Source organism: Sturnus vulgaris, chromosome 1 (assembly GCF_052056855.1).
Source record: "Sturnus vulgaris isolate bStuVul1 chromosome 1, bStuVul1.hap1, whole genome shotgun sequence".
Taxonomy (NCBI): domain Eukaryota; kingdom Metazoa; phylum Chordata; class Aves; order Passeriformes; family Sturnidae; genus Sturnus; species Sturnus vulgaris.
This window is the reverse complement of record NC_142243.1, coordinates 138,972,241-139,043,960: the sequence shown is the minus strand read 5'-3', so window position 1 is coordinate 139,043,960 and position 71,720 is coordinate 138,972,241. Positions and strand designations below refer to the sequence as shown.

At 37.8% G+C, this 71,720-nt stretch overlaps 1 protein-coding gene across 1 annotated transcript; it reads right to left on the bottom strand.

Annotated features, from left to right (window-relative positions):
• Positions 1–11,027: 11,027 nt before the first annotated feature.
• EMC2 (ER membrane protein complex subunit 2) lies at positions 11,028–49,393 on the bottom strand. Its single transcript, XM_014879362.2, has 11 exons — positions 49,285–49,393; positions 42,990–43,103; positions 42,278–42,342; positions 38,000–38,085; positions 35,091–35,148; positions 24,245–24,330; positions 24,015–24,074; positions 21,446–21,527; positions 20,200–20,310; positions 19,206–19,310; positions 11,028–13,368 (listed from the first exon to the last, which is right to left on the bottom strand). The coding sequence occupies exons 1-11, from the start codon at positions 49,370–49,372 to the stop codon at positions 13,282–13,284; spliced, it is 942 nt and encodes a 313-aa protein (XP_014734848.2). The 5' UTR covers positions 49,373–49,393; the 3' UTR covers positions 11,028–13,281.
• Between the last annotated feature and the right edge of the window lie 22,327 nt (positions 49,394–71,720).

Sequence of the window (71,720 nt, the reverse complement as noted above, 5' to 3'; positions counted from 1 at the left end):
AGTGCTGTCCCCTGCTGCAGCCACTCCCCAGCACAGTGAAACACTGGGCTAGGCAGGTTGGTCACACTCCATCAGGGTGGCTGCAACACCAGCAACTTCAGCTGTCACTCCTGGCTGGCTGGAAGCCACTTTATGAAGGTTTGTGACCTGTTAATTTCACAAAGAGTCATACTGTGAAATTCCAAGAGACACCTCAGGACAAAGCACCTGCAAAATTCACTTACTCCAGAAATTTTTTTTCGTTTAACAGCATCTGAAACCATTAAGTAAGAAAATAATAGTGTTCCTGAAAGGGAAAAAAAATAAGCCAAACCATTTTCCTTCCAATGACTGAAACATAATTCCTAGGTTATGAGTATTGCCAGTTTATATCCCTCAATTGCATTTTTGCTCATTTTAAATCTAAATCTAATGCAAACTGCAACTGAGATTTTTCAGCATATCACCTCCATATTTAAAATTCTGTCACTAATTCTAATATGTCAGATTTCTTACAACGGGCAAAATGGACCTTTAAAAGCAATGGTTTATATTAAGAAGGGCTCGAAGGGCTTAAAGGTCTAAGGAACTCTTTACAAAGGCATGCTCATAGCAAAGGTAAAGCAGAGAGAAGTAAAAGTGCAAGACTTAGAAATAGTATGATTTTGTGTTAAGAACAGAAGGTTGCCTGTGCAAATATGCCACTGCCTAGCAAAGCATTTCAAGCGACCAAGGTAAAGGATGAGCAAAATTTTACTCTCAGAAATGAGACCTGGTTACTGGCCCTGTGGATGTTGAAATGACAGCTGAGCAGAGCCTTAGAGCCACTACCTGTCTAAGAGATGAACAAATGTAGAGAGCTGAAGGAATCAAAATATGAAAGACTGGGCACACAAAACTTCTGTGCAGCAGTGTCACTTCAATTTTTCTTCTCAAAACTCTTCCTTGCTTGAAGCCATGCTTCCACGTTATAAACTGTTTTGCAGCCATTTCAATATGGAAGATGTTAACACCACAGCCACGTAGCAATGTGTACTGACATGCTGAGCTGTAGTTATTTACTGGCATTTTACTCCTGCTTCACCACCTTACACTGTGTGCTTATGCTTGATACTCTAAATTCAGCCTCAGATCAAAGTCTTTAAGCTGAGATAGCAACATCCATCATACTTCAGAGCTATCCACCTGCCTGTTTCTGCAGTGCCAGTGCCATAAAATACTTCCCTCCAAACCTCCTTGGCAATAGCTGCTAACCTGAGGGAGAAAATTAATCCCTTCTTTGTGCTCCCCAGATACAGACCATCTAAAAGAAGTCATGCTTTAAAATACTAACAGCTTGGTATTTCACTACTTTTTCTCTTTTTCATGGAAAATACTATGACTTGCAAAGTACTCTCAGCTTTTTTTCTGCATCTGAAAATATTCTTTCTGATATAAAATACAGGGAGCACAGAAGAGGTCCAGCTGCAAACTGAAATTCAGACAAGCTTCTAAATAACACTATGGCCAGGGATGGCTTCACACTGACCTGTAATTCAATAACAGCTTGATCAATTTTCATAAGGCCCAAAAAACTAGAAGGTCAAGAAAAAGGCAGATATACTTTTTATAATAAACTTTGGAAGTTTACCTACACCCACATCCCTTGGTGACCTGTAAGTGGATTCACTCAGGAATTATGTGATGCAGCTGTGGAGTACTGCAGAGAAAACCAGCAGACCTGTGCAGCATAGTTCCAAGGCTGTCTGAACCCACTCATTCACCTGAATTTGCCTCGTGTCCGTGCTGGGTGGACACAAGCTAGGACGCAACTTTTTTTTGGTGACTGAATGCCAGGAGCAAAACCCTGGGTAGCACAGGTCTAAGAGTACACCAGCATGTACCCACCATGCATGGGAACAGCGTCAGGCAGGCACTTGTCCCATGCTTCCAGGATCCCTTCTTTGCTGCCCATGGTAAGACATGAGATCATATCTCTAACCAGCTTGCATGGAGTAAATGGCTCCCTGTCTTGCTGTTTTTCCAGGTTCTTCCTTGCAGAGCTTGTCCCAGTTCTGCTGTTGCTCCACCTGACCTTGGCTCCTGTCTCCATCCCACAAAGGAGAAGGCCAAATATGTCCCTCCTTGCTGGTCACCTGGCCAGAGCAGTACAGGGAAGAGTCCCTGTCATTACAAATTTGCTCCTTCCCAAAAGACAGGGATGGCTGTTGTTGCTTCCTACAAGAAGGACTGTACTCTTATCTGTATAAAGTTACACAAGTGACAGCCAAGCACAGCTACTGCTCCAGCATGTACCCCCAGCCACACCGTGTGCTTAACCAAAACCCATCCCAAGTCAACATGAACTAAACTGAAATCCATGCAATAGTTTACTCAACATAATTGGAGCAGATCAGGTTTGATTTCTCTTTTAGCTTACCAGCAAGTGCTCATCACCACCAATACAGGCCCCTCCACTCATGAACAGCACTTTGCTGCTGATCCTTTCCCCAGGATCCTGACATGGCTGCTATATGAACAATCTGACCAGATTACCAGGGTAGCTAATGTCCTCGCTTCATCTCACTCAACATCTGTACTGACACTGCAGAATAACTACATATAAATAGAAGCCTTGCATGTGTTCAAAAAGCTTTTTCTCTCTGCAAACCTGAATACTATGTTTTCAAACTAGTCACGTGGAAAAACCATGCAGCAGGTGACACAATGAGAACCCAGCAACATCTCTGACTGACTTTTGCAGAAACACTCTGCTTAGAATTGAAGTTTGCTATTCAGTTCCTGCTAAAGCAATATTCCCAATAAAAAAGCACACGAAAGGAGGAGGAATACAACATCAGAAATAATGCATTGTAGAAGCTTATGGTCGCAGCAATATCTATACAATATTCACAAAGAGGTGGTGAAGCTTAGCCCAATTTCAGCCTAAAAAACCATGTCTGGGCCACTACGTGTTCCATGCAGTCTGACAGGACCTCTGGGGCACGTTCCCCATTGGGCTTGAATGCAGCACAAAGCTGGCAGTCAAAAGTATCCTGAGCCTCTGCACTTCACAAATGCATGTGGGATTTGTCCCCCAGACAAAAATCTTCAGTACAGCCCGGCTCTGGGGAGGGCTCTCTCACAATGAACAGGCACAGCAAGTTTGGATACACTTTACCTCATCAGGTAGATGGTTTATCAGAACTTGAGCCGGACTATACCTCATAAACATGTCCTTTCAAAGAGTCACTTATAAACTGGAAACAACACATCCTGCGAAGGAGAAAGTGTGGCTTACAGTTAACTTATTTATTCCTATCTAACATACTACAGACGTCCTGATTTTTACAGCATTACATGTTTTGAACCTTTTCAGTGAAGTGGAGGTTTCTCATTTCAGCCTAACTGCTGTTAATCTATTCCAAATGTTAACATTGCAAATAAGGTCTGGTTACCATCTCTGCCTCAAGTCGATAATAGGAACAGAGCTGATCAGCATCTGGTTTAGTTCAGAGTACAACTTGCTGCCTAATGCTGCAGAATTTGGGTTGGAAGATTGTTGCATTTCATGAACACCACAAAAAAAATTAACTAACAACACTCACATACAGTCATGTGTCATTATTTATTGCTCTATAGGCTTGCTAAAGATGGAATATCACATTACCAATTTTGGCAAATTTCAGCACACATAAACAGGCCAAAACCTCTTAACATAAATTATACCAGAGCTGCCTAATGACAATCAAAAAAACCCCAGTCACTTACTTTTTAGTCTTGTGATGGAAAAATAGTTTAAAAAGAAGAGAAAATTTTTTATGAGTTCCTTATTTTGTCATGTATTTTAGACACTTGATTTGTCATGTGTCCCATTCATTACAAGGTATTTGGCAATGCAGCACCTTCAATTTAGAGAAACCTACGATTATAAGTGAAAATGGTCTAAAAATTATTAACAAAATATAAATTAGTATTTGAATGGTATATAATATTTGACCTAAAACTCACAACATCAAGTTCACATTCAGATAAAAATAAAAATTCCTGCTGAGTTAAAGCAGAGCTGATCAAGCTGTCACTATACAGAATAATTAATTTCAGGATTGGCTGTGACCCCACTAACATTCAGAAACACTTCTCTTTTTTTTTTTCAAGATTTTATTCCACATCCCTTTATTGTCTGATCTATCATTTTGCTCTTGATCATAAAAAAATTCTGCATACAACATATTTCAAATATATTTCTTTTGTTAATTTAAATGGCAGATTATCTTTTATATAGTCAATGAAGACTATAGGATCAAATGCTCTTGACAACTATAGAAAATAAATCATCGATAAATAATAAAAGTTTTAGGTTAGCAAGACATGCTAATTTATATCTCTCAAATAATCATATTGAAGTTCAGTTAGAGCAGAAAAACTAATAACCACCTGAATTATTAAAAAACCATTTTAAAAAATGAATGCATAGAATGCTTAAAACATCTGGAGCCAGTATAAAATGTACATGAATTCTGCCAAATTTACCCTACACTCTCTGTCACTCGAAGCACTGACTGGAATGATCCACATGACATAAATTTCTTGTTACCTGTGAGAAATTACTTCTTTCCCCAGACAGATTTAGCTTGTTGATCAGCCAGCTAGTAATACAACATTTACAAAGTTAAGCAGGATAAAACTGATAAGCACTGTATTAATTTCATAGCAACACCTGAGCAGTGATTTTTTGGGGGTAGCAAAATATTTCATTGATTGTATTTTACGTTTGTCAAATCTGAAGGAGAAAAACCCTAAATTACTGAATTTAACCATGTTGCAGAGCCAAGTCAGTAACAAAACTCAGGAAGTGGGAGGTTGCTTCATGCTGGTTACAGAACTATATCATTACCCACAAGATTTTTGTCATTAAAAAAGATTGAGTAACTCCCACTGCATAAGGGAAAAATAACTAATCAAAGATAATTTCCAGTGAAGTTACCTATTTTCTGCATACAGATTTCATCAGAGATATTTTAAACTACCTAGGGAGTGGAAAAAGGAATAACCCCACAGACTGAATTACTTGAGAGATAAGACATTACTAATGAAACAAAGAACAGCATGTACAGGTGTCTTTTATAGAAAGATCAGCACAATAAGGAAATTTATCTACTTAACCCTGTTAAAATAATATATAAAACGAAAACCCACCATACTTAAGTAGGTAAGAAAAATGAAGTTATGTTTTAAAATCTGTCTTTGCAATGGCATGCATCTTCCTTGCCAGCACTAGTTACGTCACTTGAGGTCTGAGCCAAGCAATGTGCTAAGTTAATCTTAAAGATTTGAAGTTGCATCTGTATGTCTGAAAGATAATTTACTTTATTCAAGCTCAGTTAACACTTCAGTAGTTTGCTGATACATGAAGTTCACCATGAAAAGAAAGCAAAGTTTGTCTTTTCAAGCTGCCAAGAGAAGCTGTCTCATACTCAGTTCTCCTTATTTTCCAGACGTTTCTGGGCCAGAGACTTGAGTCCACACATGATGGATAGGCCACTTGCTGGGAATATAAGAAACACAAGTTCAAAGTCTCTTGTAATCAGGTAGACAACACAAACCTTCACCTCCTACCACACAGGGAAATGACTCAGTCATTAGGTTACTGGTAATCCAGTGTGGAGTAAACCTTGTGGGTATGACTTTTTCAGTGGTGAAAAGGTTTGTTGGCTTTTTCTTTTTTCTGTTATGGAACAAAAGCAGCAGTCAAAACTCAATTTTATTGTAAAATGAAATTATTGCATGCTAGCCAGTCCTCAGTAGTATAACTTCCATCTATTTAGTCTTCTTCATTCAGGGTGTTTGTGCTCACATCCCTCCTACTCCCATGGTGGCACTAAAACACTGGTCCCTCAGATTTCTTCTGATCACTGGGATTGCAACAGCAGACAGACATCCTTCTGACACTTTTGATTTCTCTGGCTCATGTACCTGAAATGACCAGAGGTCATTTATGGCAGTCTTCTGGTATTTCTTGTTCGTTGCAAAAGAACCCACTCTCAGGTCTCAGCCACCACTGGAAAGGAAACAGGACAAAACAGACAAACCACCACCCAGACATCATCCCTCCATCCTCATAGGTGTCACAGTTGGCCACAGCACATGGACAGGAACTTGCCCCAAAGAAACACCACAAAAGATGTAACTGGTGGGAGGCAACAGATCCTGTGAGAATGGACACAGAGACATGAAGACAAAGGACTATAGGCTTCTCCAGAACCCAGCAGTGCACAGATTGTTACACCTTCCATATTTCAAGCAGACCTCTAACCTCACTAATTCCTACAATTTCTTGTATTTGTAGCCTTTTTTTGCATTATTTTTTTTTAAATGTTGATCTTACTGCATTAGTCAGCAAACACTTCCATTGCTTTCTTTCTCTACTTTAGGTGCAGATGGCTGTCTATGAAAAGTTACTCTTCCACTGCTTACAAACACAGAGCCAGGGTGATTCAGACAACTATCTATTCTGCTTCTACTTATGAGTCTGGCAAACGAAGGACACAAAATATTTTCTTAATGGTGCCTAAATTTAAGAATAAAATCCATGTCTAAGCACTTAAGTACTTAAATATGTGGTATGATTAAAAAAAAAAATTGGAATCAAGAAAGTGCCAGCAAGGCCAACTGGGAGTTGACGACTTGGAGAATTCCATCCCCTAATTTTGTTGTCTAAATAGGAATCCAGGAACAGGGCCCAGGATCTCATTTTGAACAAAATATTTGTATGTATGCTGCCTAGAGCTGGAAGGAATAAGTTGGATCACTAATCTCTTCTGAACTGGAAAATCACTGGATTTTTTTTTTTAAAACACTCATCATGTTATACAGGCATACAGAAGATTGAATACCATTATTGGGCATTGAAAAGACGCAAGAAAATCTGTTCTCATCCTCCACACAGATGTAATAACAGGGTACCAGGCCCTGCTGCTTTGGCACGGAAGGCCCAGGTGTTATCAACCAGCATAAGACACTACTTCTTGCACTGACCCCAGCCACCCACCAGCCTGTCAGGCTCATACCCCCAAAACTCACTTATGTAGTTATGTAGTTAGCTGAAACACCAAACGTCCTTTTTCTTCAGCAAACTTCCCATTAAAAAAAAAAAAGTCTAAAGAAAATCAGATATAAGTCTCTTGCTCTTCAATTCTAATGATGGTATCATGTATTGATTTGTTCTCAAAGATGCTCCCAAATGACTACATCTACATCTCTACTGAGAAGATGGTTTGTATGTGGAAAAGCCTTGATGTTCTTTGAAATGCTTCTAATAGTTGTAGCTGTTTCTTTAATATGGCTATCAGGCTCAGAATTACCTGAACATGGGAACTTCCCAAGAAGAACAAATTATCTATATTAGCAAAGTCTCCTTTCTAAGTCTGCGTGGTGCCTACACTTAACTAAATCAAATTTTACTTAAGAGCTTATTAGAGCTTTTGGCTCCATACAGACATCACATTTCTGGGAAGTTTTGATCAAAAAGCTTGGCATGACTACAATTACAATATTGTTACAAGGCACTAAATGGTATTGATATGTTTATAACAGAAATACTGTGTCCATTTCTATACAAATTCTCTCAATTGCATAAATACCAGGGTATTTATCGATTTCTGAGTTTTCATCCTCTCTTGGAATCTTTCAAACATATTTCCAGCTTACAATAAAGCCTGCTAATAATGGTCAAGCAGCCCACAGAATAATCATTTAATTAAAAAAAGGAATAAGAACACTGATTTCAGAATTGGACAGCAGCTATTGACTTTTAATAGACCTATTAATAATTTTTTATGGTTTTCATTCTTGATTCTAACTTAAAACAGAATAAACTGCAATAGCTGTCCAGGAAAGAGATACAGTTCTACTGGGTAGCTTTCTTATACTGCTGCTCACCTCGTGATCTCTCCACATTTACACAGTTTTCAACGTCTAAACTGAAACAAACATTCTCAGATGGGCAGTGACAGCTATGAGTGTTGTATCTGTACTTAATGGAATAAAAAACACAAACCAACTTGTCAGACGCACCATGGTGTCAAGCTCAATTACCTAAATAAACAGAGGCAATGGTTAATTTTACTTGCTGCTCACTTTTTTGAAACTGCTCCACTGTTGATTTTTGCAGTCTCTTTCTGGGAGGATTACATCTGCCTGGTTTAAAGTTTCACTTCCAAACATCATGTCCAAAACCTAAAAGCTTGCTACAGAAAAAAAGGTATAAATTTGGGAAAAGATCCTTCCATCTCTGGGGAAAATTAGCCTGGATCCCAAGAGGAATATTATTTAAGCAAGCCCCATCTATGAGACAAGCAGTGCCAACAGGTTGTGGCCTGCCATGATGGAAGGCCACCAGAAACTTCCCATGTGAACAGTCACAGTAAATGAGTCTTCTTCCACTGCTCTGAGGTAGATGCATACATGCCACCCAAATGTCATGAGGAACCATAACATCAAGTTCACATTGAAAGTAGTTAAAATACACAGGGATGATGAAACATTTTTGCACAACAATTTTTTATTTCATTTTAAACGCAACCTAATACCTATCATTATTTTGGCAAGGCAAACGTGCAGCAGATTTTATCACCTTCTACAGGGGAGAGAGCTAGTGGACCTCTGCTGACTCACTCAGGCTGAAAAGGTGGCTTGTCCTCCCTCCAGCCATCCCTTTGACATGGATAGAGCCTCCCATCTGGAACTGTTTTCCTGAAGTGATTCACCCCATGCTGTTTCACATACACACACAAAAATGCCCAGTGACTGTGAGACCCAAACTGCAGTCACCATGTCACCGTAACAGATCTCTCCACTTCCAGGTCATTCAGCACAGACCACATCCAGCCTCAGACACTCTGTCAAGCACCCACAAAGGATTTGAGCAGATTCAGTCCAAGGCAAAGTCTTACTTGCTGACCTTTAGGTATGCACTGGTCACTCAGTGCACTGAAGCCAATACTGTGCAAAACCATCACAGAGACAGGATTACTCCAGCAAACTGATCCATTTGTACCCTCACCTCTACACCAGTCCCAAAGCAAAAACAGATCTTCTGCAAGATTCTCCAGCTGTGGAGATGCCAAGGGGTGAAAACTGAAGCAGAGGACAGGACAGTCCTTAGTAGGACTGAGATTCTGTGAGGAGACTCATGGCAGAGTGCAGCCCTAGTGACACTGAGCAAAGCTCAGGTGCTGTGCTGGGGCTCCGAGCACATGGCCCTGAGCACCAACTCTGCAGGCTCTGGGCAGTGCCAGGCCAGCCTTCTTTGTCCTTTTCACCATGACTGCTCAGCTCTGGGATCCCGAGTGCACATGAATGGCATGTTCTCACAACGTGCCAGTGGAAACCCTACTATGGCACTGGGTTGAACAGGCCTGTGTGCTTCTCCAGCCTTTTTTCCTTCCTGATAAGCACTGAAAGGATTGCACTACTTTGTACAGGGCATCACAGGGCAAAATAAATTCACCTATGAAGTGCACTGATAAAGGGTTTTCATTTCACATACAGCAGCTGTAAAACAACTTTATCAGGTCATGTTGGTGGGGTTCTTTTTTCTTTGGTTTTTTTTTTTTCCCTTTTTTTTGTGTGTGGGTTTGTTGGGGTTTTTTTTTGGTTGGTTGGGTTTTTGTTGTTTTGGTGGTGCTTTTGGGGGGTTTTTTGTGTGTATTTTTTGGGGGGAAGAGGTTGGGTTTTGTTGTTTGGGGTTTTTTTCAGTTTAAGAGGCAGATTAATGACCCGTTTATTCCTGGTAGCTAGTCCCTTGGTAGACTCAGGTAGTCTGTTGTACTACTGTAGACAGTAGTAGTACAGTACTACTTGCTGTAGTTAAGTAATAGTCCTAACGTTCTATTCATATACTAAACAAGTGCTAAGTAATGTTTTGAGAAATACTAAGCCACATTAATTTTCTAGACAAAACCACAGTCAAAAACCATACTAATGCTCCTCTACTCTGACACCAACTTGAAGGAAGGTGGGTGTAGTCCTTTGCTGTGTATGGGGATATGTGCACATCACATGGCACTGTTTCACTGGAATCTCTATGGTTTAGATTATAACAGTTTTGAGTTTAGAGCTGAATATCTTAAATTACAAGAATTATTATTGCAAACCTGACTGCAGCTACAGTTGGTGTTCTTGGAAGATGAGAGTGCAAGTAACAAGAAGCTAACAAATTCATGCCAGTAAGTCAAGTTTAATTTGCTTTCCTTTCTCCCTCCCTTCTAAAGCTGGCCAAAATACAAGTTCCACTGTAAATGCAGTGACTAGCAAACATGGATGCCATTACAAATACAGCACTGCCAAGAGGAAGTCCTCCGTTGACTAAAACAGAGTTTCCAATAGCAACTGCAAGATATTCTGGGCACTGAACTGAAGAGATTTAGGGATATATTCTAAACAATATGTGCTTTTTGCAGCTACATAATATGAATTGTATAACATTTGGACAAAAGGTTTTGAAGAAGTCACCAATAACTTGTATCATGAAGGCAGAACTAGAGATTTTGGTGGCTCTTCAATGCCTTTTACCTCATCAGGTAACACTGAGATCTCCCTGTCAAGCCTATTACCAAAGTATGGTTGAGAAAATAAAGACACAGAGTCATCGCAAAGATCCCAAGCTTTTGCTGTCAACTGGAACAATAGGAAAATATGGCCTTTTATTTTGGAAAGAGACTTAATGCTTGATAATATTTTTGTGTAGCATTTGTCACTGTCAGAGCACAATACAGAACATAATGAAGTTCATTTGTTAATTAAGTAACCCATTCTCTGAAAACCTATTCTTTAATGCAATGCAGCATCTGTAACATTACGAAATCATTTACTAGAACTGAAAATTACTTTTACAAAGATCATATTATATGATAGCTTCTCAGCGAGCCCTTTCTTGCTGAGAGTGCAGGGCATTTCATGCAGTTACTTCCCCCGCAGAGGACTTTTTAAACTTTATTTTCTTTGAATATGGAAAGTGCTCTCAATTTCCACTGCTGCAATTCAATAGTTCTGTCGGACACTGCCCATGCATTTTCATAGGAATAATTTATTTAACCTTTGAAGTAAACACAAACTTGTCAGAAATATTTGCAAGGTTAACTTGTAAGCTCTACTATGTGGAAATTTTGCCAAAATACAAGTACAAATCAGAGTGCTAAATAATAATTTCAAAGAGATGCTAAGCAGTAATGAAAATGAGAAGGTGCTAAGCAGCCAAATGACATGAAAATTGTCATCAAATAACTGAAAACAAGAAACAGGACAAATTTCCTTACAGAGAAATTGACATACTAAATACCCAAGTCTGACACTGCTATATTAAAAGCTGCCTCAGAACAAAGCTTTATATACAACACATTTCAACAGGAGATGCCTGCTACAAAAAAATACTGCACTGCTGGTTTTTAGTACCTTGGAGGTAAAATGTTATGCATTAAGTAATTTTAACCTTCAGTACAACTTCCCATCATTTTTAATTTTAAAATGCAGCCAAGTTATACGAGATGTAGGCACAACAGAAAAAAAATACTAATGAGGGCTTAAAACTCTAGATGGCACACTCATACAATCAAAGACTACAACAGAAATACACAGGACCAACTATGGTAAGTTTCAATTACGTTATGTTTTCCACTCAAAGCATATATAATGTAGCCACACATATTGTTCTGAGGCCAGTTTGTAAATTATTATTATAAAAGGATGTGCACTATTTCCCCAAGGTAGAATTGGATTATTTTATATAACAATATGCAGTATTTGCAGTTTTGCATTTCAATAGCAATGAATTAATCTATTTTATGATTCCACATACAATCAATTCTCATGGCATGGAATCCATTCTTTCACACTCCAACCTACTTTATGGATAAGAGTCAGATCCTGCATGTTTTTTGAAGGCCTAGTCTCATGCAAAAAACACCTCAGTTATACAAATTTTCAAGCTTTGAAGGAAGTTTTTGTTGCTGATTTGTTTTTAAGGAGGAACTCAGCTGTGCTTTATTACATCAAGTCCAGGATCATAAAAAAGACATTTTAATACACAGCCTTTAATTTATTCATCTGTATAGATTAGGCAGTATAAAATCTGAAAATCTAATAATTTTGGATGGTTGTAACAACCATGAAAACAACATTGTAATATTGCTATTAGAATTTGCCAAGGGTACATTGCTGCTGTTATGCAAGCTTGCTGAAGCTGTAATAAATGAAATGATAGCTGTGCAACTGAATTGCCACAGTACACATCTGAACAACATTCAGAATGATCAGAAGTGCAAAATGCTTGAATTAGGGTGTTTGACTAATTATCTGAGTAGATGAGCAAGTGCCTAAAGACAAACAGAACACAGTTTTACAGTGTGCTAGATGTTTCATGCTGTGGTGTAACAAACACTACCCCCAGTAAGTCAAGGCAGCTGAACAAGCTCTCATGCCCCCCTTGCAGTGCAGCAACCCTTGCTCCAGGTGGAGAAGCCAAAGCATCACAGCAAAGGGGTGCCCAAGCCAGGGACACAGAACAGTAGAGACCAGGAAAGAGCCCCAGCTGAAATTCATCACGTGGAACACAGGTACAAGAAAGGACACAGAGAAGGAAGAAAAAATAAAGGGAATATGGATACACTGATTGGAGAATTACGTGGACATGGAAGCATTTGCCCACAAAGCCACAGAGAAGAATGTCTTTGGCCTTAAGCCAGTATAACAGCACCTCTGAAGCAAAGTCCACGAGTAAGTTTTCTCCATTTCTACAGTACTAGATACCAACTCATTAAGAACACTCTTAAGAAATTTTCTTCTCTAATAAAGTGTACTCATAATTATTCCTTGATGTATTTCCCAGGAAGTGTACCTCTGCAGCATGCTTTTACACTCTTAAATATGCAAAGAAAAATATTTAGCGTGCTATTAATATACATATATACATTTGTGAATTCCATTTGCAAGTTCAATAAGCCACTGTGTTTTTTTAATCATTTAACAAGTTTATTTCTACAAATTATGGCTTAGAAGCATACTGTACATACAAAAATTTGAGGAGACTGATGTGCAGCATGTCATTTTATGTTGTTTATGTGGATAAGTTATTCGTTTCAGTGGGTATTCATCACATTTCTTATAGCAGCAATAAATAGGCATTTTACTTTTCATAAAATGTTATTTTATATAGCACATAATCAATAAAAAATTAACTTTAACAGCACTAGAGTAACATAACCCACAGGTCATTACAGGTTGAGTGTGGTATTGGAAAATTTCATATTAGATCTCTGTGCCAAGCTAAGACTGAGTGATTTGCAGGGTCTCCAACATGTCTTCCACTGCCTTCAAAGAGTATTTAGTTTCTTTCTTACTGCGACCTGCAAACTAAACAGGAAAGAAAAGATTGTTATGTGTCATATAGCTGAAATTCTATGTCTAAATCCTGTGAAAATAACAGTTCTACACACCAATACCAATAATTAACTCTATTTATTACAAACTTAAAAGCACAGAACTAAACCTCACAATTTTTACCAGAATACAAGCTACATCACCTTCTTCTATGAAACAAAGAAAAAAATAATTCTGTTAAAGCAAGACAGAAAAAATTCTAATTATCAAAATTTACTATAAAATAATCTAGACAAAATATAATTATCTTTTATGGGTCAAAGTAACCATGAGGAATGACGTTGTACTAGATTGTAGCCCACTATTAAAACAGTTTCAGAGAACATTTTAAATAAAGTCTGTCTTGATACAAAAGAAAGATACAGCTTAAAAAATACTACTAATGGCTTAGAAAGGAAGGGGTAGAAAGACAGGAAATGCTGACCACCCCATGTTGAACTCAAAAGGGTTTTTCTAACGATACTGACAATTCCCATCACTCATCAGCCATATCTAACAGGGGATTCATTGACCAGGTTGGTTTTCAGTCAAATGAAACTCCTAAACCATTTTTAATACACCTGCACTAAAAAGTTTTGCATTTCAGGTTGGGAGAGGTGGTAAAGAAATTACAGAAAGAGTAACTAAAACTTGCTTCTAGTAAAACACCCTATTCTCTACTTAAATGTTAACATCTAAACACTCAATAAATTTTCAATTTGAAGTTTTTTATTTCAAATACCACTGGTGTCTCGCATAGTTAGTCCTTGATTTATAATGTGTCCCTTCTCTCTTGTAATTAACTTAATTTAGCAAACTCTTCATGACCTGTTGAGAAAGATTAAGTCATCAAACTCAGGTAATATCACACCAGCAACAAGCTGCAGGACCTGTTAACCTGCTTTTGACCCCCAAGCTACAATCCAGCATTGCGATTCCCAATCAGCACTGAGTTTTTTAAAAAATAATTTTGGCACAGTAAGTGATAAGATATTTCAAATCAAACAGTTAGAAGAAATTTTGTTACTGTGACAACAACTTTACAGTTGTTTACAACACTTTAGAGAGGTACTGAAAACACTGTATTTTCATGTTTTATATTTCCAGGTGGTTAACTGGCGTACCAGGTTTTGATTCTAGTAGTATGTATAAACCCATTCTTCAGGTTGTGCAGTTTCCATAGTGACATGCAATAGTCAACATCAGAGTAAAATCCTAGATTTCTTAACACACTCCAAGGTGAAAGCAGCAACTTTTGCTTATATCTGATTGAATAAAATATCTTCTCTTCGTTCACATTAAGCAGACCCTTGGAAATTCCAAATCCTTTCACGAAAACAAGCAAGTTTAAAAAACACAAGTCAAAAGTTTCAAATGAAAAATTGTTTTGAACTCAAAGCATTCAGAAATTTTAATAAAAAACACAAAAGCTTAAATATACTGTGGTCAAAAAAGCACACTTGGCAAAGCACGCAGAGAAAAGCTTCAAAATAAGAAAAATTTTATTTATTCTCATAATGGACACTGGGAGCAAAATTGACATATGACATTAGTTTAAAAAAATGCTACTTGCTAATTTCAAGAGCAGTTGCCTTCATGATACTGACATGTAGTTTAAGCTGAACAAATAAAACCAAACTCTGCGTCATAACAACCAGAAGCACACTTGGAAATGTAATCACTTCAAATTTGCCCTGATGAACAATTATTTTGTCTATTCAGCCATTACACAGCAATTTGACTGATTGAGCTGGAATCCATTTCTTAAATCATGATTTAATTTTCTGTTTCCCAAATGGTAAGTAACAAAATCACCTCTCTCCAGCCATAAATAACATGTAGATTGCTAACACAGAAGAGTTTAGCAATGTACCCAAGAAGCATGTATCTGGAAAATTACTATGAGTAGGATCACATTAAAGATTTTTGTGAGCATTAATCAAACTCGCCTGCCTCTGCTGAAATGCTTGTACCAGAGAACATGCTAAACCAATTATCTAATTGAAGAGCACCAGGTAGCCTTATTTTGTTTCGGTGTTAAAGTAACTGTGACTCATGTCCTCAGTTAGAACAGACAGAAGTTCTTCTCAGGATCTGCACATATGGAATGATCCAGTTTCCCAGTCATAAGGCAAAACTAAGCTTATAATAACAAACTTAAAACTAATTCTTTGAATAAGGAGTACTTCACTAACTTCTGAAATAAAAGATTAGAACTAAATTTTATTTGGGTGTTTTTCCACCCAGTCAATTAAATTTAAGAAACCTGGAGCATAATGACTATTTTTTATTTTTTTCAGAGGATGTGTTAGCAGCCAGGAATTCCAGCTCTGTACAGCAGCTCTAGCTATAAAATCTTTCTGTCTTCCTGAAGAAGTTTACATTTCTCCTAGATTAGACACAGATGAGAAGTACTAATCAGCTTGGATGGTTACATAATTAACATCCAAATAAGTATATTAACTAGCTGGAGTGTCAAATATCTGTGCATTTCAGAAATTTTTTAAACTATTGTTTATCACAAGTTTTCCTGTAAAGACAGTGCTACACAGTCTAACCAACACTGGTGAAATAATAATCTCCTTCTATACTCAAATACTGCTTTCTTTAAATGACAATAAACGAAGAAGTTCCTCTGATTTCACAGAGGAATGCCCAGGAAAAGCAAAAATGAAGTGCAAAGCACACTGCTTGAATGACAGAATAAATTGAAAGACGGGGACCAGTAAAAATATTTCAAGTAAATTGCACGTAAAATAAATTTTAAGTAATTAAATAATTAAAAAGCTATAGCCAGTCATTTGAAAGAATAAAGGTAGTTTTCCAAAATTACTGAGCAAACTGTGGGCAATTCAAGTTGAAATCCAAACTAGAAAGATCTCACTGCAAGACAATTGCTCAAAAGTAACTTTTTGCACTATTAACTTTGAATTTAAAGTCATAAATTCATATAATTTGTATAGACATCCAAATCAAGATTCTAAATTCATCTCGCTTTCTAGAATGTGACCACTAGAAAAATTTCATTTAGCAATATGAGAATGTCCAACTAATAAAACAAGTCAATGTCAAACCCAACAAGCTTTTAAGGCTCATACTTCATTTTACAGGTGGATAATGCATGAAAAGTGGGGAGGATTTACAGAGATCATATAAATATCCATCTTAACACCTGTCTAGACATACCCTCCCACTAAGTTAGGAACACTGTACCAAACTTCCCCTGGCACAAGTGACCAAGGTTTCATCCCCAGGTCCAAATGGTGACAATTTCCAACTGCTCAGCTCACCAATGGAGCAACAAACCAACAGTGACTCATAGGGGGAACTGCCACCTAACTGCATCACTAACACCACCGGCTGTAGCTGCTGGGTGTTCTGAGTGTCTAACACAGAGACTGGAGTAGCCAAACGCTTCTGCAGCCCTGTAACAAGGTCAGCAGGGTTGGCCTGGGGATGTCCTGCCCAGCTGTGCTCACTAGAGCTTCTTTTGGCTCTGGGAAGAGGAATGGGGGTATTTACCCCATTTGCTTGCCAGATCCTGGCTTAAGCTTGAGCACTTTCATTTTCTCAAGAGCTGAGTTTCCCCTAAGATTCTAATTACACAGTGTTCTTCACTTTATATCCCAAACAGCTAACAAGAGCAGCTAAAGTAGGCTGTGTATATGTATATACATATGTATGTATCCATATATGTATGTTAACTGTGTTAACATGGCCTGTTCTGGTAAGCATCAGCCAAAAAAAGCTTAATATAGGATCCAAAAGAACTCCACAGAAGCAGTAATAAAAATTTCAAACTAAAAGAAAAAAAACCAACCAACAACCCCCACTCTGAAGCTCCTAAACCCCTGCACTTAGAAATGCTCCCAGTACCACACCACTCCCAATAAAAGTCGTTTTATTAGAGACATTATGATGTTAACAGAAAGCCATGTGGAGAGAAAAGAAGAAAAAAAAAAAACCAAACCAAAACCAAGGTGTGCATATCTGGATGTGAATCAGTTAACTAGAAACTGTCATAATTAAACATCCATTATATCTAGAACCAGGAGATGCCTATGTTCAGGTCTGGTTTTAAATTTCCACCCTGATGCAGCCTGGAAAGGGCTGTTTCCCAAAAGTGCTAACAAGTCTCTACCAGTACTTTGAACTCCAGTCACAATATTTACTTAAAACACATGTAAATCCCCTCTAATCTAGGCACTTAATTTTACTAAGATGTAAAACATGGAATACTGTTTTTTACTAAAAATTCACACATCTTTTAAAACCTGTTTTGTACTGTCAATTATGAATCCGTGGTGTATTGCATTCTTTGATTTTTTTGTGTGTTTGGTTGGATTTGTGTTAGGAGGGTTTTTTCTGTTTTTGGGGTTGTTTTTGTTATTGTTGTTGTAGGGTTTTTTGTTGTTGCTGGTTTTTGGGGTTTCGTTTGTTTCTTTGTTTGGTTTTTATCCTGCAATACTTGAGTTTTCCATCTGAGTTGTGCTTACAGGAATGTCAGGCAGACTTCAAGTCAAAAGAAGCCCCAGTTATTTATGAAACAGCTGACAAAGTAGTTAATTCATACACACCCTACCATCATAAGCAGGTAAATGGTTTATTAATGAAAAGCAGAACAATTTAAAGAGCAGAAGAGCAATAGGCACATAACTATAAAATGCTTCATTATGTTTCCAAAGATACAATGCTCTTCACTGTACAGTCAGAAGCTATAGGGCCAATTAGGAGAAATGGAAAATACCTCTGAGTTGGAATATATCAAAAACACATCAGCCACAAGAAGCTGCATGCTTGGCAAGGAACTGAAATGCAGTATGTATTAAGAAAACTGCCCTGGCTGTAAAAGGAAAATCGAATTTAATTCCATAACGGATGGTGCTCGTAGAAAGGCTATTTGGTAGTATTAACTGTGAAATTGTAGCAACAACAAAAAAATTAAATATTGGGTTACAATACTGAAGTATTTCAGAGAGAAAGAAGTGCTACATGTATACAAAGTCTTTGTATTTAATATCAATACTTTTGATTAAAAAAAAAAAAAAAGTTGTGGGGAGAATTGGATAGTATGATGTTGGTGTCCAGAATCACTTTATATATAAGCTTTGATTGGCAGATCATTTAGAATAGCTGTAAGGGAGTCAAATAAACATAATATATTTGGGATACACAGACAGCAGAGCCTACGAGCCAAAGCATATTTCCATTCATAGTTAAAGAAAGAAATAGAGACTTATAATACAATAGGAAATATAAAATTTTACACATAGTTTTTCAGAAAGTTGGAAAGACTCCCAATGACTTCAGCAAGCTTTGATTATGGCCTACAAAATCTACGTTTTAACAAATCAATGAGCACTTTTCCACAAAACTACATAAAATCAACTTTGGTGACAAATTCTAAGGCAATTAAATATGACTTTGGAAGGTTAGAGTAAACTCGAGAACAAAAATCCTAGAATTTTCATTTCTTTTCTAGTAAAAAAGAAAATTATAATAAAGTTACTCTTAAGAATTAACACATACCAAGTTTTACCGAAATAGCTGTAGAACCAAGTCTTGAAGGTCAATATTATAATAATGTACATTCAGTTAATGTTAGCAGGAAAAATTAGTAATTAATAACTGCAAAATATCAACCTTATATTGATTAAGCTTTCCAGGAAATCAAATAGAAACAGAATGTAAAAAATCCATGCTGATTTACATGTCATATTTAACCTCTTGAACAGCAGCTGATAAAAGTGCAGAAAAGAACTTTAGAGCATGTTAAGTATCATGAAGTATCAAAAAGATCATAGAGTATCATAAAGCAATGAAGTACTAACCTGGTAGGCTCTGTTTATTTGGTTTGCTGCCCAGCTGGCATATTTCATATTATCTTTTTTCATTTTTGCACTTGCTTTTGGATTGGAAGCAATATGACTGGCAGACTAGGAATACAATAAAAATAAAAACAAAACGCAGTGTAATGATAAAATTTATGTGCATGAAATAAACTGAGAACATTCAGCATCCTTACAGTCCAAGTCCCACGCACAGTGTAGTTGGAAAAAGTCAAAAAAAAATTTAAAAGTTACTGGCAAACAGCATCCAGATTAGAATTAGCTAGACTTTTTAAACTATTGCTTGTTCTATTTAAAGCTACATTAGACTTCAGTTCAGTTCTGTACTGAGTTAAGAACCAAACCTGGACATGATCAGCTAATCCAATTTGCTTTTCCTAAAGTGAGAGTCGTTAATTAATTTTCCACATTCAATTTGTTGACAATATAAATATACCACAGACAATATAAAATACATCTATTGTATGTCCAAACTGCTATTAAAAAAGCCACTTTTCCCTGCAGCATAAGAAAACAGACAAGACTCAACATAAAATATGCCCACTCTCACCTGAAGGAATGAAAGATATTACTCAAGAACCAAAGAGAGTTTTTTACCTATATAAATAAATCCACTATGCAAGGAATCACTGCTACTGTGCTAGTCTTTTTCAGCAGCTCATTATCCTCTAGAGAGGAGCATGTCTTTAAATCCTTTTTCAAGAAGTTACCTTCCTGTGCCAGTAACTATAACTCTTTTGAAAATACAGGCAAGACTTAAAGGTTAAGAGCACTTCAGTAAGGAGCAGTTACTAGCACAAAACTATCCATACTCTAAATGTATGTAAAATACTCTGTAGTTTTAAAACAGTGTAAATAATCTGAGCTATTAGGTTAAAAATCAGGGGGAAAAAATGAAACAGCAAAGGGCAAAGGATAACATAAATGCATAAACATATTCAGAATGATAATATGGAAAATATACAATCATGCTTACCATGTGGAGTCCAAATAGAGCTCTCATATTTCTGTTGTTAAGCTTCAGTGCTTGTGCAAAATACTTTCTTGACAGCTCGAGGTTTTCAAGCCCCCCCTGAGTGTATTTAACCTGTAAAAATGGTAAGCTCCTGAAACCTGCATGTCGTTTCATACTTCAGGCATTCGCTCTGAAGCAATGATATTACTAAAATTCACTCCAAGTTTGTTTCACATGACATTTCAAATCAGGTGAGTCCTATCAAAAGCTAAATACTGGCCTGGGAGAAATCCAAGTTCTTCGCAGAATATAAATTTAAAAATCTTTAACTATAGGAGAAAAAAACCCAGCATTAATTTAATTAATGCATTGCTACAAGATTAAAAAGTGGTTATTTTTCATCTATAAATACTTGAAACCTTGGGACTGTCTCTTATAAAAAGTAGCACAAACTTTAAATTCTGACTACTAGGAATCCATAGTGACACTCTGCTTCCACAGCATGCATGAAAACAGTTCACAAAACACAATGCCTTTCATTATGTATTCAAAATAGCACACAAAGTTCAGAGGATTACTCCATTGTTTTTCTATTTATTTTTCCAGATATTAGATCAAGAAAATAGGGATAAATACTAGAAGATGTGCTTCAAAGTCTTTCTATGAGAAAGCTACTTAGGCTTTCAAGTTTTAATGTCAACCCAATTTTATCCATGTTAACTAAACAAATTAAACCCATTGTAAGCAATTAACAGTATAAATTAGGAAAAAAAATCTGGAAAAAAAAGATTAATTCAAATGGCTAACACCTTGAGTTAAAACTTCCAACTTTACCTCTAATTTTTACCTCTCTTCCACCAGTGCTCCTTCAGGCAGAATTTGGTATGTGGATTCCAAGACCTGAGTCCACAATAACAGGCAATATATCACAATCTCCTAGGCAGCATTGCTGTAGAAAAGTTTAACTTCTCATGCACTTAATTTGAAAAGTGCATAAAAACTTCCACAAGAAGAGTTCATTTAAAATTAGCTTTTATCTTCAGTAATTCCTGCCCTAACTCTTATATTTAGCTTAGTCACACTGTGACTGAGTCACTGAATAAAAAACCACAGTTTTCAGAAAATGTTCAGTTCTATGAGATGTTAGCATTCTCTGTGAACTCTTTTAAATCTCCTAGGGAAAAATTAAAGAAACCATTTTCACCACTTCTGTAACATAAAAACAGAAAATGTAATCAAACATAATTGATTTTTGTGAAATACCTACTTCAGCATATTGTTGACAATATAAGTGGTTGTGTGGATTAGTCATCATAAGCTCCTCTAAGCAGAAGGCAGCCTTTGCATAGCTGAGGAATACAAAAAACAGTGATAAAATGAAACATGAATACACAGCTCTTTGCTTCAGTTTTTTTACAGCACAATAAAAGTCTTACTTTTACACCCATAAAATCACATGATTCACAATTAATAAAAACGTTTCATTTTAAAATGATGTTTATAACCAAGTTACTATTTTCACATCATAGGCAGGAAAAATGCACAAAATATAATGGTCTAGGTATAAATGGAACAGCTCATGAAAAGCCTTTAACATACTAATTTCTTATTAATAGGTGCAATTTCTTATCAGAAAGAGTGATGAGTAGAAACCAGTATTAGGTACTGTAAGACACAGAACTGAGACAACAAAATAATTATTTTTTTTCTAAGAAAATTCAGCTACATGAGGATTCATAAAAGCAGCTACTGATCACAGCATTTACTTAAGTAAATGAAATTAAAGTCAATTAACTTTACCTGCCAACAGTCAACCACACAATTGAGATTAAAAAAAAATAACATACTAAGAACAGTTCTAAAATTCAAACAGTTCAAATCAATGTATGAAAATAGCATCAGACCTCTCCAAATGGGCAAATGAAAAGGCTAGTCCTTGAATTTTTTAGTGAAAGCTTTCAGAAACAATTAAGAATTCAAGCTCAAAATGCAGGTTTATTGAGAAGAATCTTAGCTTTGTAACCTTTCAAATAATAGAATTGTCTGCAGAATTTGCATTGTCTAGAGATATGTGATAACACTATTGCACAGTCTCACTTGTGATAGGATTCCAAAATTCTGAGATACAAGGCTTATAATGACAGTGTGGGGAGATATTTAATATCACAGTAAAAGCAATTTAACAATTATGAGACCATATTAAACCATATCATCTGCAAAATCTTGTATCCTAAAATAAAGACGTTGTGGCTTTCTCCAGAGCATGTTATGGTAGTCACGTATCTATATCATTTATTAATCTGGAGATAAAAGGCCAGCCACCTCATTCTCCAAAAGCAGAAGCCAGAGTCCTCAGTGCAGAACAGGGCAGAACTGAGGACTGTGTAAACCTTGCACATTTACATGTTTATGAACAACGAGAGCATGGTGATTTCACAAGCCCCGTGACTTGTGACCCTGATAAAATATATAAGCTGATGAATTGCCTTCTTTTTTAAAACTTAATTTTTAGTTGCTTTTAGCCAAGAGACCAATTTTTCCCTATTATCAAAATAATAATAATAATAATAATAATGATGCTCATGGAAGGATAGTGAGGACAGTGAATTTTTTCCATGAACTGAAATTCTACATATTGCTTTTTACTGGAATTACGGACCAAAACAAATACAAGCAAAAGTAATTTCTTTCTCGGGTTTTATTGTACAATTTCGTAATAAATACTATAGCAAAAAAACCCCAACTTAATAATGGAATACGTATGTTTGCACCACTCTATCATTCACTTTTGTACTGACAGATTTGACAAGCTTAAATATCTTTCTAGCCAATTTTTTTTAAAGTAGCTATTTTCTTGGAAAAGTGGCTGGTAGATTTCCCCAAACAAATGGAAGTCTGGGTATCAAAATTCTAGTTTATTCCTGAAGTCATAATTTAAAAGAGTTTAATAACTATTTTCTTTGAGAATGGAGTGCAAAGAGAGGTGACTGGGGAATAATTTTTTCCTCACAGTGAGAATGGCTATTTCTTCCTTGACAATTTGATTCTTTTACTATCCTCTGAAAAGGAAAGAAGGAAACAATGTGATATAATTCAGGCTGGGCTGAAGAACCAAAGAAAGAGGGGGAAATAAAGATACGCCTTTGGGTGGAGGTTTGAATTAATGCTGTGATATTAGAAAACCTGCACTAAGGCTTTGAGCTAATCCTCTCACACTGGGATTTCCTCCTCTCACTACAGCAATAAAAAAAGCTAACAAAAACATTAAATATCCAATAAGCAAGTTCCTACAACATTCAGCATTCTTGATCACATTGGGTTTTGTACCCAGGCGACCAGATGCCTCCAACTCTGGATCCATGTTTTGCTTTGTGGGTTTTTTTTAAAGGTTACTGAAAGTTCTGGGAGAGGCAGGCTAAAAGAAAACTGGAGTATTGGTTGCTGTGATTGATTGATTTTAGAAGTAAAGAATTTAACATCTCTAACAAAAAAAATACATAACTTTACATAATAACAAAATACATAACAAAAAATTATGGGAAATAAGTGCTGTTCTCTGCTGCATTCAAACCACTTCTTTAAACATCAGATTTTTAAAAATTACTGAAACATACAGGTAATTAAATAAACTCTTTTTATCTGAAAAACAAATGCCTTTTTTAAGTATTTGGTAGCCAAATAAGTTTGATAATTATTTCCAGTTGAGGCCTAGTATACTGGAAATGAGACATGATACTTTGTAACGCTAGTCTTTAAAAAAAATTACTAACATTTTTGACTTACACAGAGTGGGTTTCAAATTAACAGATTTTATGTGGATTTGGCAAACAACTTACTCATGTTCATTGATGTAAAGTTCTGCAAGTTCATGCCAAGCTTCTTGGTCACCAACAAATCTGTATAGAGAATACAAGAGAGGGAAAAAGGGAAAAAAGAAAGAATGTGCAAGGGATTCCATAAATGACTAGCACTGAAGCAAAAGCGTAAATTAAATGCAAATTCCACTTTAATTAAAAAGATTTATCAGAATAGCAAAACACAATCCGTATTCTTGTAAGACACTCACTGTTCCAGATACTCATTCAGCTCTCGGATGGCCTCGAGATTTTTCCCCTGGGCTTTTCGAATGGCAATCTTACGCTTTCTTGCTGCCTATGGGTTGACATTAATAAAGGATTAGGCCTCATAATTCCCTGGGTTTTTGTAAGGAAAGCAATTTGACTGTGCAAATTATTATCTCAATACCAGTGAAATTCCACTGCAGAGACACTGCTAGCTTGAAGTTTATAAACATACCCTATGACATCCCACCGAGAGACTGAAAACCTCTTCTTACAATCACATTATTTATGCTTTTCTTTGGAGACACAAGCTGTATGCATTATTTCATTCAAATAAATGACTGTCCAGATTCTGATAATTACAAAACAGCAGGGGATCCTAATCTTCAGCCATTTCAACAACCCCCACCTAGTCATTCACAAGATTCAAGACTGTAGAGAAATAGTGACTGAGTCCTAGAGAACCCCACAGACGGATCTTGGTTGTCTCTGTGTAAGTATGGCTTTCAGCCATTGTAAAATATTCTTGTTGGAGTGCTCAACAGCACCTTTACCTAATGCTAAATACACACCAATTTCCTAAGCAAGTCTCTCATCATTCTTGGAGCACAAAGTTGGCTCTGCAATGTAAAGGGAATACAGAATAGCCATTTCAATGGCTAAAACTAAGCAGTACTTTGATATGATGGTAGAAAATGCATTTCAACTTAAAAAAAAATATAAGAATTAAAATGTATTTAAATTTTGAAGTCCATAAAAGTTGTCAGAGACTAGAAGGAGGAAAGATGTAGAGGATTGGAACAGTTGATTATTCTGTACTTTAATCCAATATTCCAGCTTCTTAACGATACTGGTTACAGTTTTCAGGACTGTGTTGTCAATCTTACAGGTTATTCTCAGCTGGAAGGGACCCACAAGGATCTCACTGAGTCCAACTCTTAAAAGAATGGTCCATACAGAGATCAAACCTGTGACCTTGGTGTTATCAGCACCAGGCTCAAACCAACTGAATATCAACATACACTTGAGGTGTGATTCAAAAGAAAGGAATCTTCCCAGCTGGGAGTAAACAGCACATCTCAGCCAGCCTGAAAGTCCTCAGAGCAGAAATCTGACAGAATGGAAGGAAAATACAATTCCAGTATAACAAAACTCAAAAAAGGAATGCCATCAGCCTCCTTCCTTGTCTCTAATCCCTGTGCTCTTGGGTGACCACAACCACTGTGGTCAGATGAGAGACAACAGACGGTCTGGTGTCTGTGATGTCTACATGTGCACACACTCTCTTGTATGCCATTTCTCCATGAGATAGTATTAATGACAAAGAATATAAAGCACACTTCTCTGGTAATTAAGTCCCACTGTTCATCCCCTTCATAGCTCTCACCCTATTTCATGTCTTATAAAGAGTTTATACAGTTGGGTATCACCTTTCAGAAGCCTTGACAGGACAACTCTTCAACAAAATCTTAGACAATTTTAATCTCTGAATTTCAGACAGTTTTGAAATCAATTTATTCATAATGTTCACAGTGACATATACCTTGCAAGAGTTCTTGTATATTTACAGCATTTTAAACATAACTACTCTCCTAAATAATTTTTTATCCTTCAATCCATTTGAACAAATCAATTGCTTCCAAAACAAGAGAGTAGTAATTAGTTCAAGCACCAAAACAGAAAAGCTATGCTTTTGACACTAACTTCATTCCTTCCTTTTAATTTATTCCCTTTATCTCCCTCACAAACACATATTCAATGGAAATTCAGTGAAAACAAATCAAGTGAGAAAAAAAAAAATCACCCTTCTGATTAAACATAAGACAAAGGCAGAGAGAAGACTCATCAGGGGCCAAACTAGAACACAAGCAGTGTGGTTTCCACTGCTTCTTTGTCAAACTGCAACCTGTGAAGTTACATACATCATTCTACTTTTACTGGGAGGCATCTGGCTAAAAGCCAAAACTGGAAATTTTAACTGCTGACGCATTTATCACAGTAACAATAACACACTCTCTATTTTATTTTTGCTTTATAAAAAATAGATAACAGCATAATTAAACTTATTTTCTTTAAATTCAAAAAGAATAATCCCACATGATTATCATCATGCTATAATAAACAAAACCACAAAATAGCAACCAAAAAAACCAAAACCACTGTCTGCTGTCACATTTTATGGAGTTCTCAAAGCATTTGTAAAGCAGGTCACGCCCTTCTATGGTGGGAACACCAGGGCAGTGTTAACCCACTACCCAAAGCTGACATTATACACAGCCCAGTGACCTGCCCACTGAGCCTGAAACATGAAAAGAGGGAAAGTGGGGATAACAGCATGCACAGCCAAAGGAATGCATCAACCAAATACAGCCTAGGAAGACAGAAGGGTTTTTGCAGGTAACAGACTATTTATTGACTTTATAAATGTAGCTTTTTAAATGTAGCTCTTGGATTAACAGCTCGATTATTTTCAAAATTTAAAGAAATCCAGAGCCTGATTAAAGTAAACCCTTGAGAACTAAAATAATTTATTAAATATATAAAATCAATCAATGCATATGACAACTTAATTTGCAATGGCGAACAGGAATAGTCTACATAAATCACTCTCCTCTTCGTTTCTAATGCAACTCCTTCAATTGCATCCAAAAGAGCCTGGAAACAGATTTTTTTTTCTCCATGGCTGCTTTATTTCCTAACCACAGCACTCTCAAGTAACATAAATCACAGGAGCCTCAAGACATTAATTTATGAAAAGCTACAACCATTTCTAGTCACAAATATAAGCTGATGTTTACCTACAGCAAACATGTAATCTAATGTAATCAAATAACAAGGACAAAAGTATTAGGCATAATTAACATATTCTGGTGGTAGCACTTAGGAATTAAATGAATTACATAAACATTTGACAGAATCTCCCTGCTGCACCAAATCCCAAGAAAATTCTTTAAAATTACACTTTTATAACTTTTTAAACTTCCTTTTTTTATCTACCTTTCTCATCACCAAAAATATAGCAGCTTCTGGGCTTGGAATCTGCACTCTCTTCATCCTCAAAATGCTGGGAGATAAGCTGATTTACAGAGAACTCCAAGTTTACAAAAGCAAGGTTCAGCCACTCAAAACAGTGCTGACATCCTGAGGAAGAACAAAATGTTGTCTAGTAGCACAGAATTTCTGAAAGTCTTTTTAAAACCACTGGAAAGAATTCAGTGAGGATGCAGAGGTTTTTTTAAAGAAAATTCTAACTTTTCCCATCACATGAAAAAAATCACAAAGTCAAGAGATATGCACTGAAGTGTTCATAGATCGTGACAGTAGATCTGTCATTCATAGGAGTGATGTGACAGGTGAAAAAAAAAGATATGAAAACAAACTACTATTGCTTTGAATGGTATTCACAGACTACTCTCCTGACTTCCTATTCCCAGTTTTTCTTTGACTGATAAGGTCTATCAGTTTTTAAATAAAAAAAAAAAAATCAATAATGCCAGTAGTCAGTACGTCAAGAAAAATACATACAAAAAGGCTTGCATTACAACCAAAACATGGACCAGCTTGTGTGCTGCAAACTTCTAATTCTTGTTCTCATTTATATTGCCCCTGAGCTCACTGTGTGTCAGCTTAAGTGCTGCTCTGTGAGCTGGGGCTCACAGTTTCCTGAGCATCCTGAGGACAGTAATATAACTAACAAAGATTTACACTCATAGCATCAATTTCTCTTTATTTCCATACAAATTGAACAAAATGCCTTACTGCACAGAACCACTGCCAACACTAATAACCACTTTAGTATACAAGAATAGTTATTTGTTAAGTAAAGCCAGACACACACCAATTATACAGAAGCTTTACCTAGCATTTATATAATATTACCATTTTATTACCTGCCTTACAACCAGCTGATAAGAGAAACCAGGCAATTTAATGTTTTATTATGTTAAGGGCCCTCTTTACCAAAAACCTCACATCTCAAAATACAAACTCATTTTTAAGGACCTATTGCAAGATAGTAAAACACTGCAAAATGCAGAGTACAACTCTGTTCAATTATTAATTTCAAGTCCACCAAGAATATTCTTGAAAAATAATTTTTAAATACAGGGACTTGAAATAATTTTGAAGTCGAAGAAGTCTACTGAAATAGTCACAAACAATTAGATTGATAAAGATTTAAAAAGTAGCATTCAAGGAGTACACTTCAGTTCTTCACATCACAACAGTAAGACTTTCTAGAACAAGCCTCATATAAAAATCAACTCTATCTTCTTTCTCCTTCCACCTTAAGTAAAAAGGAAAAGGCAAAACCTCCAGCGCTGTAACAAGACCTGCAGCATTTGACCACACAGATACTATGACACAGACTTGCCCCTCAGTTTTCCAGAGTTTAAAGCAAAACACTGGAATGGTTATTAGCTAATTCTGGAAATCTGTAATTCTTAATGAAAAGATATATGCATCTTAAAGAAATGTGTAAAGAATCAGTATCATATGGACTAAGCTAATTCAGTAGGTACAAACTTATTAAGGAGTGAACCTTTCTAAGGTATTTCTTTTGAAGACTAATAATCCCCAATCTGGCATAAGAACTAATCCTCCATTTATCATGATTCTTTTCAGTAAGCATTAAGTAGACATAAAATGAAGTAAGGACTTGAATATTTATCAGCTTCTGCATTTCATTAGTAAAACATACCAAGAGAGAGTCTAACATTGTTCTAAATTTCATGGCTGCAAAGAAAGTATTAGTAGGAGACTTTTCAGGGATTGAGACCCCTTTCAGGAAAGGAAGAATTTCTTATCTGTGTAACTACTACAGCATTAAACACATGATACTTTTCATCTTAAAAAGAAATTTTTCCTTCTCTTTAACATTTTACAAAATATGTATTTGTTCTATGAATTAGATACATTGAAACATGTTCCTTCATATTGCAATCACAAATCAAAACAGAAATGTAAACAGCTACAGCTGTTTACAGCAAAAATACAGGGAAAAAATTACACAGATTTGAAAAATAGCACATAATCAAAGACAACCACAATAATGAATTTATTCTTAACTGAATTCAGACTTTTTTCATAGTTAGTCATGCAAGACAGTTAAATCTTGCAAACTTAGGCAGGTACAGTGCTATTGGGTTGAAGCTGCCCCTTTAGGGATAATGTCAAAGCAAAACATAAGTTTTTGTATCCAATAAACAACATATAAATTCTAACATCAGCATAGAGCAAATTGGTAGGAGCTGTACAGGCTGAAAAGCTAAAGCCTGGAATTGGCAAACATGAAGAATGTTATATACCAACAAAAAGTAAGAACAGTTTACACAGAGGAAAGTAAGGCTTCCCTTATCTAGTGGAGTTCTTCAAGGAGTCTCTAAGTGTAGATGAATCAAGATCTATGTAAAAGTTATCTTGAACTTCAAAAATAATTTTCACAAGATGTCTCACCTTGAAGATGAAAGCTCTGAAGGGAACTAGAGTTACCACAGCCTAACAGAGGAAGATCTTCACATGGATAAATAAATAAGTCAAAAGATATAAAATAGAGAAAAGAGTTCTCTGCACTGAGAATCCAAGAACCACCTGTTAAAAACCACTGCTCAGCAGTCTTGATAAGAGATCTAACAGGGGAATTAATAGTGATATAAAGTTAAATGTTGATAAGGACTTATTTAAGTATAAAGAACAAAAGACAACCGCAAGAATAGCATTCACAATAATGAATCACAATGAATACTTTTACCAGCACAATAAAACAACCCATGAAATTTAATCTACATAAATGGCTGCATATAGGGTCAAACAATACTCATTTAATGTACACAAAAAACCTGTCTGAATTTGTCGTCAAGAGGAGATACTGGACTTGAAATAAACAGTTCTATAAAACATCAATTCAGTGTTCAGAAACCATCTTAAAAAATCCAAAACCCTGCCCCAAAAACCCCAAACTGAAAATACTGTGATACTGGAGTTATCAGAAAAGAATACAGATGACACATCCGTGGCATCACTTTGTTATTTTTAAGTAATGCTCTCGTATTTTTAATACTGAGTGCTGTTCAGTCCTCTCATTTCTCAACCAAATAAAGGAAAAAACACAGAAATAACATGGAGAACAGCAGGAGAGCTTTAAGGCACAGAATGGCACATTAGAACTTCTTAGATTAGAGGGCAGAAAAGTGCAAAAGATCTCTAATGTCATGACTATTAATAAAGTGAAAAAAACTGCTTGACAGTAACAGACAAATTCAGAGGCATTAAATAAAATTGTTAGATTGAAGGTGTGGGAAAGGAAAATAAAAAAAACACAAACGGGAGATTTGCACAATCCATTAAAAAAATCACATTTAATTTCTCAATTATGTTATAGATGTAGGCATGGCAAACTTGAGCAAGTTTAAAAATAAATCTATGCAGAAATTTCATGAAGAGTCATTAAAAACAGAGTTATCACTTCTGGCACAGGAAAACTGCAACATGAAGATGAATAGAAACTGGCAAAACAGACCACAGCATACTGTCCTTGTCCTGCTCTTATACACTTCTGGTATCTGCAATAAGTCAAAGCCAGACACAGGACAAGTAAAATGGACTTTTGCCACAACTGCAGTACAGCTGCTTGTCTGATCTCAAATAATTAATTTCAAGAGACAAAATCTCTGTCAACATTTAGAAGTGCTACACGCACAAAACTAGGGAAAAATAGTGGAATGCACTTTGCTCTCTCACTTCACCGATCACGACTGAACAAGAAGCAAAAAAACCCTGCAATGGCAAAACCCTGCAATTTGCAAAAGCAAAAATAAAAATTTTTTAGGATCACATAGTGCATTCCCAGCTCACCCATAAGTTCTCACTGGGAACTAACCAAAGTAGCAGCTGCCATTCTTCACAACTCTCACCAGCTCCATTCTGTGTCAGACAGAGCCAAGCCATCTTTTTTGATTCCCTTTAAAACTACCACTGTACATACCTGTGTTTAGGTCTAGTTCTGTCTTTTAGAGCAGTAAGGCCAATATATTTAAGAAAACATATCACCTCAGAAATTTCTCCCCATTAGTAGATACTTCATTTGGTGAGCAGTTTTCCCTTTTGCAACTCAGAGCATCCTGTAGATAAAGGTACAAAGCTGCAAGTCTTCACAAGACGTCCCTGTTAAAAATTCATTTACAGCTACTGCAGCAGTTCTAAGGAATTATCACAGTTCAGATGATAAACAAATATCCAGTGCTCAAACTCAGGGCTCATTATTCTCATCTTATTCAGTGGAGACAAGGAGGTAGGGAAAGAAAGATTACCCATAAAGTCAAGATGGTAGTAATGCAGTCACAGAAAGAGAAAGAAACTCAGATATTCATGGCATATAACTGCCGCCTATTGACATATTAAGTACTAAGATTTTGCTCTGAATCCTTCCAGCATTCTGGATTACCAGAGGTCTTCAACCACCTCTTGTGCCTCTTCTGAAATATGTCCAGCTCATCTACAAAAAAATCTCAGAATAGTAAGAGAAAGGGTAACTTTCGTGTGACCATATGCATATACTTGTTCCTGCCCACTCCTACAAACAATAGAGTTAATGAGAAAACTATCTTACTACAAAAATTTTAAATTCTTCATTCACACAATTATATTACTAAATCCATGACAGTAATGAGACTATCCACATGTCCTAAGCTAAGGAAGCATACATAGTGTCTTGCATGAAAAGCTTGGTTGAAAAAGTGGCAAGTAAAACAGCTGAAGAATTATCCTAATAGACTCTAGATTTTCTATGGATTGGAATTAAGGCAGAACTTTGTGCCTTATCTCACTTTTCCCCTGGTGTTGACCAAGTGCTCTGCAATCTTCTTGATGGTTGAGCTGAATAATCAGGACAAACTGCAGGTGCACTACAATGACAGTGGAGTGGGTTAGACACCAATCTAATTTCACTTAGAATTCAATCTAATTCACTAATCTTGAATACATTAACTCCATTTCCTTTCTCATCAACAAGCTTCTCTGCTCTACTGAACAGACCACCTCGAGAAGAGCCCGACCGACGAAAAATACTCAGCTGTCTAACTAAACAGTTTTCCTCCAAAGCAGAGCAGGATAAGGAATTCGCCATGAAATGCATAAAGAGCAAAAACAAACGAAAAAAGCACTTTCTACCAACACTAAAACCCCAATAACTCTCTTTTATTTTGTTCTGAGAAACAGAATAAGCATTTAATCTGAAGATCAACAAACAAACCAGTCGCTGTTCAGCATCACTATAAATATTTTCAATTGGACACTACATGAAATTTTAATTAATGAAAAGAAGAAAATACCATGCAACCTTAATAATATGTCAGCTTGACCTCTAACATACCATCATATACCAACCAAAATAGATGAGAATGGAAAAGTTTTAATTCTTACCCTATTGAAATGTATGCAAATTATGCATTTCATAAGAGTCACATTTCATTCATTAAAGTCTTTAGAAAAGAGACTATTACTCAACATCTCCATGCTTTGAAAAATGAAACAAATATCTGAGGAGGCATTAACAACTGTTCTCTTTTCAAATGAGTCATCTTTTTCAGCAAGTAAGCGCAGAGTGAGACAAAACTTATCTTAAAAATAAAGACTACTTTTAACTCTATCCTAAGAAATTAAGTAATTACTATTATCTTAATTTCAGCAACAAAACCTCATATGGAAGTGTAAATGTCCATTACATAATTTAAGTTCAAACTTTACTTTTTATAATGGAAAATTCTGCTATGTGTCTAAAAGAAGTTATTTTTTGGAAAAGTCTTTTTCCATTCTACTTTTTGCTCAGTATGATTTTTACACGATTTGTGTGAACAAATGTCTATGTTTCACTTAAAGCACTTGCCAAAATATTTAATGTATATAAACAACTCCACGTGTCAGCAGACTAGAAGAAATTTCTATAAAGTTAGATGAATGCCAAGACAAACTCAGCAACAGTTGCTTTTCTAAAATCTTGAAATATTTATTTTTCTACAGCAGCCATATGTGTGCATGGAAATAATTAACAGGTAAATGACACAAAGAAATCTACACATGACAACGTACCAAAACTTTATATTTAACTTTCACTCTTGACATGCAAGCCTTACCCAACCAATTCTAGTTATAGCAAGGAACTCTCCTTTGCATTTAACATTCTGCAATTCTATTATCAGAATTAAGAAACTCAACCACACAACTATTCTAATATTTACAACTTATGCTTCTAAATATTACAAGTTTATGGATATTTATGATTTGGTGACAGAGAAAATTCAAATAAAGAAATAATCATGTATTTTACCTATTTAAATATATAATTTTGTTTTGTAATGACATCCAACAAAGCACACAGATGATATTAGCTATGTTGAGATAGCGAAGAGTAAAACTACCAAAAATACATACGTCAAAGAACTGTGGTCTGTAAAAGTCACTGTAATATGGTGCTCCATTCTCCACTCATGTCAGCAAAAGATCATAAAACATGCACCAAAGTGGCCCATTCTGTGATTCCATTATGGGTTCCATATTGGCTCAACATGACTCTGAAGACTTAGTGCCTCTGAAATTCTTTGGGCCGTGCTCTGTTAAAATCCATGAGCTCAAAATCTTAAAATCTTGAGCTCAAGCTTCTACTACTTCAGAGAGAGTGAAAAAGAAGAGTGAAGAACTGACATAGTTCCTTCTACCCTTGCACAAAATCTGTGAGTTCTATCACTGCTAACAGGCAGACTTTAACCTACCACTGTTGTCTGAGTGCTTAACTTGTTATTGTTTCCAGATGTGCTGCCTTGAAAATGACTTTCTGGTGGTTTGAGGTGTTTTTATTGTCACTGCTTGCGTTTTAATTTGTTTTGTGGATTTTCTAAATGGTTTATTTAGTTTAAAAGGGATGGCACATGATCTATATCCAGCTCTGGCATACCCTAGTTAATCCCAGTAATCTGTGCTTCTGTGGGTTTTCTCCTCCTGGATAGCAGACCACATCAAATAAGCTGGCCAAAGAAATGTAGAGGTTCAATACACCCCTAGGAAGATTTACCTGAGATTGCCAAAACATCTGCAATAGCCCAAGTATTACATTTACAGAGAAGTTTTCCCAGTAGACAGCTCCTCAAAACCAAGTAACACTTATACCCTCAATGATTAATAATAATTTTTTGACTTTCCAATAAATATCTATGTCATACAAAAATCTGAAACCCCATAGCTTCTTCATATTTCAAGTTCTACCCTTGCGGGGAAAAAAAATCCATGAAAATACATTGCTACAAGTTTCTCTAGACTTTTATTTTGGCAGCTAATAGCTCACAGTGGCTTTCACTAACAGTATTCAAAAATGCTTAGAAGAACAGTACAGTCTGTCTCAGACTTTGTTTTATACAATTGGCATGCTTCATGCATTTTGATTCATGAGCTAGTAGTCTCAGACATAAATCAAAATAACTGCTATTCGTGCATTACCTTAATCTATTAATAGCTAATCCTTAAGTAAGATTACACATTAGGAACGTAATCTAACACACGGCAAATTATATTAGTCTTTTAAATACTGAATATTCTAGGAAATGAAAGAGTTGAAAGGCCCAACTCTAAACACTACTAAGACTTCTGGAAAGATTACAAGTTATAATTTCTCTCATACAATCAGTGTTTAAGCAGGTATTATATCACACCTTCCCATCATGAAATGAAGGTAACATTGGTTATTATAACAGAAGACTAAAGGAAACAAATACAGTAATACAGACACACATTTTTCCACACTGAAACAGAAAATATAATCACAATTTCAAACCTATGCAGTTCAGAATTATCTTTTAAACTTACTGTATTAGTTGAATCTTCTTGTAAAATTCTGTCATATAACTGGATAGCATCATCATACCTGTACAAAGAAATTATTCACATTTATTTCTGCTAAGACAGAACTTCCAACTTTTGGACTCTCCGTGCAATAGTTAATAACTCTCCTGCATTTTTTTATACTGAAATATAGTATACCTATACTAAGAAACTATATTTATACAAAATTCTTTTGAGAGAGTGCTAAGTATCAGCAGCAGTATTTTTTGTCACTAATTAAGAAAAACACATGGGAATCGCTTCATTAAATACTGTTTCAGCAACAATATTTTTTTACAATATTTATAAACAATAAATATTGATATTTTACACCCAGCATCTCACTCTCCTGCCTGTTCTCTTTATGTCTACCCAATAGTTCAACCATCACATCCCTACTCCTCCTTTCCTAACTCCCAAGAAAAAGAAACTTCAAAATTTGAAAAGCCATCCAAAATAATGACATTCCACTTCATTGTTGTAACTTAAAACTTAAAGTTTCTTCAGCTGTGACTTTAAAAAGTATAAGCAGCTGCATACAGCAAACTGAATCTACCAGAGATTATAACATAAATCTTTACAGAAAATGTTTTCCACCATTTCCCACTTTTTTATTTGTTTATCAATTAATTCTGGTATCTGAAGTATGCTTGAAACAGGTTACTTCAGGTGCTGTGAGCACTTCAAACCTTCAAACCTTCTGGGAAACAGCTCTGTGTGTTCAGTCAGCTGTGTACATGACCCCAACAAATGAAATAATTCAATTCAAACCACATTTCACTACACAGCTTTTGTACTGTCACCACAGAACTAAGGCATATATTGTGTCTTTATGTGCAGTTTGACAAGCAGTTTGTCAGAGATACTGCTGATTGACTTCTGATGCTCCACAATCCTTAGACATCACCTTAGACACTCATTTACACACTCACACTGTTCCCTAAGCACTGCTGACATTACCATTGCTCAGCTGTCTACTCCAGCTACCATAAGGTACAGGAACTAGTGTGAAAGGAAACACAAAAGCAGAAATGAGTAGAAGGTGACTGCAACAGACTTGAGCAGATGTGCTGTAAAATGCTGTATTTGTGCTCTCTGTTAGTTGCTGCTTTGTCAAGTGTGTTTTAGAAGACTGTATCTGATGGCCATAATTCCAGCTTTACACGGTGAATTTCCAGAACATTATTCTTTTTATCAGCAAGGGTCTACAGAGATGTCTCAGTCTATGGGGATGTTCTACACTGTTTCCTCTTCCTGTTGCGGAAAGCAGGATTCTCCCTAGATCCTACATGTCACTTAGAATTTAATAAGAATTTTGCTTCAATTGAAGAGAATCATGATGCCTGCAGCCTAAATCTTTCTCAGCTTTCTTTTATAGCCAGGGGAGACAGACACGCTTCTCTGGGGCAAGGCTTAGAGCACCTGCAGATGGCTTCTTACTCAAAACAACCCCCAAGCTGAAGCCTCTTTTTGCTCAGACTTCTAGAGAAAACGTATTGACATAAAACTTCAGTTTTTGTTAATTTCTCTGCTTCCTGATACTCTAATCTCAAGGTCCTGATCTGATAGAGACATTTTGTTAAGAACTTTGATGAGCACTTTCAAAAAACTATGGCTCCATAGCACTTCATTGCTGAAAGCACTCATGAATTTTGTGCAGCATTCATCTCCCACAAAGATCAGTTCCCTTGCAATAACATCTTTAATGTAGTCACATAAGCCTGAACTGAATTATGATCTATTGTACTTCTGAATAGGTTTCAGGAAGGGGGAAAAACTGCTGTCATTCTCTGTCTTCCTACCCTATATAAAATGAAGACAAGAGAGCTAAGTTTAATGGAAATTCTTCCAAAATATGCAGTTTATATGAAGTGAGTGTGAAACACAGAGCATCTGGTTGCCCTGAGTCAGCTCCTGTGACTGGAGTCCATCCATTCATTCTCATTGATCCAAGCAATGGACTTCAATATTACAGTTTCATATCAAATACCATTTTCAAAGCTAATTTTGCAATAATGTAATGGATGAAGAACATATACTAAGTATCTTTTTAAAAAGTATTTAGGGTGTACTTCCAATTCCTTTTTATCAATATGGCCCAAAAGCTCCAAACTCACCAACTCTGTATGCAAAATGTGGCAGGGAATAGATTTCTGATCATTCAAAGGCACTGGAAGTCATTCTTAACATCCAAGACAAGTGTTATAGAACAGAATGTTATGTATCCAAGGAGAAATGTGTACAATAAAGCTCATCCTCAAGTTCTGAGGTCATTCAGATTTAATCTGTTCATGATTTTAATAATTTCTGTTGAACTTAGTATGTTATAACCCTTCTACAGGACATTTCAAAAAGGTCAGTCTGATTTTTATGTTCTGCAATTCTACTCCATGTGGTTTTTTTATTTGTTTCTATAACAAACTCTATAGATTTAATCCTTTTTAAGTTCATTTACCCATACTCAGGAAACAAAGGTAAAGAGCTGCACCCTGCAGTAATTAGGTGTACAGAAGAACAATTAAGGCAAAAAATGCAAAAAAACCCATAGGCACTAATTTTCATACGCTGCTCTAGCTCTCTGAGATGAAACTTACACCTCACAGAATTTGCCAAAAAATTGCGCACTGTTCTACTGTATAAAGACTTATGCTGTTAAGTAAGAGATCCTTCTAATCTATGATCTCTGATGGGAAGATTGCAAAAATGAAATACTGCATAGTACCTCCAAAAATGAAATACAGATGTCTAAAAATCTTAGTATGATCATGCACACTGTTATTTCCTATAAAGAAACTGCCCAGCATTATTTTGCCATTTTGTAATGACTGCTTTTTTAAGAAAGAGCAAAGATTTTTTACAGACAGAAAGTACGTTTTTTAAAATTCAGGTTTTACCTTTCCATAGCTTCAAATCGCATTCCAGTTAATCGTTTGACTCTGTGGCTCCCAGGAAATTGTCGCCTCAGTTCCTGAAGACAAAACTGTACAAAGAACCAAAAATACTATTGTGAATATAATTACCTTCATAGAAGCTAGAAGAAGAAAAAGTAGAAACAAAAAAAGGCCTTGGGTCATAATTCATCTACCTGCCATGCCAGTTCTGAGTAAAATAACTTTTGAAACAAGAAAAAAATGCATTGATAAAGAGAAGGCTGGAAACTGAAATTCTGTCTGTTAGATCACTAATTTTAAGAACTATCATCCATACAGGGCATGAGATTGTCAGGCCCCCTTGGAAACAGTTACTTGCCCAGAAAATTACACTCACCTACTGAAACAGTTCTGACACTATTAAAACTTGAATACAATTTAGTTGCCCCATAGTGACACAAGACAGTAAAAAAGACAAAGACAGTAAGAGTTAAAGTGATACTTCTTTAATAAATGGATATTTCACAATGGAACAAACTATGCTAATATAATGCTGTGTGTTTATTTTTAAAATAAAACTTTGAAATCCAAAGAAAATGTTTGCCACTGGCTTGGGTACAGCCTGCTGGCAGAAGAGGCATAATTTTTAATGCCTGAAATCAATGAGACACCTGGGCTGGATAAAAAGAATTCATCACAGGCAGATTTTTCTGGATTAGCAAGAGGATGTTTGGTAGAGGGACTGAGTCACAACTTCCCCACAGCAAACTAACTTGTAACCATATCATGAATGTCGCTAAAGAGCCTTGTAAAGTTAGTAGCTGACTCATGACAGTGGGAGGCAGGACAGTCCCAGACTAGTGGTGTGCATCATGTTAAAAGCTTCACATTGAATCCTCCGCTTCCAGACACTCATTTATGCAACTCAACTTAGAAACTTGTTCTTCAGACCTAATGTTCTAGCAGAGGTCTATCAACATAATCTGTTCCACCTCACTAAATCCACTGGTCAAAGGAAAAAGTACAAATCAGCAACAATAAGTAGGATTCCTCTTTGTTTCTGTAGATAAACAGGTTGCTAAAGCACATCCAAGAGGAATATTTGCACCTCTCCCAGATGCTAAGAAATAGAAGGGAGAAAAGCAACAGTGACCAAAGCTGTGATGCTTAGCCTCAAGCAAGAACAGACTACTTCCATCACAATCAACTTAATTTGCAATGAACTTTACAACGCAATTTCACATAGAAAGGCTCAGGTTTAGCACAGAAATTGCACTTTGAGTGATGCCTAAGTGAACTGCTCTTGCTCTAGTCATAAAAAACTACATGTATTTAGCAGCATGTTACATGATGTCTGTTACATAATCTCTGACCATTCTTAAGAGACAGGAAAATTTACATGAAACTCCAGAAAAGTAGATTCATCTCAGCTTTTAAAATCCAGACAACATTGTAGACTTTAAAAAGAACTTTTGCATACAATAAATCCATCCTGTGGTCCAGTAATCAGTGAACCCTGAAGGATAGCGATTTTTATAAACACATGTACTAAAAAAACCCAAAAGTACAAATAACAAAACATTTACAACACTGAAGTCCACAATCTGTAGATGGACTTTTATATCTAAAAAATCCTCATTAACAATATTGAAGTAGTTTTCAAGTGCAGGAGTAATGCAAGACCAGAATTGTTCACATTAGATCTCACTACACAACCATTACTCAACTGAACACAGCAGACTGGGGCCAAACCTACTCCTGTAGATGAAGCTATCAGACACAATAAAGTGACGGGAAAAATTGTAAGAAAGTCACGAACAACTCACTGTAATACTGATAAAATCAAAGGTGCATGAATAAACTGCACTAGCTGTATCTTCAAAATGTTCTGAACTCAGCAGCACTGAATGTCCTCTTTTTAAATGGGACTTGCAATCCCTATAATAATTTATTTTACTGAAGACTGTTTTTTCACTATGTCAGTAATTTACTTGTGAGATTCTTTCAGAATTCTCTCAATTACAATGGCAAACAATTTGTATGTGAAACTTCAATTTCCACTTAATTTGCTTTCTGACTTTTTTAACATCAGACAAAGGCAGAGAAATATAAAGCTGGACTTCAGCAGGTAAAATACTGGTAATGCAAGTGCTGCCAACAAGAGGTGATTGCACTAAACCACCTGCATGAACTAAGGTCTGGCTGCAGCAGGGGCATGCATTACACATGGGCTTTTTGTGCAGGACAGAAAGGACAAAGTAATAAATAGAGGAAAGAAAAAGAAAAAAACAAAACTCAGAGAAATTACTCTGAAAACTACCTCAGCTTCTCATTTGGAGTAGATGATACCTATCCCCCTAAGCAAAATGCATCCCAGCTGTCAAAAGCTCACTGCTAAAAAACAGGAGTGCCAAAGCTGTTTGTCTACTTTGGAGCTACAGCTGTAGTAAAACGCCACAGATGACTTGTCTGAATTAACTACTTCTTTATTACAAATCAGTCAAATTAAAAAATTAAAAAACCCTCTAAGTCTCCACCTATGCTTTTAATCTCATTCCTGAGCTGCACAGAAAATGTTGCATTCCCTCAGCTCAAGCAATATTGCTTAAAGGGCACATACAGTGAAATTTAACTCCCTGCCAGGGTTAGTAAAAACAAAGAGTGTTTCACAACTGATCTTTCAACACTGGCTCCGTCAACAATTTTGTGAAAGTCTTCTTTAAGAGACCCTGAAAATAAAGACCAAATCTGTTTTACATATAAATCAGGATACAGAAATGTATTTATTTAAACAGTAAGTCTATTTGGTTTTTTTTTTAACAAACAGCTATAATACAACAGTATTTTATTCTGAGGGACAAAAGAGAGAGAAGTTCAGTGGGTTCACAAGTTCAAAGTCTTGTACTGTATTTTCTAGCATATTCCATTTCACCATATATATATATGGAACTCCAGATACTCTGTCTTGTTCTGCCTACTTTCAAACTGCCCTTCTCCCAGCATCATGCTCTAGTCTGACTCTTTGCATTTAAGTTTTACCCACATGGTAAAACCTCAAAGGTTTTATGAGGTATTTGGTCATCTGACAGAGAACAAGGCACTGGAGGAGTAATTGCCGTGAAAGACCTGGGGCCTTGAAAATGGCTTTTTACTTAGAATAAGCTCAAGCTTGATGGCTTTCAGGGCACAAGGTAAGCGTCTGTTTTCTTCTGACTGTTTTGTGAAGGGGTGAAAAGATAACTAAAATTTTCCTGAAAGACAAACTTTTGCCTTCTCCTGTCTTTTCCTTTAAAGGATTAGCTAAGTTGACTAGGTTGTTTTGTTTGTTTATTTCAGTGGCTTTTTTTGTTTTTAATCTAACAAACAGGTTACAGTTCAAAATAAACTAATTCTATCTCAATTGTTATTTATATTATTCAAATAAATTTGCATACAAATTGACAAAACTCAAATATTGATTAACAATATTTTTATCAAAAATCACCAAGTAACTTGGATTGCAAGGTACTTTTGGAGGTCGCCTGCTCCAAATCCCCACTCAAAACAGAGCCAGTTTCCAAGGGAGTGCAGAGCCATATGCCAATCTATTTTTAAGCATTTCCAAAGGAGATTCCACAGCTTCAATATGTCATTTGTCATAAAGCATTTACTAAGGTTTTCCTAATGTGTAAGTGGAATTTCCTTTGTTGCAGCTTACGTCCCACACTCGTCTTTTGTTGCACACCTATGAAAGTATGTGCCCACCTTCTTTATACCTTCCTTCCCATCAGTACATATTCAAAAATCCCTTCTTGGGATTCCTAAGACTTAATACAGATTTCCCAGCCCTTCCTCATACATTATGCAGTCCAGCTGCTTATTTATCTTGAAGATCTGCGCCAATATGTCAGTGACTTCTTTTGATGGTAGCCAACATGACATATAATATGATATGTAAGATGGGTCATTTTACCCATCAAAACATTCAGAAAACCAATATAATTTGAGAGGTTTTCAATAAACAAACACTCTCTGTGCAATATGGCAACTTCAATATTATTCTTGACCTTTAGCCCATACTAGAGTAGCTGTAAATATTTTCATGGCTGTTGGAAGAGATGTGATCTGTCTAAACAAAAGTGATGTCTTAGAGGAGGTAGGTGATGGCAGTTTCTTCATAGCTGTGTATTTCTTGATAGATATTATTTTTACCAGTCCAAGCTATGGAGTTCAGAATATCCAGTAACTTCCAAAAAACTATCTGGAAGAGACACCCAGGTTGAATACATATAGTGTGAAAGAAAAGTCAGCTTGAAAACTTACCAATGCCAAATCATCTCGACTGCAGTCCAGGGCAGCAATCATCACCTGTTCATAAATTATCCAAACTGGACACAAAGAGACAATAAATGCAGATAATTGATCTGGGGTTTCTTTAAGATAATAGGAAACACCTATCATGTAAACAGATTAATTAATTAATTATGTCTGTACATTTTTCCCCTTCTACTCCCAAGAATCACGACTGAAACACAAACAAATTAAGAAACTGCTGGAATTAATCAAAAACTTACTTAAGCAATTTAGCACTTTTAGTGCCAAAGTACTTTCTGACATCTTGAAAGGCAAAAAAGCTCTAATTCTCTGTCTTTTCCAACATCATAACTGCCATGTTCTAGACAGATCCCTGTGAGGACATGTTTAAATTTTTGTCACAGTGCTGAAGAACTGAAAATCAGGCAAATAATATCTAAGTAATAGTTTCAAATGAAGCTTTCACATTGCAGTCTAAATACTAATATAGCGAGCAAACAGTTCTTTCAGGTAATTTTTACAGATGTTTTCACTACAGCCCACCTTTGGGAAAGAAATAAACTCTTGGAATTATGGAAGTCTACTAGACTAAGAAAGTAATATATATTTCAGTAACACCAGCACGTAATGAAAGACAATATAAAGGCTGTTAAATAAAATAACAATGAAAAAAGAAAACCAAATCAGACAAGGAAACTTAAAATAATGATTGTTTACTTACTGTCATCTCCAAGTTTAGATGCATATTCATTAATTAACTCTTCTCCAACATCCACTATCTGTTCACTGTTTCGGTAATTTTCTTCCCTCCATTTCCTCATTTTATCACGCATATCTGTGAGCATACGGGAGGAATAAATTGAGATTTTCAGACAGAAATGGCAATTTGAATGTGCATATGATAGACAAGATACACACCTGAAGAACGGGATTAAAAAGCAGCTAAGAAAGTGACTTCTACTAATATTAAAAAGCTACTAGAGAACAGATCTCCGAAACCTTATTACCCAAACTGTGCTCATGCTCCAGCATAATCAATTCAACTTCTAAGTTTGCAGTCTCTCAGGACAATAACATATGTGGTAAAAAATGTACACCTAGTTATCCAATAAATAATAAAATGTATCCGTTGTTGGGTAAAATAGGCTACAAGCAATTTCTCCCAAATAGTTTCACACATTTACAAACAACACTAAAATTGCATTTCTGCTACAGGTGGATAAATTCTCACTTGAAATTTTAGAAAAAACATTAGAACTTCCATTCTGAAAGGAATCTACACACTCCTAGAGAAAGGAGTTTCAACAAAGGTACACATGGATGTGAAGGCTTTCTACTGCAGCGAAGTGTCCAAAGGTACAAAAAATATCTCTGTTTACCTAAGCAAGATAGAAACAACAGTTTATTTTATTATTATGATTTTTGTTTCAAAAGGACATTTAAGTCCTCAAGAGAGCAGGCATATTCATCAGGTCAGCTAGAGAACGTTACCTTGCCTGAGCTTTATTTATCCTCTAGATCAGGAAATTGCTAAGAATGTGATTTATATACACATACATTTATAAATGCATAGCTGTTCTATACACAAGAACAAATTTTGAGTAAACTTAAGGAAAATAGTTTTCATTACTAGACAGTGGCTTTACTAATAAGAAGGTACGAGGAAAATTATTGCTAGTATTTTTTTAAAACTTTACAACAGCTGGAAAAACAAATACAGCGATAGATCTAGACACTGTCACTTTTCCTTGCACTTCAAAACACGGAGTTAACATACATGACAGTTAAAAATTATGCACTCAAAGTTGTTCCATCTACCTGAAGTGATCTCGGATCACTCATAAGACTGTTATTGTGCTACATTTTGTGTTTTGAAATTCAACCAAAACCACTACAGGGTTACATTTCATATGCATGGGCAAAGTTAAATGGTTCTAGACATATGATGGTCCCTGGAAATTCAACGTTAGACGGCAAGAATGTGAGTGAACACAAACATTCAAAAAAGCTGACAAGCTAAACGCCAAAAAATAAATAAGCTGTCTGATTTCCACCCACTCATTTACTTGGAAATTATCAATGCCTTCATTCCAGTGTGATTCCAAATGGAATAGTGTCTGAATTATGTATTAACAGACGGTACATCTACCATTCATCATACAAGTACAACATTTACAGCAATGGAAAAAAACCTTTAGGATAAAGAATAGAACATCAGCTGATGAATGAAAGATTTATTAATTTTAGAAACACTGACTCTTACGTAAAAGGTAGAAGAATGAAAACACTGAGAACTGCAATAAAAATATACAAGGCTTTTTACCATGTTGTCAATGAATTTTTTACTAAGAAATCTATCAAAGGAGTCAAACAATAACTTTAGTCCTGGAGACATAATTCCAGGCTGGGCATAAGCAATTAGGGATTTTAGCAGAAAAAAACAAGTAAGGTCAAGAAATGTCTAAGTCTAATTACAAGTCTCCTGTCACCTCTAGGCTGGTGCTGAGCAATTGATACATTTGTTTTAGACTTGGGGTTTTCTAAATTGGCACATGGCACATGTATATCAAAATGTTACAAATTTTAAGGAACTGAGGCACTCGGTACACTGCTTACTTTTGCCTAAAACCATGCAAGAAGTCTACCTCAGGCCAAGAGACACAACCTGTGTTTCATGAAAGGTGTCAGTTCATTCGGCCTAAGCAACTAGATATGAAATAATCCTCCTATAATTACCTACACTTCCACTGATAACTGGATCATAATTTTCAAGTCCTTGAGATCTAAAAGCACCTGATGAAATAAAGGAAATCACCACTTTGGGGCAGACAAAACTCCAGAATGTCACCTTGGCATATAACTGCTACCACAGCAGTCACTCGGGGACCCCGCAGCCATGCTACTTCCAGAGCTCATTTGTTTATTGATTCTGTGTTGCAGACACCAAATCTTTGCCCGGAGCCCACCTCTGTGAACTCTCATCTGGCAGGTGCAGGCAGAGGCACAGGTGCCACAGCTGGCTGCTGCTGATGCTGCTTCTAATCCTGGCAACAGGGCTTCAATTAAAAAAAAACAAAAACAGCATCTCACCTTTGCCTGCTGTAATCCCATAAATCCATACATAAAACCCAGAGTAAACTGATCTGACCCTTTGATTACAACTGAAAATTAGGAATAGCCAAAAGAAAGCAAAGACAGCACGAAACAGAACAAATCTACATCAAAACCAGTTAATTGCACAGATTATTACAGAGATAAAATATTAAACTGTTTCTTATTTCCTAGAGACTTTTCATACAAACTAAATATGAATTCAGTTTCTAAGTCACAGAAAGGGAGTTTGTCACTTAAAGTGGACTCTAATGACTACAGACATTAGAAATAGAAGTGCTCAGTTTTTAAATTCATTTGGAATTTTCTCCTTTTGTATACAACATGCTGCTGGATACACACATTTACAAGAAATATACACACTGTTAAACTTCATCTTATAAAGCATTTTATGATATTGTCAAAAATGACAAAGGGTTCCTTGAAAGAAGTCTCACATAAACATGGTACTGAAAACTTCTGAAGTGCCACTATTGAAACACTGCAATTTTTAAGACAGAAAATAGCAATACTAATTTAAGAGAACTTAAGCAAGAGGCATTCAGAATTTAAAAAAAAACTTTAAAAAAACTTTTTTCACTTTTTCAATTTATATCAAAAAGAAAGCTAGTTTAAAGAATATGCCATTCCTTTCTCTTTTTCATTTTGATATCCAGTGAAAAGAATTACTGACTGAAAAAAGAGTTGCCATGACAGCACTCAAAGATCCCCAAAAAGCTCAGCCATGACAGCCGAAAGTCGCTGCTTCCCTTTAGTAGGGTGTGATGTGTTTAACACCATTATGCTGCTGTGCTAGGTTAAAAAAAGAAAACCTGGCTTATTCTGTCCAATTCTGGCAATATGTCAGAAGCATTTTCTGTGAAAATTGTTTTTTAATAGTTCTTGAACTGCTGCCTGTTTGCAGATTGTGCTAATTTTACACTTGTATACTCCAAAACCTGCTCCTAAAATTAAATTACACAGGTGTTTGCTTTTTTTGATATTTCCATTCATGGGACAAATTCATCTTTAATGCATTACTGAAAATATGACAAATATTTATTCTATGAAGTTCTACATAGCTTAAGAAAGCCCTAGTAAGAGGATACACATCACCAGGTAGCAAGTGATGTGCAAGCCTACTACATCTCACTCCTTGGCTATACCCACAGTTTTTGGCTTCCTTTCATTCCACATAATTTCTAATTCTTTTATTAATGAAGAAAGCAGGAAAGATGCCATTTTCTCTAGGATAATTATTAAAAAATTAATATTTAAAAAAATGAAAAGGAGCAACATAGCACCTTTATCTCAAGTAAGCAAAATATATGTTATGTAACATATAAGCTTCTCTTTCAATACCACAGGACTCTGTGGTATTGGATCATCTAAGTCCATTGATCAAGACAATGAAGCTAAACAAGATGTTTTCCTGCTACACAGATTTCCCAAATAAACGTTAAAGCTTGAGATACAGCAACAAAGTAAAGAAAGAAAAATAAAAACAACAGCTCCCACACTGGAAAACACAGATATTTTCAGTTATCTTTCCTAACCACCTGTACCACACATGTACCTAAAAAATTTAACCATGGTAAAACTCCTATCTCTGTCTCAAAGAACCTGAGTGAAAAGCAAAGCAAGGTACAAACTATTTCATTTGTTACATATAATTCTTCTTTCCTAACCATGAATTCCAGATTCATCTTTAAGCAATATGTAAGTATAAAATGTCCTGTTTAGAAAGGCCTGGGTATATAAACGACATATCAACCATATACCTGGTTTCACATAAATCAGGCATTTTAGAGAGATTCAAAATGAGCTACATAAAATTCCTAGAAGTGTGTTCAAGTTCTTTGCTAGGAACTAGGTCACAGCACTGCTGGGATCACCTCACCCATGAAAAGCTTTGTTGTACCAGGATCTGTTAAAGCCCAAACAGACAAAAGTTATCTTTTTTAAGAAGAGTCCTTGCATGGTCTGTTGTAGGACTCCTTTTTCACTTTACTTTTCATCTCTTGAAATAGAGAAAAAAATATAGAATTTTTCAAATGTGTGCTTCCAAAGTGGAGACAGTCCCTTGTACCAACACACGCTAGCCTTTCATTTGGATGTACACTTAAAGAGACAAACTGAGAAGTTGACAGATAAAAGTCATCAGCTGGTCCTCCGAAATTTCTCATTCAACCCCATCCCTATGCAAAACTCCACACCTAGCATAGTGCCACTACTGTCAATCAGAACTCTTCGAAATAAAGTATGGAGGGCTAAATGTACAGAGACATGTCCACAGTGCATTACTCATGCTGTGAAAATCTCATTTCTCTTTTCCGTCACTGATACCCAAGAACAACAGGAAAAAAACTTCAAAAACAAACAACTAAAACCCTGCATTTTGTAACAACATATGCTCAAGAAAAATTAAAACTGGAGAACTTTTCAACACAAAGTGGTTTAGGGCAACTTCTGTGAAAATCTATCAATAACACCAACAACGATCTATATGATCTCCATCCAAGCTGAGCTTCACAGGTACTATACCTTCATTCAAGAAATACAAAAGAATGATCAATCAAGGTTTTCCCAATTAGTCTAATGACATCATGGTGATACAACCAAACACCAAAGTAAAATTAACTATATACTGATGTCCAGAAACATTGACAAGCAAGCTCACATCTTCATCCCTTTTTAATTCAGTTACAGCACTGCTTTCTTCAATATCAGCTAAACTTTTTTGTGAGATCAATGGCATTGAGCCAAAGCCTGAATGTTTGAAATTCCATTTTGTTTTGCTTCAATCCTACAGAAAACGGTGTAGGAAAGACAGCATGGACACTATTTCAATGGGCAAGTTCACTAGCATCTCCTGAAATAATCCCATGCAATATTCCTCCTGTTAGCTACAAAACCAAACTATGCATTAATTCATGATTGGGGAATTATTCTAGTGCTCAAATATTTATTTGCAGATTGGCAGTACATAAACGAAAACCCAAGATCACACAGCTTCTCTCTGCATTATCTTCACTATAATGTTTGCAAGGCATGGTACATAACTAAAGATCCCCCCTTTACGGCCAAAATTATTATCATAAACCATTCATTTATTCTTGATAGGAGACTGCAAAGGGCTCGAGTGCTGTCTTGAGCTCACATGTAAATACCGATTATGAAAAAAGAATCACTGAGAACGTCGAGTAAAGCTCAGACAGTACTGCTGAGCTTTCATGTTTTTCAGACATAATGCTGAAAAATAAATCACCATTATGATCGAACAGGCATGAAAACTATAAAGGCCTGGAGGGCAGTATTCGCAAAAAACTTTTGTCACTTCAGACCTTCTTGAAGTTTCCACACAAACGCTTATGATCGAGTTTTACGAGAGTATGAGGCAATTTGCAGTTCACCAAAAGATGAACTATGGCACAAACTGCTGACCCTGCCAAGAGACCATTTTTGCTGGTAAGCGCTGTGCCCAGGGGGAGAAGGCCGGGAAGTGGGAACGCAGCGGCCGCCGCCGGGCTCTGGGGACGCGGGTCGGGGCCCTGGGGACGCGGGTCCGTCCCCGCGGCGGGGAGAGGCGAGGGGAGGCGGCGGGAGGCTGGCCCGCCGCGCACCAGGACACCGCGGGGCGCTCCGGGACAGGCGCCCGTCACCGGCCGGGGACCTGCGGGCACCGAGGGGCCGAGCGCAGGTCGCCGCCTCTGCGGCCCGGCCACCCGCAGCCCGAGGAGCCGGGGGCCGCCAGAACCGCCGCCCCTCGCTGCCGTTCCCCAGGCCTGGGTACGACCGCCCGGCGCTGGCCCGGGCCCGCCGCGCTCCGAGGCCCCGGGAGCGCCGCCCCCTCCCCGCGGTCGGGGACCGGTCGGGCCGGGCACGGCCCCTGCCCCGGGCGGGGACCGCCGGCTGCGCGGCGTTACCTTCCCAAGTCACGTCGTACATCTCCGACACCTTCGCCATCTTGGCGGCCGCCCCGTGACGCAGCGCGGTGACGGCCCCGGCCGTCATTGGCGGGAGGGCGGGCGCGGGGCCGGCCCGGCAGTGGTGCGGGCACGGCAGTGGTGCGGGCACGGCAATGGTGCGGACCCAGTAATGGTGCGGGCCCGGTAATGGTGCGGGCCGGCCTGGCGCTCCGGCCGGGCTGCGCGGGGCTCCTTCCGCCCCCTCCATCACCGTCGCGGCGGCCAGAGGGGGCTTGGCCCCGCTGGAGGGGAGCCGCCGAAGGGCCGGAGCGTCAGGCAGCGGGCCCTGTCCCGCCGGGCCTTTGGGCTCTGGCAGCATTTACTCGCGTCGGGAGCGCACTGATGGGGACACGCGTGATCCCTAGTCCGCGGCGCTCCGTTCCTGTCCCGCCCGGGGTTAAAACCTCAGGGCCAAACTGCAGGTGGCACTAAGGGCTGCAGGTTAATTTCCTGTGTTACAGTCCGCATAAGCTGTCCAGGACCAGTTCGTATGGCGTGAAGTTGTACGCCTTGAACACGCGCCGGGCTTAGAGGGGCCCGGTGTGGTTTGGGTTCAGCATGAGAAGTACCGGTGTTTTTCTTGCCCCTGGCATCCTGGAGACGGGCACGAACCGTCAAGAGTGAGCCATGGGTTTCTCTGTGTCGTGGTTTGGCCCATCGCCAGGCACCCACCAGAGTCGCTCGCTCACCCTCCCCTGCCACAGCTGGGCAGCGGAGAGGGGAACAAGTAAAATTAACGAACTTCATGAGTTCATGAGTGAGGTAAGGACCGGAAGAAACACTTCAAGGGCAAAACAGGCCCAGTTCTAGGTTGCAAAGTGAGTGTATTACTAACAGAGGAGGAGAAAGATAAGAAAAATAAGCCCTTAAAACACCTTTCCCCCTCAGCAACTCCCTCCTTCCCACCGACAGTGCAGGCAGAGAGGGCGTGTGGGTTTGGTCAGTTCATCACCGAGATTTTCTTCCGCTGCTCAGGAGAGCAGTCCTTCCTTCCCCTGTGAGGCCATGGGGTCCCTCCCGCAGGAGACAGTTCTCTGTGAACTTCTCCAGCGTGGGTCCAAATCCCACGAGCAGCAGCCAAAATGCACCTGCTGCAGTGTGAGCCCTTCCCACGGGCACACAGTGCTCCCAAAACTGCTGTGACATGGGTCAGTCTTCCACGGGGTGCAGTCCTCCAAGGACAGGCTGCTCCAGCCTGGGATCAGGGCCCTTCCACCAGGTCTCCCGTGGGATCACAGCCTCCTCCAGGCATCCACCTGCTCCAGCATGTGTAAAGGTGGTATCTGCACCACATAATTAGTGGCATATCTTCATTTTTTCTGCCTTCACTCAGAGTCACGATTAAAACACGAAGGAGACTAATTTTTTCATGTTCAGGCTCAGTGTTTATTAAGTCTTGTCTAAAGTACAGATTTCGGCAACACTTCTAGCTACCAGCTAAAAGCGAGCAAAATGGAGGTAAATCAAGCCAGTTACAAGGTCTTTTAAAGCTAAACAGTCCAATAAAGAACTAACACCTATATTATTTATACTTTGGACCAAATAACCAAACTCCTGTGACTCGCAGTGCAACACTAGCTATCCAACCAAAAGCTACTACCTGAAATTATGAAGAAGAAAGAAGACAGAAAGGAGACAACACCCAAAATCCTCCATCTTGTCCCATACCTATCACTATATTCTAAAACCTTCAAAACCCCTCACCATTTGAAATCACACATTTCTATTCTAACTACACACCCGTGACTCTAACGCCATCACTCAAATTTGGAAGCCTTCTCCAAGGGCTCAAGTCAAAAGCAGTGTTCTCCAGGGGGTCAGTGTGAGAAAACATGGAAAACTCAAAACTCCCAGATTTCTGGGTTCCAACAGGCATGGGCACTTTCTTCATGGGCTGTGGGTGGATCTCAGCATCCCCCGTGGATCCCCACGGGCTGTGGGTGGATCTCTGCATTCCCCGTGGATTCCCACGGGCTGTGGGTGGATCTCTGCATTCCCCGTGGATTCCCACGGGCTGTGGGTGGATCTCTGCATCCCTCATGGATCCCCACGGGCTGCAGGGACACAGCAGCCTCAGCATGGTCTCACCACAGCCTGCAGAGGAATCTCAGCTCTGGTGCCTGGAGCAACTCCAGCCCCTCCTTCTCCACTGACATCAGTGTTCCCATGTAGTTTCCCTCTCATGTTCTCACCTCCTCCTCTTCTCTGACTGGAGAAAAACCTTTGTTTTGATTTCCTTCTAAAATATGTCATCACAGAGCCGTTACCAACCTTTGCCTGTTTTTGGCCAGCAGCATGTCCATCTTCAGAGCCATCAGCCATTGGCTCTGCTGGACATGGGGGAAGCTTCCAGCAACTTCTCACAGGAGCCACCTCTGTGGCCCCCTTGCTAACAAAAACCAGGCCATGCAAAACCAACACACTCTTCATGTGCCCCAGACACCCCATGGGCAGTGAACCACCACAGAGATAAATTTCTGACCATGGATCAGAGAAATCCCTGAGGGGCTCTACAGAAAGGAGTGGAACCAGCTGTGCCCTTCTCTGTATTCTGTCCAGTATTTACCTGGTGGCATCACAGCTTCTGCTGTGGAGATGAAGTGTTTCTTAGTAAATAAGGCTCCTGATTTCAATACTGTATAGGTGGTAAGAAATAGATGTAGCTCTGCTGAAGATATTGAAAAAAGAAAAAAAAGGTGATGGATTTTTAGCTTCATGTGTACTAAAGAAACTGGGTTTTAGTTAATTGTCTGACATTTAATTCTGACAAGATATTTTATGGGAAATCTCTCAGACTCCATACTCAAAATTAATCTCCTAGCTCCATCAACAAATGAACCTTAGTATCAAGAATGCTTTCTGTATTTATGTTCGTCTTCTTACTAGAATAAACTATTAATTCTTAATACTATCTACAGTGTAATTACATATCGCAATTTGACAGCTAAAAGGCCTCAACTAGAATTCAAATGGTGGTCTAGAAAGATGGGAGATGCCTGGTTTTTCTTCCCTCTAAAGTGGTTTTTGATCTTCTAAGTGACTATATTGTTTAGACTTTGTATAGCATAGCTGTACTTCCATCTAATTTTAAAATGCCAGTGTCTATATTATCTGAACACTTTACAAATTTTTTTTCTCATAGTATATGAGTAGGGAATAGATATTCTTGTTCTACATGTAAAGGAGTGCATACAGAATGATTACGAGCCAGATGCAAAAAGAATTTAGCACACAGCTGCTCTGCACATTATGGGTAACGCTGAAAGAGCTGAGGTAAAAAGAAAAATTAACTTGGAGAGTTCAGTGCTGCTGGAATGCCTAGTGTGGGACACACAGAACTTGTAGGCATGTATATCCAATATTTGGACCTTTTTAAAAGCCTTGTCAACTATCATCTGATGCTGGAGGGGCTGAAATTTCAGAAATGTGTGTTTGAAGCATTTGAGAGGGCTTTGGACTTTTGGTTCCCTGCACATCTAGCTCTATGCTTGTGTACCTGCCCACAGCTTTGTCTTGGCAAGAGGCAGGCGATGGTACACCACAGGCACTCAGTCCAGTCACTGTTCTCAGTGATCTCTTTCCTAGCTGGATTTAGACAATTCTCCAGTTATGCAGTCCTTCACCTGAACTGTAAGAGGAGACCAGGCCCTGAAGTTATGCACTGTAAGTGTTGCCTGCTGCCTTCCTTGGACGTGGTCTCAAACGACTTGCCTAAAATCACATATGCTGTGTTCTGCCAAGCTCAAAGCTGACCCTTCCACCTCTGCTCTTACTGTGGAGCAGAGAGCCATCCACACTCACCAAGACACAGGAATTACTGTTACAATATCACATTATGGTAGGTACTGTTATAGTTGGAAACAGAAATGTTTTTGGTATTAAGCTTTTTCTTCTTGGAAACAAAAACAGTGGTTTTTAAAGCTGTTTTCTAATGCCAAGGAGATTCATCACTTAATTCAAATTTTAAAGTTTTTTTAAATAAAGCTTAAAATGTTCTAAAAAGGAAATAGTCATGTGAAATCTTTTCTGGATCTGTCATTTTCTGCTCTTCTGTAATTTTCTGCCACTTCTACAGGAAACAAGTAGGAAGGTAGGGATCCCAATTTCACAAAAGAAGTTGTAAATGCACAGTTTGTTTGAGGGCATTACTTTAAAGTGCAGAAAACTCACCACCTAATTTTCATAGGTACCACAGGTAGTTCTACATTTAACGAAATGAAAATTTTTAAAAAGTAATTTTTTCACAGTGTGCTAGTAAAAGACCTTTCTCTTTATTGTGAAACCAGTCAGTCAGTTCAATAATAATCGAGTCAGAATTGCTGTTCAGACAAGTGATACTTGCTAAGGAAGAAAAACATAATAGTTTAATTTGCAGCTTACCAATATAGCAAAGTATGGAAGTCTGTGTCCTGTGCATGAGATACGAGGCATGTAGAGACATTGGGGCTCATCATCTAATATTATCTAGGACCCATTTTAGTTCAGTAATGTTGGGGGATTAGTTTAGTAATGTAACAATGGTGGCTTCTTTCAAGTAAGTAGGACATAGGAAAAAGCAACTCCAGGACAACCATGATGCAAGGAAGAATGTACACATGCAGGAACCATGTATGTTGTGAATGAATAAAGTGAGAATTTATCCTCTGTGTGAATCAATGATTCATTTGCTTGTTAAGATGCAAGATATGGAGACACTTCATTTTATGTGAGGAGCATTTAAAGATATTACTGTCTTGTTTAGTGATGCTAAAAATCAGTATCAGAAGTTAAATAAGTGGATGAAAAATATAGGGAATTTAAAAAAAAATTAATAAGGCAATTTAAGGACTTTGTGCTTTAATGTAGGTGACTTTGAGTCTGATCATAGTTGGCATTCATTTATTAATGTTAGAGCTTCAGATATTTTTTACATAAAATTTAAAACTTGCCCAAGTGAAAAAAATCAAGTAAAAAATAAATACATTTGCTTTAAGAGAATTACTATGATGGGTAATATATACAGAACATTTTAACATACTATTAGGTTTTATTACAGCATCACCACTGTAAGAAGTGGCAATTTTTTCAGTCATCCTGAAAAATTGGAGGCTTTTTCATATAATTGCGACCAAAATAAAATATTATATATTGAAACATACATAGCAAAATTGTATCATTTTGAATTTTTAATCCAGCATTAGTATTTACAGTCAATTTAAAATTCCGTTTCTGACTCCTAAGCTAAAGAACAAGAGGAGAGCATAGCCAGAGGAATTTTTTTAACCTTAGGCTATAAATCTTCCTGGCTATTGACAATCACAAATGGAGAACATGTCAGAATCACCTCATTCAGTGTGCCATGAGAAAAGGCAAAGAGGAGAAAATTTTGGAAAGCTGGGGAAAAGAAATATAAATCAACTCAATGAATTGACACTGTTAGTGATCCTTAAGCAAGTCCAACAACACTTCCTCTATGGCTTGATACTCTAAACTCTGAGAGCCTTCTGAGACTGATTCTAAAATGGCAGTGAGTTAAACAAACACTGCAGATCCAAGTTTCTGATTCCACGGAATAATGTAGTGGAAGTTCGTATTTACTAGCTGAGTGTAGAGAAGCTTGAATTTGCTCTCCTAAAGACACCTCTCTGCGTACTTAATTAAGAATTTTTGCGGAGTCTGTGCCTGTGGGCATTAAAGAAGTGTAACAATTCTTGAACTGTAATATGTTGCTGACGCTTAAATTTGGTGCTGGAGGCTGATATCTGAAGTGAGCCACTTTATAGTTAGGAGAAGCCTTTGCCGGGAGCTGAGGAGGGAACACCAGGCCAGGGCAGCCCCTTTCCGTGCCGGGGATGGCAGGAACGGGGTCAGCCCCGGCGGGAGGTGCCGTGCCTCGGAGCGCTCCCGCAGCCGCGCCGGGGGCGGCCGGAGCAGTCCGGGCCCCGCAGGGCGCTGCTGCCGCTGCCCTCCGCCGGGCTCTGTCCCACCCCGGGCGTCCTTAGAGGGGCTCGGTGTCCGTGCTTGCCAGCGGCAATGCCCTTCTGAGAGACGGCAGAGCCAGAAGAAAGAAATGTCACGATGCCTGTGTGGCGCTGGGACGAGCGCTTCTCTCCTGCGCGAGAAAAGAGGACGAGTAGCGGTGGGACCGAGAAAGCGCCGCTCCCGGGTCAGCAGACGGGCCAGCTCCCCAGCCGCCAGCTGCCACGACGAGCGGCTCGGATCTGGGGGTCTGCAGCTCAGCACGCCCATGGATTTCCGTCAGGGATGGCGGGGATACAGCAGGCAGCTGTCAAGGAGGGTCAGATGTTCCGTCCTGCATTCACCTCTACAGCTCCCAGCCCAGTCACTCATCCCCTCATAGCTGCACTAGTGTGTCATATACATTTGGGATCCTTTTGACTGACTTGAAATAATTGTACTGAAGTTAAGAGAATTACAGCAATCTCTCTGGGCTGAGGTCTGCTCTCGGAATGTTTCTTTAACGCCCTCCTGACATCCTGACCATTTAAAAATCTTCTCATTTCTGAACCACGTATCTGTCTCACAAAGAATTCTCCTGTGCTTTCCTCCATCCTTATTTATTAAATTTGTTCTCTTTCTCGAGTTCTCCCCTTTCGTTCAGCTACATCTCATTATTTTTGTGGTGTTTCTGAGATGATTTTGTCTGGGCAACCACTGGATTTGGAGAGGAAATGATCTCTTTGTAGGGCAGCATGTTTTATTCATGGATAAAGTGATTTGTGTTTTTATCCTTAAAAACAAGAGGAATCAGTTATTCTACCTGCCAAGGCAAAATGATGGTGACAGTTTGTCATTGTTAGATAATCCATCCTTGCTGCAGCAGAGGCAGAAATTACTTTCATGCTGTTGCTTGAGCAAGGCATCACCTCATACTGAGGAAAATAACCAGATTTTGAATACATGTTTCTCATCACAGTATTAGAGATGAGAAAATTAACATATGATGAGCTCATGTAACTTATTTAAACTCCTAAAGCAAAACAAAGGACTTAGTCCCCATTTATGCATAATCTAACTGTCCAAATTGGAAGTCCTTATTCCTGATTTCAACCATATTGCTATTTAGTATTCACACACATTCCTTTTGCATGCTACTCACGTTGTTCACTGCCAGGTCCTACTGCAGTTTGGGTAAGTTTGTGAGGTGTCAAATTTCAACACTGATTTTTCCAGGTATTCCAGCCCTTCTCCTGCTTGATTTCTTAGAAACTTAGTGGCAATATATACCTCATTATTTGTCATTTAATCCCTCATCTCCCTTACAAACTGTTTGCAGCTGCTTGGCTAACCTTTATGAGCTTCTGCACTGCCAGCTAGCTGCTGTTTTACCAGTCCAACCAGTTGCTCTGTTACTCAAGTCACAGGTTAGAAAAGCAGAGTCTGTGTCCAAAGAGTGGAGCATGTCTGGAGGAACTACAGTGAACACAATCATTGCAGTAGTAAAGCACGTTTGTATTAATAGCAGCCGCCTCAGCTGTGTTTTTATTTTACCAGAGCCATGAGCATAACACACCCATATGAAACAGCTTAGCTGGGAATCAAATTAAATTAATTGAAGGGACAAGAATGTCTTCACTATTTACCCTGCTACAAAATCCTGAATTTAGACACTTGCTGGTTCTCTCAATGTTAATCTACTCTTTACTTCATTCAGTTCTTCAGTTTGGGGTTTCTTTGTGGAGGCAGAAATAGAGTAGAAGAGCAGTCATTGAATATGGACACTGCAATAGCAGGTGTCCCTCAGCAAGTGCAAACCTCTGTGCTCTGAGCCTGCTCCATGAGATGGCCTGGGGAATTTCTCCACAGATGCTTTTTGTAGTGCAACCTAAGTTGCACCCTCTGCTACCAAGAAGTCTCAAATTTGCCCTTTTGGCTGATCTTGGCAAAAAAATTTCAGAGGGTAGGAAATTTTCTCATGGATTGATAATGAAAATAGAGTATTTTGAATCTTCTGGGGTGTCACTAGCTTTGATTTGGATGGAAACTTTAGTAAATTGTTTACACATCTCCCCCACCTTGCTGCGTTCTTGGCAATGTAGCTGCCAAATGACAGAAATTACATTTTAGAAGGACAAGCCAAGCAGAAAATGCCTCATAATAGTCAAAACTGTGATTCTAATTACTGTCACATTGTTACACACTAGAGCTGTTATATAAGATTTTAAAAGAATATACAATACATCATTACAATCTGTATGAGTGAATGTTAATGGACTGCAGCTCCAGAAAAACGTTAATCAAAACAAGGCTGTGGTTTTGCCTGCAAATAAAATGACTCCATCCATTGAAACTGTTCCTGTTAAAAGTCAGGAGCAGAAGGGATCCTCACTTTGCTTTAAATCCATACAGTCTAGATGTGCATATACAAGCTATTTATCTCAGGTTCAGTTTATACTCAGTGGAGAAAACTATGCTTTTGTGGAGTATGTCTCATCCTGTATAAGGTATCCAAGGCTGAATCACAACCAAACACAACTCTTTGTCTCCTTTAACTGTAAAGGGAATTGAGAAGACTAACTCAGCTGCAGATGTCTTCATTGACAATGCCTGTGTTTAGTTGGATGAACTGTCTCTAGAGGGGTATAGCCTGTCCTTTCTTAAGCCTTGCTACAGCCACTGAAAATGAGACATAAGAAACTGCTTTTAGGAAATCTCTCTCCAAGGAAATAGTCTATTAAAGTTCTCAACACAAAGCTCTTGAGCATCTTCTTTCTTCACTCCAGTGATGTTCTTCTTTTCTCAAGCTATTATAAAGAAGTGACATTTGCCAGTTTTTATTAATTGGTGAGTTAAAGAAATTATCATGCCCCTTAGTTTATGTGTATTTTCTGTGGTCACCAGACTTGTAAAAGAGTGTCCTTGAAGAAAGTTCTTCACTGGCATGAAGAACCACCATGCTTTTCCTGTCAGGAACCTCTGAAATATATGTGTCCTGAACAAGATTATCAGCTTAAAAGATAGCTATAGAGCCCTGACTAGTGAAAGAGATCTTTTCCATCAGTCATAACCATGTTCCATTTGCAGAAAAATTGCAACCCACCAAGTTAAAAAAGACAGTGAAGGTAATTAAGTGTTGTAATAGTCTGCTTGGGCAAATTATGGAGTCTTTGTCAGTGAAGGGAATTAAGAACAGACATAATAGGAATTATTGCATCAGTGGATGGATCTCATGTTTCTATGACTGCCTACTTGGTTGAAAAGGCAATAACTTAGCTTCTAATATGACAGCAGTTGCTTTGCCTTTCACTGTTCACCTCTGCATTACCCATCTTGGATATTTGTAGTCTTGATAAAACCATAAAATGCAAACTGTAGCTTTGTAATACTCAAGACAGGATACAAGAGGAAATAAGGAGAAACTATATGTAGTCAGTTGAGAACAAAACACTGAATGAACTGTTTTATTTCACACAGAAAGCACATGGGGGCTTGTGGGGTGAGTTGTGCCTGCTGCTCAGTGTGAACATGGCAGTGCTGCTGCAGATGGCTGGAGGATGAGCCCCAAGGGTCATTCTGTGGGTGCTGAAGAAGCTCAGCACCAGCAAGGCCATGGCTTCCTCTTCTTCTTGCACACTTGCTCATGGGAGAAAAGATGGGAAGGGAAAGAGGAAAGCAAAGGGAAAAGATTGTGGAGGGCATCATTTCTAGGGGGACCATACTTAAGCCACGCATAAGATTAAGGAACAAGACGAGTGTGAAGAGTTGCCTGTCTTGTCCAGCTGTCATCCTGAGAACACAGTGTATCCTCAGCTGTGCTGATACAACTGTTCTCTGCTTCTCAACCATTCAATACAGACAGGTGAAAACTAACCCTAAAAAAGCTTTGGAAAAGAAGGATCATTTCCTCCAGCTCAGGGATGGCGCTCCAGTCTCTCAGTTAAGTTGAAGGAGCAATACACTGGCCATGGATAGGAGAAAATATCTAAGGATTTCCTTACACGTGGAATGATGAATCCCTGCTGTAGTGGAACTGCAGCTGGATAATGTGACTATTCTTCTCTTGAACTTTAATTTTATACACACTTCAGTTTTGCAATTATTCTGCATTTTAGTTTTGTTGAACCTCATTTGTCATTATTTTAGCATTTAAAAGAAAGCATTTGTTTATTTTTGGCACAGCTGACTGTGGGCTTGTTTAGCTTTCTTTATCACATATTTTGCCAGTTTAATAAAACTCAGTGTTTGTTGAACAGTTTATGGCTGTAAATGCAATTGCAATGAAACAGAAAGCCTCAAGGCATTACTGAAATATTGCAAACCACCAAGCAATATGTACAAGTCTTAGAAATAGTGTTCCATGATCTCAAAATTGGAGGCAGAAAAAGTTCCAATTAAATCAATACTTAATTCAGCAGAAAAATCAATGTTTTATACACTACCAGATTTAGAATTTTTTCAGGGATAACATCTGTCCTACAGATCAGCACCGTCTTCAGCGTGGTATTGCAGCAGTAGGAGCACTTCCAGTTTGCAGAATAGCACAAGTTAGCAGGTGACTTCTTGAAAGGATAACTATGTGTGGCATGAATGTGAGCACATACATACTCAGAGTGCCATATGGGCTATATTTATTTGGTGTATATATGCAGAGGGGAAAGAAGTATATGTGTTACATTTCATATAATAAAACAGGTGGTGTTGCTTTTTGTAAAACACTTTTTGTCCTTCTCATGCTTTTCTGTAAGGGCAGAAAAAGTAAGCAGGAAAAAAATGTGAAGAATTTCAATAACAAAAGGTGCTATAAAAATGCTATTGATCATAAAGTGGTCAAAACCCCTGTAATTATTTTACACTAAAGTTCCAGTGTGACTTTCCTAATTTCCCTTGTCTCTTGAACTGGGACTTCCACTGCCTTTGGGAATCCTTTTACAGATTTTCAGATCAGCTAATGAGTTCATCAGTATTCAGATATTTTTCTGATAATAAACAAAATTACCTCCAGTTTCTCATATGTTGTAAATATGTAAAGCAGATCATCATCATCATCATATGTATAGTATTTATAATATTGGCATTTGAGTGACTCTGGAAACCATGCCTTCTTGCCTCCAGCTTTCCTAGTGAATTATCCACCACCATTCTGCAACTGTTACAAGATGTAATAGTGTGCACTGGGTGGATGCACTTTGTGCATATTTGGCTTCTTAAATCCTGGCAGTGGAAGCTAGCTGGAATTCCTCAAAATAACAGGAGGCACCTGCACCCTATTGAGAATGTTATTAGCGAGAGAGAATAAAGATCTCAGCTTGTCCAAGGGTCTGTGTGTCTTATCTGCTCCAAACACAGATGTTGCATATCTTGCCAATGCCTCCCAGGCTGATGCTCGTAAGCTTTCTCCATGGTCTTCAGGGCTCTTAAAGAATCTCTTATGGCTCACTTACATACTGACTTCTTTGGTGAAAGGACAAGTAATGAGTACATTTGTGCCATCTTTTGCCTTACTGCAGTTTGTAAGCCCCATTCTCTGAAAGCCAGACTCTTACCACACACTGGTTGAAAACTTTTAATAAACGAGCTTCACAAATCTGTACTAAGACATGGAGGGGTTTTCAAGGACATGATAGTCTTGATTGGCTTTTAGATCATGATCTTCTATTGGCATAAGCTCTCTAATTTGCGTGCTTCAATAACAGAGTGATGGGTGGACTTTTCAGGTTGACTAAGGGATAGGAGACAATCTTGGACAACGGATTTTCCAAGTGTCTCCCATTTCGTCACTGTGTTGCAGATCTTCTGACCTGAACACCTGGAAAATTCCCCAAAGTCATACAGCTCTCTGGTTGTCTCTGCCTAACAAACCTTTGGCCCACATTTTAAGAAATTATTCTGATGGATCTGTGGTGGTTGCTTCATGCTACATTACTGGATTTATTTTTCTTTCATTTACAGCATTTCTGTGAATATTTTCTTTAAGTTTATAGAATCATTTCACATCTATTGTAACAGGAACATTGTCGTGGAGCTCCTAAAGTGATGAATCCGTTGGGGACATTTTGTGGTACCACAGGGATCCTTTTGCTGCTGGCCTACTCTTCTGAGGCTTGAAACTAACACTGTTCTCATCTTTCAGTTCTGTCCTCCCGCCATTGCACATCTATTCATCTTTAGCAAGGACTCCTCAGAGAGTAAGGCAGACCTGCCTTCTCTTAGCCTGGGTCTGAAGTTCCACTTTTTCCTCTTGTCCCAGCTTTTTGAGTATCACTGTGCCTTTTGTTCTTTCTGATGGTCTTCTAAATATCCTGATGATTTCTACTCAAGATGTGACCATTAACTATGCCCACTATATTTCTTCTCTACTTCTTGATATAGAATCTCCTTTTTCTTCCCCCTTTTGTTTCATTTGGTCATGTGATGGCTTACTGTTATTGATTACAGATCAGTCCTTTGGGTCTTCTCATCAGCTCATATCTGCAAACCTGATTTTTTTCCTCTCCCCTTCCACTGCATGCCTCTCTTGACTTCATTATGGACTCAGACATATTTCTGAATATTCTCTTCCTCAGGGCCTATCAGATGACCAGATATGGCACAGACTTCTGTTGAATGCTCAGTGGTCACATTCAACCCACACCTGTATTGTGCAGATAATCCTTTTTCTCTGCAATTTCCTAGATCTCTTCCACTTCTCTAGCAGCTACTGTCTTCTCTGTCTTACCAGTAAAAAACCCACCACAGCAACCACAAAAGCCAGACCCATTGCAACCTTTCTCTCTTTCTGTTGTCTGCCTGCAGTTGTCCTTAATTAAAGGACTCAGGTATTGATAATTTTGAAGTTTCCTACATGTTTCACTATGTAAATAAAATATTTGACTATGAAATCTAAAAGTTGCAGAGCTTTGCTTCCACAAAAACATTAACAGTGATAACCATACTGGTTGAGGGTGAAATTAGACCACTGGTAACCTGAATTTCATGCCTGTTCTATGATGAGACCCTGTTATTAACAGGAAAAGACTTTCATCTATCTGGATCCACTGAAGTTTCCAGCAGAGAGTTTTCCTGCATTAAATCCTTAGGGAAGTTATGGAGCTTATGGCATTATGGAGCTGATCCTATAAGCATCCCAAATGTGGCCTGATTAGCTTCTTCATTGCTTACCACATGTGCACAGCCAGAAATCAAATCTGCCTCATTTATGCTTCATGCTACCCTTTAAGTAGCCCCACTTTATAACAGCCAAGTTTCAATAATAGTCCTGTATGAGGTGCTGATATAATGAATTTTAGTATATACTTCTTTGTTAACTACTTTTAAAAGGATGTATATTATTAAATTTTTTGTAGAGGCTGGTAAGCATGAGAAAATTTTTTCTAAATTCTGTAACAAGCTACTTTCTATGCTGAAATATATCTGCAAGCACTTCTTTTGTGTTTTTTTCACATCTCACTAGATTTTGGTAAAGGCCAGTAGCACACTGCTAAAGTGAGTATTATGCCTTTCCAAAACCACGTAAGCATACATCCAACCTCCTTGGAAATTCAAGGGCATAGTCTAACCAGATATTTCACACACCCACTATTTGTGTCCTAAGTAATAAAGATTAATTACATTAATGTCATTGTGAGAAGATCAAGCAAATACATGACCAAGACTTAACTAGGTTTTACTGGGATTGTGCTGGAAGTATGAGTTTAAAATGCATTATTTAAGGCCAAGGATTAATTCTATTATCTATTTTTAACTATTTCCTCTGCATTTCGTTTTTTTGTTACTCATTTGCGATTCCATGGAACCCCTATTATTGGAAAAGGTATCAGTGAATATAAAAATGCATAATGTGCCCTTCAAGGTCAGTAAGTAAAACACTGGTGTAGGAAGATCTGTAAAAATTACCACCTTTGAAGGCCACAAAAAGAAAAACGTAATTTTAAAAATTTCTGCTTCAGTCATTTCTAGGTCTTAAATTTTGATCCCTTCAGACGATTGTAAGTGGCTGTGCATCTAGACTTATCAGGGAATCCAAAAACTTCTCTAAAATGCCTTTTATCTAACACTGTCTTTTGCCACTGCCTTTTGTCTGACAGTAACTTTTCTAAAAAGGACCAAAGAATAAGGGAAGTTACAATCTCAAGATGCACGCCAGACTTCCCTCAAACACAACTTGACATCAGCAGCCCTTTCTTGCAAGAACTTGCCTGTCTTAGAGCTTCTGAAAGCAAGTCACAGATGGAAGCTTTGACTAGGAAGGAAGACAGCTTATGTGCTGAAATTGCTGTCTGTGGAAACCCAAAGAAACTGTGCATGTGTCTTTAGGCTAGTTATGCAGACAAGAGGGGGAAAAATGGTGAATATATACATTTTAACAGCCCCTCTCTTGTGTAAGAAATCCTACTGTGTCATTTATACTGATAATATCTCTTGAAGAACTAACATCATAGAAATGGAAGTGAAAACTAATGGCTAGATCAGCTCTAACTATAATAACAACCATCTAGACGTTAAGTCTCCATGATACTCCTACAGTGGAGCTGCCTCTAGTGAATGAATCTCATGACCCCGATGCCAGAGTGTGAGAACTTTCTGGTGAAAGACCCCTTGTAGTGAGAATTAAGAGGGTTATTGAAACTTCATCTACTTCTTCAGTAATACAAAAATGCCCATGGCTATGGGTGATGCTATTGAGACTGCCATATGCTGAAATTCTCAGTGAGTGAAAGAGCTGCACTTATCCTGGTCAGGTTTCAGAGGCTGCGGTCTGATGGGGTCAGACATGGTGGCCACATCCAAAAAGAAATTATCTCTGGCCTATGCCTCTTCCTGAATTCCATCCAGGAATTACTTGGGAAATTGCTAGCTAGCCTTGGCACAGCCATCACAGGGACTCTCCTGGCAATTTAACACTGGAGGCAGTTAATTTCCTGGGAAGTTTTTGATTTACTAACCTAGATATAGTCCCTGAATATCCTTTAGAAGAGTCAATGAGACTACCAGCAAATGTGAATTGAGGGATTTGCTCAAAGGAATGGAACTCAGATACTGACCCGTGAATGGCAGAGGATTTATGGCATTTTTGCATTTAGATTATAATGTAGATTTTCACTGCATTGGTTTTTTGAGTATTCATTATTTTTTTTGTGCCTGCATGAGCCTATTATAAATTGAAAGGAAAATTTTTCGCTTTTGTTAAATGTTTTTTTCACTACATGACTGATCCTACAAATATTATTTCCAGGGTATGCTCATGTTCAATGGGAAGAAAAGTAGAAAAAATGTCCTTCAATATTTAGGGGAGTGAATTTGCTAAACTTGCACTCTCAGTTTTCCTAGATGCATCAAGGAGAGCTTTGATTGCAAAAGACAAGCGGAATCTGGACTAGTGCATGTGCAACAAATTATTTAGTCATCAACACTTTTCTTGTCAAATAGATGGCTGCTAAAAGTAAGAGTTGTTACTGTCTTCCCCTCAACTGTACAGCAGTTCTACAGTGAGTACCAGAGATGCATTAGTAGAGCAACCAAAAGTTTTGGCCACAGCATTTTTCTCAAAGGTATCACTGCCTGAAACCCCAAGGACCTTAAGTGGAAAGGAAATTATTCCCCTACATGAACTACAAGCTATTTCTGAAATAAAAATATGCAAATGTTGACAAAAAAGAGTAGCTACTGTGAGTATCACCATATATTAAGTGTTGTCACTGGATCACTTCTGAGACAAGTAGTTCAGGTTATTGCTCAAATTATATTTTACTTCTGAAAATCAGAATGAGATAGAAAGTCCTAATTAAAGGGAATTTATCATTAGATTCAGTGTCACCTTTCACTTTACTCAGTATTTACCTAGCTTTACAATTACTGACGGTTTAGGTAAAATGTTTTGTGATCTCATCAAACTGGTAAGGAAGATCTCACAAAGTAGTTGATGTTCACCAGTGCATTGAAGAGATCCAAAGGTAATGTATGGCATTTATCTGGTCCTACAATTACTGGACTTGATCCTACTCAATCCAATTTAATTTATATTTCTATAAATTACTAGAGTTTGCAACACACTGCAGTATATTTTTTCTGTAAATCAGAAGCAAGAGTAAATATGCTAATACTGCCCAAGTGTTAGATTAAGTCATGTGGGTCTATACAGTGTGCACATTTTATGTCTCAATTTGCATTCCATACTGTTTTTTATGAAGCCAGAACATGGTCTATTACAACACAAATAGTTTCCTAGGTGATCCTATGGGTCACACCATGTTCTGCTGTGATTCTTATGCATAGAACACAGTTTATGAACTAATAAAAGATGGAATATTACATTTAGGTGTTTGCAGGAAGTTCAAGTGGTCAAACCTATATTAAAGGTGGGCAGTGTTTAGATAGAATGTGTGTTTTCACGTCTTGATTCTTCCTGCTACTAAGCAAGACATTTTCATAATTGTAGAAATGAAGGAATGTCTGAGTTCCTTAGAAATTACAGCTTAGGGTACTAAAGGTGGTTTGTAACTCTTGGTTTGTAATTTGTATGGATTTCCTACTTGTAGTTTTACATATAGAGAAATGGTATGAGATCTTGGCAAACATAACTGAAATTTATAATCTAGGTCAAACCTAATATGCATAGATATTCTATTAGTGCCTTCTTACTGTTCTCATTTTCTATCTTTATTCAATAACACAAATGCCTTTTGTTTCTGCTGGAAAGAATCTGCCTCAAATCCTGATGTCCCATGAATGCCAAAAGAAGCACCTCAATGTCTGTAATAATTCTAAGCAAAGTTCTTAGGATTTGTGCCCTACATACTTTCATTTTTCTTTCCTCTTTTCAGACTGTCAAAATAGCCTCTTTTTTTTTTTTCCTTCCCTGGTTGAGAGGCATCACATTTTACTTTTCTGTAGGTGAAAAAATATTGTGTTGAAGTAATTTTAAGCAGAGGAAAAGAGCTCTTTTGTTCTGTTAGGAAGTTCTAACTGAACCTCTTTAGTCACAGCTATGAGAAAACTTGGCTGAAGTTTGGAAACTGAGATGCCACTGCTAAATTGACTAGACGGCTATAATGGTTACATTTGACTGAAAAAAAACACTTCTGAAAATACTCACTGGACATCCATCAAGAAGCAGCTCCTCACTCATGATCTCACATAGGAAATGGGAAGGACATACATTATTTATCTGCTGAGTTTGATAAAGCCAAGTGAGTTTGAAAAAGTGATTGCATAAAGAAGACTGCAAGTGCCTTGTTGTTATGTTCAGAACAAATTCTCCCCAAAACTGTTGCCTTACCCCGAGGGGGTGAGGGGAGACTCCTGTATGAGCTAAGTGCAGTTGTCAGATGTCAGACTACTCAGTGTGCATTTAAAAGGTCACAATGCAGAAGAAGCAGTCCGGGTAGAATCTTGCCTTGGCCTCATTCTGCCTGTGCACTCTGGGAAAGCAGTGTACACAGCACCCAGGGAAACAAACACATCCCACAAAATCTACACTGCAGGGGGTGGGGAGTGGGCATGCCTTGTTTGCAGGTGCAGTCGCTCCATATTTGCAATGCATTTGCAATGCACTTTTGCAATATTTCACTCAAAGGGAACAAATTTACTTGATTTTGTGTTTGTGTGTGTATGTGTGACATTTTTTCATTTCATTTTGAATTCTACAGGCCACTAATTTACCACAGAAATTCAGTATCACAATTACTCTGTGCATTTAATAATTTCAGTTCCCAAAATTACCTAGCCAGTGATGCAACCAGTAGGTCCCAGCCAAAGAAGACACTCTCACAAGTGTAATACAATTGGAAGACTTCACCCAGAGCTTTGAAAATCTTGAAGAGCTGTACCAATCTACCTTATAATGAAGAGTTTGTAAAAACCTTTGGCCCATGAAAAGCAAAGGTTTCATACATTATTTTCATTGTTATTTTATATTATTTTCGTTGGAATTACTATGAACCTGTGACTGCCCTGTGCTAGATGCATGTGTGCTTAGCTGAACACAGCAGCCTATTAAAGGAAAAAAGACCACTGTAGTCAGAGCAACATTCCTCTTCTTCTAGATGGAGGCAAAGCTCAATCACTGGGAAACCGCAAAGGTAAATCCTCCATGCGTTCCACAGCTGTTGTTCTGCAGGAAATGAGCACATCTTGTGGGTACTACGAATTATAAAGATAAACTTGGACAACCACAAAAAAGCATTAATAATGAAAGGCAGCCTGACTCCTGTTTCGTTTTCCCTTTTGAAGGTACACAGCTCACTGTCTGTGTCAGTGTTATGTAACCACAAATTGCCTTCTCATCTTCTGCAAGCTGCATTGCTGTCAAACGATAGTGATGACCCAGCCACACTGTCTAAAGATGTCAGGGGGAGAGAAAAACCAGACTACTACAAATGACACAGCGAATACTCCTTTCCTGTTACAAATTCCACATTAAATCTAAGTAATTATTTGGCTGCAGTGATACTTAGACCAAAGGACAATGCGTTTACAGGCATTTAGGAACAGCAGTTTACAATAATGCTTGCATATGGGTTTGATATCTTGTGTTGTTAAAACAAATCAGCAAGTCTAGACTGTAATTTGCTGAAGCAATTTATGGTTATTTCATGTTTTTTCTTCTCTAAGTAGAGGTGAATACATTTGACTGTCTTAAGAGGAAGGATGGTAGTGCACATTCTTTTGATTTTAACTGGAAGACAGATCTGAAACAGAAGTATTAACATCCTGATTTTCATACCACATCAAAAACTGATCTAAACTATTAGTGCTTTATTCCACTATGATATGCAAATATTTTGGGACCTGCTGATTAATAATGAAAAAACACTACTGCAGCCATTTCTTCACAAATTAGTAAATTGAGACTCGCAATAAAGCAAGTCAGTAGCAGAAAAGGTAGCAAGGATCCATGTGGGAAACCATCAGTTGCCTTAAATTGTTACTGAAGTCATCAAAGTGTAACAGCTGCCAGTAGTTGAAGGTTCCCCTTAGCTTTTCACTCCTGGGCTCCTGCTCCACTAAACAAATGCTTTTTGCATTTCTGGGAACACTGCAACATTGCTTTATGTTGCAGATTTGACAGTACTTTTCTTCTAGGTGAGCAAGTACTTGCAGGTAATTTTCTCACGCAATTTTTTTATAAATCTCACACAACTTCAAAATCTGTGTAACCCAGGAAGACACTGTGCTCATTCTGCTTAGATGTGGTTGCATTTCTGAAAAATGTAACATAATGTACAGATAAATTTAAAAAAAATAAACAAAATCAAGCCACAATAACCAAAGAAACCAACCTCCACCAAAAAAAAAAAAACAATAAAACAAAACAAAAAACAAAAAAAATCCCCAAAACAAAACAAACAAAACAAAACAAAAAAACCCAAAAAACCCGAAAAACAAACAACAATAACAACAAAAAAAAACCACACACACAAAAAAAACCCCAACCAACCAAACAAAAAAACCCCCCAAAAACAAACAAAAAAACCCCAAAAAACAAACAAAAAAAATAAACAAAACCCCCAAATCCCCAGGCTTTTGAGAGCTAAGAAATACCTTCCCAGTGAGAGTTTGATTTCCTTGTGCCTTTGAGCCAGAGAAGCGAGTCCCCAGTCCCACATGGCTGGTGCCAGGCTCTCTGCTGTGGTACCAGATACCGAGTTTCCAGACAAAACTGTTCTGAGATAAAAGACTCCGAGGGGTTCTGGGATTTGCAGTGAACCTTGCAGAGCTGTCTCCCACCTGTCTGTCCACAGCTGGCTGTCTTCCAAAAAGAAAGCCTCCTCAAACACTGTGGAATACAGCTTCAGGGCTCTCACTAGCAAATGAGTACACTTAGCACTGACAGAACAGAAAATGGATTTATTTGGACTAGTCATTAGATGGCTATTAAACAGAGAAAAAATTAGGTCATATCTTTGTTGTAAAGTTTTGCAAAAAAAACCACAGGATTTCAGCCAACAGAGGCTTTTTACTTTGCATGGACTGCTATGCTTTCCAAAGCTAATCAGTTATTATACTGAAGTTCTTCATGGACATGGTGGAGTCTTGTAACTTAATTTTTTCTTTACTTTTTTAAATGCTTATGTAGATATGAATTACAGTCTAACAGCATAATGTTTAGATAACAGTTTTGGTTTACTGCAATTGTCATACTGACAGGCTTTGAAAAAACAAATGCATTTATTGTTCCTATAAATAATCAGATTATGAATTTACAAGAAAGTATGCTTTTTCGTTAAGAAGGTAGAATGTCCATCAACTTCTATTAGTACAAAATGGCATAACTCCACTGAAGGAAGTGTTTTGCTACGCTACCCTGTTTTCATTAAAAGTAGAGGTATGTTATGAAAGAAATAACTGCATAATATACTCATTGCTTGTTGACCTTAACCAATACCCAGGATGCTAGATGTCCCTCTCACCTTTTCAAGTGGCTCCTCATTTGTGTGCTCCAGACAAGCATAAATGCATGATTTTGTGGTAGAAAATGAAAGAGTTGCTGTTTTACAGAGCGCTACATGAGGATGTCACAGCGCTGTGCAGAGCATAACTAATTGAGCCTTTAAACCTTCCAGGACTTGGGAGAAAGAAGTTGGACTGGACTTCTGTTCCAAATAGACTGCAGTTTGTAACAAGCCACCTCATTCAAATTGCTTCTCTTCTGACATTATTGCACTTTGGACTGTGTTTGGTTTTATTTTGTGTTGCCCATATGGAATGCAGTTCCTCTGTAACTTAATCCTTAAAACATCAGTTCTAAGAAAGGATTCTCCTTTGTGTGAGAGATGTGCATGTTTATCAAGGTTATGAAGAATCAGACTTGAGATTCTACAGGTTGACATTTAGAATTCACTAAATTGGTAAAAAAATTTGTTTGGATCATCTAAGTAGGGTGTAGAAAGAGGCATGAAACTATATGGTTGTATTGGGGCAACCTACAAGTATTAGCTGAATATCTAACCCCTAAATGTTCAGAGAGATGTGTCAGGTTATTGAATTGACAATCATAAGTGAAAAATGTTCAGAGGATCACCCTGGTGTTTGTAAGGAGGCCTCTGCCCATGTAAGATGTTTTTGAAATTTCCATGTGCCATTCCAGGATGTGTGTCATGGCCTCTTCTGAGAAGAATGAAGTCACTTGGCCTTTGGCCTCATGACTTCCAGCACACTCCAGGAAAGGAGTTTCTCACCAGGAGCCTCAGCCTGCTATGTCTTCTTTTTCAGCTACCCTCCTAGCTGTGCCAGGCTATATTAACCCTTCCTGAGCACAGATACTTCCCAGCTCTCTGGGATGCCTATGCTAGGGAAATCTTTGGAAGGGCTTATTGCAGTATCAGTGTCAGTATCTGTTATAACAGGGAACCCCAGCAGGAGTGATTTCAGTCTCTCCACGAAATAGTTCATGCACAGAATCTGATTTACTTATTTGCCTTTCAGCATCTCTTCTCTTACACAAAGTTTTAAAGTGGTATAAAAATCAACAACATAAAAAGTCCCTGCAGTCAAATCAGATGTAATCCTCTCATACTCTTTTTCTCCTATGACTTCTGTCAACAGTTTGCTCTTCAGTGCAGGATGACAGTGTTGGAATGTGACTGTGACAGCACAACCACTGACAGTCTGATCGGACCCAAGCTGTTACTGTCACGGACAGGATAGATCTGGGATCAGCAGGGATCAGCATTTAACCCCCTTGAGCTCTGTGCCAGATGGGGAAGTAAAATGAGTCTTTCAGATTACCCTAGTGTCCTCCCAGAAAGCACTCACATTTCTGTGTATTTGACAATCACTCTATCTGGCAAGAAGAAATGCATTTAAGGAAATCTTTCTAACTATACCCCTGACTCTAACCATTATATTAAAGGGCTAAAGGTATTAGATTTATGAATGTGTTCAGACAAATATTCTGCCCTGCATTTTTTTCCATAATTCTAAACTTTTCTGGCAGCATCTTTCATGACCTCCTGCCCAAAGGTTTTACCAAATTACTAACATTAAGAAAGTAAGAGAGGTCCCAAGTGTCATCTTTTGCCATTTTCTTTACTAAACCATGTAGAAGATGAAAAAAAATTTATTTTTTAAGAATTTGAAAAACTAGCTGATACAAAACCAGAAATACTGATTAAGGAGCATTCCTGTGAATTTTTTTAAATTTCACTTTTGCTTATTAGCATGCAAAATTACTACTGTAAAACAGTATTTTTGCATTTAGCTTTACATTCTGCTTTAAGTGGCACCAATGTAAATGTAGAGCAATTATATTGAATTGAATTTCGTCCTGATTTTCACCAGCTTGAGAACATGATTGGCCTGTCCTTTTTATCAGTCTCTACCTTTCATCTGGAAGTTCAGCCATTCCTCCAGATGAAATGATATTTGACTAATGACAGGAAACCAGTGTCAGAAAGCCAGCATATAATGTACCCCATACAACACACACAGCAATCAGTCAAGACTAAGGGATTATG

Bases quoted from the DNA above. Each gene is read 5' to 3' on its own strand.
- EMC2 (XM_014879362.2), bottom strand. From the start codon at position 49,372: ATGACGGCCGGGGCCGTCACCGCGCTGCGTCACGGGGCGGCCGCCAAG. The intron at 38,086-42,277 runs GTAAGTTTTCAA...TTCTTTGTACAG, and splicing joins GTCGAGATGATTTGGCATTG to TTTTGTCTTCAGGAACTGAG. The intron at 35,149-37,999 runs GTAAAACCTGAA...TTCTTTGTACAG, and splicing joins CGATTTGAAGCTATGGAAAG to GTATGATGATGCTATCCAGT.